The 50918-nt window shown below is 46.1% G+C and overlaps 1 protein-coding gene across 3 annotated transcripts; it reads right to left on the reverse strand.

The window, feature by feature from the left end:
* Positions 1-10788: 10788 nt before the first annotated feature.
* Positions 10789-49732, reverse strand: AP-1sigma (AP-1 complex subunit sigma-2). 3 transcript variants are annotated; one of them, XM_084595346.1, is made up of 5 exons: positions 49594-49732; positions 46651-46829; positions 41458-41566; positions 32926-33063; positions 10789-16751 (listed from the first exon to the last, which is right to left on the reverse strand). In XM_084595346.1, exons 1-5 carry the CDS (start codon positions 49594-49596, stop codon positions 16707-16709), a joined length of 474 nt encoding a protein of 157 aa, XP_084451472.1. In that variant the 5' UTR covers positions 49597-49732; the 3' UTR covers positions 10789-16706. The 3 variants fall into 3 exon arrangements, with proteins under 3 accessions (XP_084451472.1, XP_084451473.1, XP_084451471.1); XM_084595347.1 differs by lacking the exon at positions 10789-16751 and adding an exon at positions 19883-24360; XM_084595345.1 differs by lacking the exon at positions 10789-16751 and adding an exon at positions 28471-28793.
* Between the last annotated feature and the right edge of the window lie 1186 nt (positions 49733-50918).

Raw genomic sequence — 50918 nt, forward strand, 5'->3', positions numbered from 1 at the left:
TCTAGCCTATCCTTAAAACCATGGCGATGTTACAAACCTGGAGCAGTAGCGATGCTTCGCTCACCGGATCACGACTTACCCATTACTAACGGAGAATCGTTCGTATCCTAGAAACCATAGTGATCCACACCGGAAGCCCAACAGCTGGCGCAGGGGCAACCCCTCCTCATTCTCGGTGACTTTAACGCGCATCACCGCACTTGGGGCTTCCACTATGACTCCGATAAAGGTCGACGCCTTTGGAATGAATGGCATAAGCACCTGCTGACCCTTATCACGGACGTGTCCTACCCCACTAGACACGGTACGGGCCTACACCGTGTGACAAAGCCGGATTATGCCTTTACGACCTCCGGAGTTAAAGCGACTTGTCACACGAAATCTTTCGTGATACACTCGTGTATCACGATTTCGAGTACGCGGCCGGTTCAGGTGATTGACTGGGACTCCTTCCGGACGCACAGGAAACAGCAGGACAAACCTCCCGCTGTTACTGACATCAAGGCGTGGACAATCGAAACTGTCAAACAAGTGGCCGACGCCTCACAAACCATCTAGAGTACAGTGTCCTACACTGCGACCGCTACTACGCCCATCTGTGGAAGCGCAAGAAGTCGCTCGAAGCTCACTTGCCACTCTGAAATGGGACCGCGATATCCGACGTAGGCTGGCGCGCGCACATACGAATATCGAAAACTATGCAATAGAACTCACTCGACAGAGCTGGCACAGCATCTGTGACCAGATGAACAAGACTTCAAACGCTCGTAGCACGTGGAACCTCCTTCGACATTTACTCGACCCAGCTGGAGGCAAATTCCAAACCAACCAGTATCCTGGCATGTCTGGCGAGCACAAACAAGAGCTTATAAATACATCCGCCCCGAACCAGAAACCAACCTCCCCTTCTATCAGGGCGCGGACAATCTGTCTGGACGCTCCAATCACTTTTGCGGAGGTCGGAGCAGAACTCAGTCGCCCAAGACGACTTCGGCGGCCGGCCCTGACCGCATTTCAAATAAAATGCTTAGAAATCTCGATATCGCATCCATTCATGCTCTTACCGACTATTTTCAACAATGTTGGACCAGCGGTATCATCCCTCAGGAGTAGAAATGCGCCAATTTAGTCCTCATCCCCAAGCCGGGCAAACCACCAACCTTGGCCAACCTCCGTCCCATCTCTCTCACGTCCTGCGTTGGGAAGCTAATGGAACACGTTATCCAGACCAGGCTCTCACGATGTCGGCTTCCGCCCTCATTTAGCAGCCCCGGACATTATGCTTCTCCATCATCAGGTAGTCATGAGACGTACACTAGACACGAAAGTCATCGTCGGCCTCGATGTTGCCAAGGCATTCGACAACGTCCTCCATGAAGCGATCCTTCAACAACTTCAGGCTCTCGCTGTTGGACATCGCACGTATGCGTACATCCGAAACTTCCTCACCGACCGCAGTGCAACTTAAAGCCGGCACGCGAGATCCTTCCATCATCTCTCCGGGAAACCGTGGCACGCCGCAAGGCGCCGTACTTTCGCCGAGGCTTTTTAACGTCGCAGTGATAGGCCTGCCAAAGCTACTGGCCGACATCACTCCTGCATCACAGCATTTATGCTGACGACCTCACACTTTGGATCACGCGCGGCAGTGACGGCCAGATTGAAGACTTTACAGACCGCCATCGAACGGATCGGAGATTATCTAAGTACAGTTGGCCTCACCTGCTCGGCGACAAAGTCCGAGTATATCATCATCCCTTCCCCGGGACGACGCCCTCCAGAGATACTTCCTGACATCAACCTCCAGGTGCAAGGGTCCCCCTCCAGAGATACTTCCTGACATCAACCTCCAGGTGCAAGGAAACCCGATTCCTCGAACACATAACATCAGGATCTCGGGCTTGCACCTGGAGGCTAACGGCAGCAACATCACGCTCCAACGCATCGACCAGTCGGTGGTACAGATCAGATGCCTCCTTAAGCGAATCTCCAACAAACATCATGACATGCGAGAGTCCAACCTCCTGCGCCTCGTTCAAGCTTTCATCTGCTCCTGCATCACCTACTCTGGACTTTACGTCCCACTCGTGCCGAAAGCGAACGGCTAGAGGCGTCACTTCGAAAAGCATACAAGACGGCCCTAGTCCACAGCTACCCATAAGCTCATGGCTCTCGGAATCTCCAATACCGTGAGCGAACTGATCAAAGCAACCCTCACCGCCCAGTATGAGCAGCTCTCCCTCACACATGCTGGCCGAACGGTACTGCAGCAAATTGGGATCTCCCCGCCGAGATCGGCCCCAAGTTACGCTGAACTTACACCGGAATATCGCCTAAATCTCCGCATTCCTCCCATTCCTAGACGGATGCACCCGGAACATCACGCGAGACGGGCAGACCGGGCTCGTCAATTCGAGAAACGATTCAGTGGACGTCCGGGCGCCACTATACGGACGCCTCTTACCATCCATCGAGGCCAGCGATGGTGGCGGTAGCTCTCGCCCCTCATCGCAGCTGGTACTCAGCTTGCAGCATTCGCAATGCACAGTCACCGCAGCTGAGGAGGTTGCCATTGCGCTAGCGCTAGCCGATCCCCTAATACTAAAGTCGTCATCAGTGATTCTCAACAGGCTATTCGCAACTAAGATGCTGGCCGTATCTCTTGCCAGGCGTTACACATTCTACGTTCTACAGCACCCTCTTCCACATCTCGCTTACTTCTTTGGGCTCCAGCCCACGAGTCGCTCAGCGGAAACGCCCAGGCGCACTCTCTCGCTCGAGATCTCAGCAGCCGAGCCGAGAGTATGATCAGCCAGCCTGCTTCCGCTGACACTAATATCTCACGCGCTTGTCTGCTCACCACTTACACAGCAGCACTACCGACTCCAAGGATGCACATATCCTCCCGCACACCGCGATCTAAGAAGACGCGAGGCCGTCCAATGGCACAAACTACAAACTGGCAGCTCCCCATACCCCATCTTATACAGCCGAATCTTTCCGGAACAGACAGCCCCCATGAGTAAACACTGCTCAACTCCGGCCATTCTCATACACATTGCGTGGACTTGTACACACTATAACAAAGACAACTCAAACACCCCAGAGACGAGGGAGTCTCTCCTGCGTACTTCCGACCAGCAGACTAACGCTGGCTTATCCAGCGCGCGGTGGAGGCCGCGGCATTCCAAGGGATCCCCGCCGACCTCCTCTAAGCCAGCGCAACCGATCCTTTAACTGGTCCCCCGTTTTTGGGCGCAATAAAAGAGTTCACCACCACCACCACACCGGAAGAGGTAACGATGCTTGGCTCGCCGGATCCAGACTTACCCATTCATAACAGGTTACACGCAGTTGGCAGGGCATTAACACCTGAAGCAGTAGTGAGGTTTCGCTCACAGGATCACAAGCTTACGAATTGTTAGCAGGGCATCCTCCATCCTAAAGGCCATGCATGGCTGAGTGATACTGACGCTCGACATGAGCACGAAGTCACGGCATTGAATACTTGCAATAGAAGACGTTTAGGTGGAGACGAAACAGAAAAATGACCGTGCGCCATCCTGAGCGGTAACCAGCAGGCAATGAAAATTGATCAGGAGCCTTCCACTATGGCGCCAGTGATCCCTTCACTGGCTAAACCTCGCACTTTCCGTGAATGCAGGCCAGATTCTGAGCCTCGTCCATTTGTCCACGCCTGTTACAGCACCTCGATGTCAGTGTCATTTAGAAACTATGCTTCAAAATAAGGCTTCAATGAGGGTGCATCGCCTAGTACCGAACAATTTCAAACATCCAAGATGCAAAAATGAATTTGCCAGAAAAATATTTTCGGACCACTAAAATAAGCCCCTGGGCACGAATAGCGCTTTGTGTACTAAGGTGGCGCAACAGTGCGGGGTGGTGATGACAAACGTTTCATGATTTAAAAGGCATGCATGAGCCGGATCTTTGAAGATCCAGCCCTTACAGATACTAGGTGGGGTTCCAGTGGCGTCGGCCGCTGAGCCGAGCAGGGTCGCCTCCCAGTCCCCCCGAGTGGGGTTGGGGTGAGGAGAAATAGCTGGGTTGGATGGGCAAGCCCACACCATGCGGTAGATGTCCGAAGACTTCTCCGCACAATGCGGACAACTACCCGTGAAGGAAGGATTAAAATGTTTGTGCTGCCGGGCACGGTTGGTATACAAACGGAGTAGAAGCCGCTCCTCCGTCTTAGATAGACCTTTACTCGGGCGAGGGTAAAGACTATGGCAAGATTGATAATAAAGAACAATGTCTTTAAAAGAAAACGCGGGTTCGAATTTGAGATCCAGATCTAGGGGTCGAGATGGGAAGCCCGGAAAGAAAGCGCGCGGGCGGCGGCGTCGGCTGCCTCATTCCCATTGAGACCCATATGACCAGGAGCCTATACTATTTTCCGGTAAGCGGGGTCCCCGGTATAGGTGCCATTTTGAAGCAGTCGGTAGGCTAAGTATGGCGCCCAGCCTTGCTCGACATTCCGACAGGCCCCTCGCGAGTCGGATAATTGTTTTAGTAGCCGTCACTTCGACTTCACCTCGGTACAGACAGCTGTGGCGTGCCAGCCTTTAGTTCCGAAGACAAAGGTCCCCGTAGTGGCTGTCATCAAATTTTCGATGGCACGTCAACCGAGCCGTGAAAGAAAATTGGGTGGATGCAGTGAATGAAGAGAGTGTTCGCTATCCGAATGGGACGCGCGGTCGAGAGGCGCGATAGCAGGAAGTAAATATTGATCACCTGAACTATATCTGTGAAGAGAGTGAAGATAAAAAGACCCAGATTTGCAACCTTTATGGTTGACCAAGCCAAAATTCGCGGCTTGTGCGGCATAGGGCAAGCAGACTACAAATTATTCTTTTTTTGCATTCGCTTTTGTGCGCGATGCACTGTATTTTTGAATCAGTACGGTCCGTCGGAGTGACCACCTGCTTTACTTCTGAAAGGGACGAGGGGGGGGGGGGGGTGTATGTGTCTCAGAGGCGGGACGTCCCTTGCATCTATCGCTAACATTTCGTTCAAAGGAGAAAACGCGTCTCTCAAGTCGACAAGCCACCAGGATACGCGCTAGCATCAAGCGCCTTACGGTCTCGACAAGTTTCAAACTATATTCAGTATTTCCTCTGGACAACGGACTTATTTTTGGTTTATAGGGTTTAACGTCCCAAAGCGGTTCAGGCTATGAGGCGCCGTAGTGGAGGGGTCCGGAAATTCAGACCACCTAAGGTTCTTTGATGAGCACCGACATCGCACAGCACACGAGCACCTGTTAGCATTTGCAGCTCATGACGACACGATCGACGTTCACAGAGAAACGAAATTTAATAAGGATTGAACTGGATTGGAACAGGTTACATAATGGAGCTTCCGACATTACGTCCGTCCGTCACGAACGCTCTCCTCCATCTCCTCTCTTCTCGCCGATACTCCCTCCATCGGCTCCACCTCTCCGTTGTCGTTTCGTCCGCTTGTCGGTAAATGCCGCTAGTCTCTCGGCCAACACCACCGCTAGCACGGCCGGGTCTCGCAATAATAGTCCTGTAGCCACCGTGGCTGTCTTTGACGTGGCTGGTGGTCTGTTTCCAACGGGTCTTTTTCGCTCGGCGGTATTTCGGTGCACGCGCCGCTTTGCGAATTGCCGTGTCGACTTTCGGCATCGGGTAAGCCTGTTTCAGTTTTCGCATTCATGAAACGGTAGTCTACACACAGTCGCTTCGGTGTGGACTCGTGATGTGGTTGCTCCACAGCAATTACAAGTTATGCATACGGTGATTTTGACGGTCGTATGATCCCTTTCTTCAGCCATTCTTCCGTTTGCGCTCGTATAAACTTTGTTTACTTCGTCGGGCGTTAACGTTGTCGACCCACTCGCAGAACAGTGGCTGTTTGTCAAATTGTTTTCGTAATGCAGTTATCCAGCTGGTCCTGTCTTTGAGATGCCATCCGTTCGGTGTCAAGCTGATGCTCGTCCGCGAAGTCTGAAAATTGCGGCGTTGAGCATAGCCATTTCGCTCCATTAACATCTTTTGCGCATGTTCTCCACAGAAGTAACCCATTCGTCTAGACTTTCGTTGTCTGTCCCGGAGAACGTTGGGAGACTTGCCGTGAGATCACGCATTGTCGTGATTTGGACTGCAGCGCTGTTAGCCTGTCGTGAGGCGTCGGTGCTGCTGTCTGCCGCGTTGAATAGGTTTCCAGGCGATCCCATTTGTCTTTCCTGGAGTTTTGCCATCATCTGCATCGTTGTCGCAAGCATTGTGAGCACGTTTGGCTGTGGGCCCCGTTGTAGGTCCTCTTCACTTCCGTACTCCTTGTTCCGCGTTGAGTGCTTCACCTCTTCGCCGTTAGCCATGTCGCTTGCTTGCTCGTTGCGTATGTTCTGGACGTCGTCCGCTGCCACCGTAGAGGCCCTGTACGATTTCGCTCCGCGTCGTTGACCTTGTTCAGCTTTGTCCTCAGTCCGTTAGTATTTTTGTGGCGTCGTTCGCTTACACCGTAGAGGCCGGGAACAGTACGATGTCGTTCCGAGTCGTTGACCCCGCGCTAGTTTGACGTCGGTCCGTCGACCATACTCTTTTGCGTCTTCGTTCGCTGACACCGTGGAGGCCGCTGGAGCAGTACGATGTCGTTCCGCATCGTTTACCTCGTTCAGCTTTGACGTCGGTCCGTGAGTACTCTTTTTTGCGTCTTCGCTGACACCGTGGAGGCCGCTGGAACAGTACGATGTTCCGCATCGTTTACCTCGTTCAGCTTTGATGTCGATCCATGAGTACCCTTTTTTGCGTCTTCGTTCGCTGGCCCCGTGAAAGCCGCTGGAGCAGTATGATGTCATTCCGAGTCGTTTACCTCGTTCAGCTTTGACGTCGGTCCGTGAGTACTCTTGCGTCTTCGTTCGCTCACACCGTGGAGGCCGCTGGAACAGTACGATGTCGTTCCACGTCCTTTACCTCGTTCAGTTTTGACGTCGGTCCGTGAGTACTCATTTGCGTCTTCGTTCGCTGACACCGTGGAGGCCGCTGGAACAGTACGATGTCGTTCCGCGTCGTTGACCTCGTTCAGTTTTGACGCAGGTCCGAAGCACGTGACGTCTTCATTCCAGCCGTTGTTGAATCGTATTTTCTGGTTGCTTATCCACGCTGGTTTCGTTAATGGGTCCTCGTCACAATGTCAGCCTTTGAATCTTCGTGGCGCTACTGCACGTGACGTCGTTGACAGTTTTTGGTCGCTTGTCCTCGTCGCCATGTCAGTCTGCATCTTCATGGCGCTACTGCACGTGGCAATGCTTGCCGTTGGCGATAGCTTTTCTCGCTGCTTGTCCGCGTCGGTTTCTTTCACAAATGATCCTCGTCGCCATGTCAGCCTTTGCAGCTCGTGATGACACGATCGATGTTCACAAAGAAACGAAATTCAATAAGGTTTGAACTGGATTAGGACAGGTTACATAATGGAGCTTCCGACGTTACGTCCGTCCACCACGAACGCTCTCTTCGTCTATCTTCTCGCCTCTCGCCGATACTATCTCCATCGGCTCCACCTCCGCTGTTTCGCCTGCTTGTCGATGGATGCCGCTAGTCTCTCGGCCTCCATAGAAGAGCGGCCGCCGCGGCTGGGATTCGATCCCGCATACTTAGGTCAAGCGATCGACCGCCCTAACCACTGCACCACAGCGGCGGGGCATCAACGGCCTCAGGACCTTAGAAACTAGCTCCGGTTCGCCATGGCGAAGAGCCCGAGTTCTGTTATACGGGCAGTAACCAGTATGTCTTCACAGACCGAGCTGCCGACGTCATGAACCTAGGGACATGAACGTTTGAGTGTAGTGGGGCCGTGCGGGGGCCCAGAGGCTTGCGCGCCCCGAACTCCTCTATTAAAATAGATGTTTTTTACTACTACTACTATTCACAGCCAAAATGACTGCTTTTTTTGTACAGCTAGAGCAATATGAGGTGGTGGTGGTCGCCTTTCGCAAAGCGCTCCCATCGACAGAAGACGAGAATGGGTAGCACCATGGACATGGTCGGAAAGAGCAGCCGACCAAGTTTACTTTGCACGCAACTTTACCGCCGGTTCTTGTCACATATCGGTGGCCGCGCTTTGCAAAGCGTTGAGGCCACGCGCTTTCGTGATAGTAGTAATTGGTTCACAGGAAAGGAAACGCGCAGTACCTTTCACACTTGTTCTGTGGACACCTGAACCGCACCATAAGGGGACGAAGGGTGCCATAGTGGAGGGCTCCGCAGTAATTTCGACCATCTGGGAATCTTTAACTTGCACTGACATCGCACGGCACACGGACGCCACTTTGTTTCGTCTCCATCAGAACACACCCGCCGGCAGTCGGGATCGAACCCGGGTACTCCGCCAGTCCCATTGAGTCTTGCCGCTGCACCACCGCGGAAGGGCAAGCTCCCGTGATCTCTCTCAAGCATATTGCTTCTAGCTGTACGTGCTGAAGTGCGTTGAAAAGCGGCGACGCAGTCATACTGAAGGCATTCAGAACCTTGCCACACACGATGCATCTGGCTCAAGTGCTTCACCTGTTTATATAATGTATGTAAAGATGACCTGGCGCCAGCGCGCCGGCAAGGGACGCGAGCACCAGCTGTTCGAGCCAGGACCTGCAACCCAGCACCCACCAACACCTCCGCCAAGATTATAACGCGCTTTATCGTAGGGCGAGCTCGCTTGCTAGGGCTAAGTCAAGGTAGGCGCTTGCAGGTCCTAGCTCGAACAGCTGGTGCTCGCGTCTCGTGCCAGAGCTCTGGCGCCAGGTCATCTTTTTTACAGTAGTAATGATTCCCATGCGAGACCGACAAGCAGCTGTAGCCACCGCTTTCCTCGTTTATTGCAGATCCCTGCATGGCCTGCAGTGCAGTAAAAACTACGTCTTCAAAAGGTAGCTAGTTAACCGATGAGTGGAGCCCTTAGGGGCCTTTCTCCAACGTTCAAATTTTCATTTCGGATCCATTTCGTCATTTGTCATTGGTGGGTAGGCATGACGGCAGCATCAGACAAAAGCAGCTCGCGGCCCGTAGCAGAAATCATCGCCAGCGATAGGCATCGCCGCACATACCAGTTAATCACTGGCTACGTCATGTTGCTGATGCGGAGGTGCAGTCACCAATGGTCCGATGGCAAGGTCGCTTTCCATGAACACTTGAAAGCCCACAACTTCGTAACCCAACAAATGCCAGATGACCAAATGGATGCAAACTGGAATGTAACTGAAGACTGGTGCTGGTATCCAGTAGTCAATGCAGCTCTATGGCCCCTCACAACAACCAAAGCTAGTCATCCGGGTCCGAGCCAGTCAGCAGGACTACCCAATGACCGGAAGTGGAGGTTGGGATGTTATGTACATTTTCTTTGCCTCGTTCAGAATGATGGCATATGACTAAACAAGAGAGGTGTGCACATGCTATTGCCTTAATGCTTTTCTTATGCAGTCCTATGCAAGCAATTATTGCAATGCTGTGGATGCGGAGCAATCAAACTGTTACCGGAACATTTGCTAAAATGGCATTAACGTTATCTGGCAAGTTGGGCTAGTTGGCTGGTATTAATGGTAAACAAACGCGAAAAAGACGAAGCCGGCAGAGAAGACAAGTGCTCGCTCATAACTTAATAAGCACTTGATAACTGTGCTTGTGTTCTTATCGATGTTTTTCCTGATTAAGCTATTCAGTTGTAAATGAGCGTTTGTGTCATGTCTTTTTCACGCTCATTCACCATGGGTGCTAAAAGAGCATGATTTGTCAAACCATTAGGCGTGTTTCTTTTCAGTTACATTTGCTGTGAAAAGGGACATCCTTTTAACTCCATGTAGGCTATTTTCAAGCGAGTGACGCTCCATAGTGTGCAAGCCACTTACAGGAAGAGAGCCTGCACAAGCACTGAAGGGGTTAGCACTAGCAACTACCGTTGAATAAAAAAGCACACCCGTCCTAGCAAAGTACTGTAGCTACAATGCAATGTTTTATACTATGCACAAAGGCCCTTGCTCATTTTTCTTCCCTTTGAGACAAGTGATTTACAAGCGCATATAGCTTCTGCAAACCGTCAAGATTTGCCACTATGGCTGCGATGCTGTTATCAAAACAAGTCAATTTAAATCTTTCACAGGAAAGTTCAATGCCTCCCTTAACCTCTAGATCTTTCAAATGAGAACAAACAGCAGCTTACACTTATAGGCTACCCTTATGGGATGCACTGCTTGCTCACTACTCTTGAAATGCTTTTAATATCTGCCGCTGGCACCATAAGCCTGACATGAAAATGATGCCAGCTCCACGCACCAAAGTCGTCGTGGGATGCCGTTGACGGTAGCGCCCTGCGTAAATCAATGGTGTCACGCAGCGCCTATGAAAAATGAAATGCATGCACACAACTGTTGCAACTTGAAGCGTGAACAAGACAGCACGGAACGAAACATGGTGAGAGACTGCAACAAATAATTAATGCACAGAAAGGGGGAAGGCAGGGGAATAATGGCTAAGGCAGGCAAGATTATGGGCAAAAAGCAAACTAAAACCCACACCTAATGAATGGCACAATGATGCCGCGGGGCTCCTGCAAGCTTGTAAGACAGTGTCACCCAATCCAAGCAATGATGTGTTCCCTTGTGAATTTGCACGCACAGTACAGAACATACGCGCGACCACAGTGACACAACTCCTGTCATGGAGTTCCAGAACATGCTGTCTAAGTACACACACGTGTTCCTTGTGTGCAAGAACAATGCTTCAACGGTTCTAGACAGAAAAATAACACATCCATAGGTACACCCTTTATTCTAATTCGTTTACAGAACAAGCATATAGTAATGCAAATATAAGGCTCAAATCCTGATCAATGCCATATAATGATCTTATATAAGACACTCTAGAAAAGGATATATAACAGCCTAAATTTTTCTGAATTTCCCTCAAAGCAACTAAACTTTTTTTTTCTTAACTCACTCAGAAATGATGCGACACACAAAAGATGCATTGGCGCCACAGGAAAAAAACTCAGTCGTGCAGGTGTCAACAAAATCCCTAAATAGTGCTCTGAAATGTTACTGAAGAAGAGAGCAATGGATGCTATGCGGAAGCCCCAGATACAAAGGAAAATGCATGCACCCACCAGACAAGGAACAAAATGAATTACACGTGACAGTTTGCTCAAAAAAACAACTATCATGCTTGGCACAGAGAACGTCAAACACGGAAGGCAGTCAAAGTCTGCCGATAACTTCTCTCGCATGCCGACAGCATGTCGTTTGTCACTGTGACCTGGACGCAGTCCACTTTTGAAGAGCAGTGCTATCACTATGCAGACTTCAAGCAAAGCGCGTTATCAGTACTCCAGTCTGACACTATCCATTAAGGTGCAGCCTCAAGTAAGAAACCCTGTCTAACCTTCTGGCAATAAAACAAAATGCTCTTTCTAGTTTCCTGGTGCAGTTTACAGCCAACACAGCCAGCTGTCAGTTTAGTGAACACAAAAAAACTGTAGTCACCAGCTCAGTACTTTTTCTCACTGACCGACAGCACAAGCCAGTGCAACAAGGCCCACAACACCACCACCCTCTAAGGCTTCATATAGTTGCACACCTTAACCCTTTAACCAGCAGATCAACAATATTGTTGACCCACTATAAGCAGCCACAAAACGCTTCTCCCTAAAATGTAGAATGTGTTCATCTAAATTTAGCCTTTTTATGAAGTAGGCTCTGAAATAAAGTTGTATGATTCGTCAATAGATGGCTCGTAATGACCGTGTTCAGCCTAAAAGTGTAGTCGTCGTCTTCTTTGCGCGCGCGACACGTTGGCAGAGTTCTGGCCTCAGCAGCAGCCAATAATAGAAGGTAAAAGTGGCGACAATTTTATTTCTTTGTAGAGGCATCTCTAAACGTGGCCCTTGAAGAATAGTATAACCTATTTTGCAAAAGAAGCGGTAGTGCAGTGCAAAGTACATAGTCTACAAAATTGTTGAGCTGCCAGATTAAGGTAAAAATTTACCGTCAATGATGTGCAGTCGGCTGTTTGTTTTTATATCCACAACTGGTTTGAACGTGATACAGGACACATAAAGGTACACAGAAAACTGTTTAGAACTAGCTCTGCGTTGCCGCTTGTATGTGAGCTGCTCAAGGTCACTTTTTTGGGGGGGGAAGGGTTTATGGTGGGAATCTGAATTACTCGTGTTCTTATAAAGGTGAAATGAGCACTGCGGAACGTTAGCTTTTCAGCACTTCATGTTTTTGTTGGTTTTTTTTTGCAGACAAGTAATGTACTTATCTTCTTGTAGCCATGAAAATAACGCTGTTTTATGGAATTCGCAGTCAACACAGCAGGCCAGAGGGCTCTGTGCTCTCTGCCATAAAGGTGTGTCAGACTTCAAGTGCACCAAATGTGACATATTTTTTGGCCTGAAAAGCGGCAACAACTGTTTTTTTTTTTCGATTCCACCTCAAGTAGGACATGACCGACGCATGTCAGTTTGCCAGCTTTGTGCTCCCTATCGTGGCAGATCAACAAAATTGTTGACGTTCTGTATTTTTTGAAATCCTTGTTCAAATGCATTCCCATTTTTTTTTATGTACATTTAGACTAATAAAAACGAATACAAACTAAGGCAAAAATTATAGCATCGCTCTATCTGGTCTTGCCAGTTAAATGGTTAAAATAGTTTTAGGAGATCATATCTTTAAATTCACACCATCTCCGCGCACCTCTTTTTTGTCCCCTACGAAGGCACTGAAGCTGACAAACAGCTCAAGTGTCCCTGCACAAACGCGCTGGCAAGGTAATCGCCACCAGGAGTCACTATTTGGTGTTCATCACTCTTGTCACTGAGAAAAAGGTGACATCAAACAATTTTCACCTGAGACAGATACATCAGGCAGACTGAGGAATAGCTACAACAAAAAAGCCACAATACCAGACACGAGGACTAGTTTTGATATTATGCATTTTAGAACTTCACACCGATTAAAAATCAAGTTGCCACCAGCTCAAACTCCTCTTGTTCATAATGTGCCTTTGCCTTTGGGCACATATTTTTTTTCTTTTTGCCACGCTCAGTCTCCCAGACTTTGGCTGTATCTGACACACCACCCTTTGTCTGCTCCAGGATACATCCAATATACACCATGTAAAACAGCCCAGAGAGGTAGCGTAGAATTATGCTGACACAAAAAGAAAGCACTCGGTGACAGTGATTTACACTGATACATAAAACAATTAAGTAGGTTAAAGTAGCTGCAAACCATGATTACAACAAACTAGACAGTTAATGTACACTCAAGAAAGCTCATATAACCATTGCACAAAATCCTAAACCTAGTTTGATCCTAATATATCAAAATAAATGTACACAAAGGGCCATCACGCATCTTTCAACTAGTGAACACAAGGAGGCAAGCCATCCAATTAGGAAAAGATCTCAAGAAAGCAAATATTTTAGGGCTCTTCGTTTTCTCACAAGCAAACAAATTGTTTCAGCAATGATTTGCAACATCATTAGTTTTTATAATTACAAGTTGAACACTAGAGGTGTTCGGGATCGCAAGGTTCCTAAATGAAGGCTGCAGTTCTATGACTTGTAATCTCAAGGACTCGACAAAAAAGCCTAAACTGATGTGCTCTAATACTGACAAAAAACTAAAAGCTGTGCAAAAAACACCTGCACCGGCAATCCCACCCTGCACAAAAACTGCGGTTGAAGTGGATAGCATAGCCAAAATTACCGTGCTTTTGTGGTTGAAGCAACATAGAAAAAAATAAATTATATAACAGTGCGCACAGAGAAAAAGCTGCTTACAGATTATGGAGATGTAGCTGCGTGTTAACTCCATGTCATCTTAAAAGTTTTACCCATGAAATTGAGCCCCCTGACTCTTCTCTTGACAAGGACGAAAGAGGCCCCCCCTAAAAAAAAGACTCGGGCCCAGTGCCTTGGAATGTCATTATTCTTAAACTGCCTAATGTGACACAGAATGTAGCATGTTCTGAATACAGCAAGGACCAATGTCTTTTTTTCTTCCTCCTAAAGTAATGCATGATGACGCTACTCAATAAAAGTATACGATTCCTTCATGCTAGGAACATGAGATCACAATCATGTAAAATCAGTACACTAGTACCTATACCTACAGCTAATATATCACAAATGCCAAAGTTTCCTTGCTATCCTATACCCAACACTGGCCAAACATTTGGGGGCTTGTGCACGATGACCGAAGAAGTTTTCAACGTTTCCAACACATCATGCTTAAGAAACTGCAGTGCCAAACAAAACAAGAAAAGGGCACACTGACCGTCTCGAAATGTTGCCTAAGCATCTAAAATAAAATGTAAAAGAACACAATGTGCACAGACACAACGAGGAAGGAGAAGGTACGACATTATCAGGTCCGTTCCAGGAACCTTGTCGCACGTAAGTCTATTTAAAATGCCTACAGGTACCAGCAAGGACATGTTCAAGTCAAGTACGACGTTACCCTGCGTAGTGGCCATGATCAGAGTCTGTACCGTGCAAGTGCGGGAACACAATGCAACCACACATTCTGGCAATGTCGATGCTGCCCTTGAACATGATCATTGGGACCCACATTGATTCATTCTAACATGCAAGGAGTCCTGAAAAACATATTCCAGAAACAAGAAAGTGGGAAATCAATCTTTGGGGTTACTGAAACCTGCAATCCTGGCCTGCAGTTCCACGTCATGATTCGTTGTTTCCATTAGGCACAGCTTAATAAGCATCTCATGTGCTTGTGCTTAGAAGAAACTCCAATTCCCCAGTGCTTTCGCAGCATGCCAATCAGTGCATGCAAACAGAAAAATGTTGCCTGTCCCCGGTCCTAGCTTTTCACAAAACCTCCACCTTCACGGGAAGTTTACACTCAGCATTTTGACTATGACAACCACTTGAAAACGAAGAACCCTTAGATAGGAGTTGCTCTCTTTGGTCACAACTGCAACAAAAAAAAGGGGGGCAATTTCCCTTTCCACAACCACCTCCTATTGTGCACATAAAATGACTAAGCTAAGACAGCTACTAGGGAGGAAAAACAACACATCACCAATGAGGTGTGGCTATCTCATTAGTGGACTCCGCAACAAAGCCAACATTACCATAAATAAATCACAAATGCTCGAGGAAGCAGAAATTAACATTCAAACCAAACCTCGCAAAAACTGCACAGCCATAATGAGCGTCTGAGAACTGAGAACAGTCTATTTCTATCCGAAGATTTCAAAAAATGCCACAAATAATGGGAGAGTACAGCTGTTACACAGCGCACTCTGTTTCGTCCACTGCCAGCATTCTCCATGAACTTCAAGCACACACCGACCCGGGCAAGCCTGTGGACTTCCAAGGTGTCACTGCCACAGGTGCCAGCCTTTCCATCAAATTAAACATTAATAACTCGCAGGTCCTTCCAAAGGAGGCTTACACTAGTTGCTATGCATGAGCAGGCAAACCAGCTTCACTGTCGAACATTAATCTGCACACTAGTTCATCGAACTACATACACTGACACTTAATGTGGAAAGCATACCTGCATGACACTGTCGCGAATGTCACAGACAGAACACACCGCTGAAAACTGGAGGCTGTAAAAAAGGAACAAAACTAGCCTATCCTACATGAAAACACAAGTTATAAGTACAAGCAGGATTCCATTTAGATCACACCAGAGCTGCCAAGTGACCTGCTCAAAACATGAGGTCACCGTACAAGGTATGCATGCAGCACGAAGTCGCGCACTCGTCCGCGTCTGCGCACACAACTGCGCAGTTGCGCACTCTACAGACCCCAAGCATTATGACATGGTAGCTGCCCCTTATCGTTACCTATGTTCAACATCACCATGTGCTAGTTAAACCCTTGCCCAATAGTGCATATACAATGAGGTGGTGAAGAGTTAGGAATAGCAACACTGAACAGCTTGAGGCTCGCCGGACAAGTCAGCGTCCCACTCATTTTGAGCAGACAATGGTAGCCTTCATATCACTGATGCATAAAAAACCGCAAGTGCTGCGAATACCTTGACGTCAAAGCTCTCAAGTATCACCATCTTCCAGTTAAGTCAACCAGACCAACCCTCTTTTGGCAAGCAGCCCTTTGTGCAAAACACAGTAGCTGGTTCACTGAAACTCCCTTTGAAACATCGGACAGGGCACAACACAATGCGACAGAATGCTAACATGTAGCTGTCAATAGGATCATTATAGGCACCACTCAAAAACTGCCAATTGGTTCTCACTGAACTGAGCCAGTGTCACGACCATCAATGAATGATGCCAAGATGCTCTTCAGCACAGGACAGGACCCAGGTAGAGCTTAAATTAACAACCTTGCGACATCAAAAGTAAACAAATAATTCTCAGTCCCGAAGTCAAGCCAGCAGCCCTAAAAAAGCGTGATCCCAAAAAGCAATCATCAGCCAAACACACAATAAAAGGAGGTTAAAAAGCGAGAGAGGAGCAAAAATGCCACCACTTCCTCTCTAGAGTTCAATACAAAAGAAAACAAAATAGAAACAAGGGCGCAGCGCAAGACATCAAGAGAACACATACTGCTTGGAGTGGAATGCACAACGGTTTCTTTAGGGGGTGGACAGATTAGAGCGTTCTTTGTTAGAAGTTGCCCGCAAGCCCCGGCCGATCGGCAGTAGGCCGGAGCCCCACGGTCGTGCCCTAACCGAGTCCGTGATCCTCAAAAAACCCTTGCGGAGTTTCTTCCTAAAGAGAAAAGAAGAAAGAGAGGGAAAGAAAAAAAAAAAAGGAGGTCAAGTTTAATGCCCTAACAACAGTCAGCATGCCACGGGCACAAATGTGAGACAACACCACAAGGGCATGGTGCTTCCCCAAGGGTAGAACAGAGGGAGACCGCATTGCTTTTGTAATCCTATGCCTTGTAATTGACAGCAAGAGAAAGAACAGGGGACAAAATGCAAGAAGAAATATTAGAGACTTTTAGTATAGCGTACACAGACACACGCAGAGAAATAGTGCACGCCAAAAATATTGTGACGCGCACTGCGCATGTGCTATACGATACCCGAGACCGAACTCGAAACTTGAGTTTATCGTGTTCGGCCCTCACGTACGATGGGAGATCAGCGTTGACAAGATGGCGGCATCCAGGCCGCCTGCTTCAGAGTGAATTTGTCATGGAGGAAGGAAACAACTTAGGAGAGGCCCTTGCCATTCCCAATGCACTGGAGAAAATGTGGCGGAAGTGACGTCAAAATTTCGGGTTAGCTAAGTCGGGCCATTAGCAATGGCGACGCTGTTGCTATGAAAACTCGGGCCACTAGCAACAGCGTTGCTAAGGGCCCTAGGTACATGAGCGTCGCGGAGAAAGGGTAAAGGAGGAGGAGAGACGTTGCAGCGTCCGGTCGCGGCGCGGCCGGTCCGGCTTCAAAAAAATGACGTCAGGGCCTCTCCTAAGCTTTCCTTCCTCCATGGAATTTGTCTTCTTTACCGTGTTTTTGGGCGCACTGCCGCCTATATAGGGCACATGGGGTTTTCGCTTTGCCTCGTGTAGCATTCAGCTCAAATAGTTACTGAATAATTTGCTTTGCCTTTCGTTTTACACAGGCAACGCAGTCTCTAAGCCTGACAAGTAGTGCTCTTTTGTTGGCATGGCAACGCCATGAACTGGATCTCCTTAGCTTGACTGCTTAAACGCATGTATTCGTAAAAATATGCTTGGCAGTACGGCGCTGAAAAGAGGCCGTTACACACCATGACAGCAATACGAGGTAAAAGTATTCAACACGGTAATACCAACGTTGGGGAGTAAAACAAAACTGCCGAAGCAAAGAAACTGGCTAAAGTCCCAGTGCGACTTGGCTAGTTTTGGTTTGAGAGTAAAAAAAAAAAAAAAGCCTGAATGTGTTTTCTTATTTTAAATCTAGATGTCACCAAAACAGCTTGCGTTCGCACTTTCTTACGGCCCGCTAAAAGCGTCGAAGCAACACACGGAGTAACGTCTCATAATTTGCTGGCGTTTATCATATGAAAGCGTTTATACGCTATACTAAATGTCTCTATTGAGGGCACTGAAAGACTTCATGGACTGCATTGAATGCAGGCTAAGCCCACCGGGCCACTGCAGTCGAGCGTTCGCCAAGCAAGATCTGGACACGGCCCGACGGAGGACTGACTATGAGACGTAAGGCTTGGCTCCAACGACACAAGTGTTGGATGCAACATGGATGTTGAATGTTGAAGATGTTGAGGGTTGGATGTTGGAGCGCAGCCAACATTGGCTCAAAGGTGGACAAAAACGCGAATGCTGTACATTTCGCTCTTTCTATTTTGATGAACACGTTAAAAAAATCAGGTGAGCATTGATTAATCTGTGCTTAGTTAGCGTGGCCACATAATTTCGCTTAACGTGCCACAGGACAAAGTCACAGTATAAAAGCGAAGAAAAGAAATGACAGGAAAGCCAAAGCACCATCATGTTCCTACTACATCATCGCAAAGTGAATGCCAGCCTGCGTGCAAGTGGTGGTGTTTGCCCTGTGTGTCAGTTTTAGCTCTGGTATCGCAGAAAACACATTCCAAGCACTCTCTAATCACCATGCTTTTTCAAACAGACAAGTTCTAGTCACAGTGAAGAAAGGAACACCCACTGTCATCTGGTGCAACTTCATGCATCCTCGCTGAAGTTATGACTATAGGCAAAACACACCACTCGCACTGGAGGCAATGTATCCAAGGCATACGACCTCGTGAGTGGCCGAAGGACATGGGAACCCAGCTGGAACGGTGAGCACACACTAAGAAGCTGCTACCAAACCATTATTCCTGGTTACATTACAAGACTAACTGGAAAACCTGAGCCAAGTGATGTGGCCAAAGCAAATGCCTCTGCCCTTCAAGCACTGAAAAAGTATGCACACAACGCCACTTGAAAAGCAAGTTCAGAACAGAAGGCACAATGCTTCTGCTAGAACCACAAACAGCCAAACAGCCTTTACTAAATATCTTGACTCTGATGTCTGCCAGCCATAGCTTCCTCAGAAAAATTGGGGTCACTGCTGCAGGGTTTGAAAACCCAATATCATAGATGCGACTGAAATCATTCTTCCTAGGCCACACTCAGTCTGTGTCAAACAGGCTATTGTAGCACGATTAGTCCCCTTACGACAACCTGATTGCCCTAGACCAGCTTCGACTGTTCCTTATTGGCAGTTGCCTGAAATGTGTAAAAGCACGCGTATACAAACCATACCATTCCATGCAACACTACCACAAATGGATCAGCATAGCATTGCTTCAGCCAAAAAAAAAAAGAATAAGAAAAGTTTGATTTGATTTGTAGGGTTTAACGTCCCAAAGCAACTCAGGCTATGAGAGACGCTGTAGTGGAGGACTCCGGAAACTTCGACCACCTGGGGTTCTTTAACGTGCGCTGACATCGCACAGCACACGAGCGCCTTTCTTTTCACTTCCATCGAAAAGCAACTGCCGAAGCCAGGATTCGATCCCACATCCTTGGGAACAGTAGCCGAGCGCCGTAACCACTGCGCCACCCCGGCGGGGCTAAGTGTGATAGAGAAACTCCTAGCAAACTATAGGTGTCCTGCACATAGCCACATAAATATATTTCTCCGGACCACAAAAGAATACTTGATCTTACACACTTTTTCATGCCTTATTTTGTAAGGTCGAAGTTCGCCCTCATAAACAACGAAAGGCTTCCATTTCCTTGAAGCGGCCTACAATGAATGACCCAGCGTCTGCCACGGAGCACAAGCGGAAGCAATTTTACATCAACCCCAATGGGCTGCAACACCCAGAAATTAACAACACCAAGTATTTCCCCACATAAAAGAAAGTGGCAGCCAACAACAGAGTTCACACTAGTTAGTATGTTTATTAAACAGCATCCAAAACACCGACACAAATGCTAAGACTTGGCGTACAGCCTAGAAAGTGCAATGTGATACTATAACTTCATCAATCAATTCGTGAGGAAACATTTAAAGGAGCAGGCAGAGGGGGCTAATTGTATCTGGTGCGCTATGCATTGGGAAGTTGGAGCAGATAAGCAATCCAGTGTGCACGCACACATCCTCCCCACAAGGATACTGCTCACACGCCACAACAGCATGCTCATAAAAGGTGCCTTGCAAGGATCCCTGCTGCAGCATTTCTCCTACTACTCTACATCAACTGGGTGCATAATGATTGACTTAAACACAGACTTGTGCCATCGTACACAACATTACACTTTTCTATTTCTAAGAGAACACATATAATGGAAATGGTGAAAACGTTCAGAAACCTGAACAAAGATGCTTTTGAGCCGTGGCTGCGGGACATGCCAGAGGCTGTTTTAAACAAGAACCTGTGGCTACAGTAGGGTTGCCTTTGTAAGGTTGCATCATTTATGCAGGCATCTCGGAATAGGTTAGTGCCTGCATTCTAACTGACCCTTGACAATGTACACTAACTGGCTGAAGCAGCAAATAACCATCTGATAATTCAAAGCGTCAGTGGTGTGGCCCTCACTGCTACCGCATATTCAAGTCTGTTATTCACTCTACGACCCCCAAAGTTGCAGAAAGAGCGACTAATCATTAGTATGAAAGTCACTGTAATGAACATTGCACTGGCCCACCTCTCATCCTCTACAAAATTAAAACAATGTTCAAAGCATGTCATTTAATTAACTTGGATTTCTAATCCGATGCGCCCTTGTGGATAGCACTTTATGCAACCGTGGAGTGTTCCACACTTTGTGAAAGAAGAGCACACGAGTATAGACGGCATGGTGGCTTTGTCACAGATAAAAAGGGGCTACTTAAGCTGCTTCAGCCTATAAGTAAGTGCTGGCTAGAGCCAATCCTCACGGGCTTAAAAACTAGAATGTGGGCCTCTTCTAGTCCTCACACCTAAGACAAAACTACACAGTAAAAATGTAAACACAGACCTGCGTGCACATTAACTGCTGAAAAACAAATTTTGCACACTGTACAAAACCTGACTATGGAAACCAGGTGAAGCAAGCAATATTATAAAAATAATCAAAAGGTGGACAAAAAAAAAAGGCAGACTATTTTGTGCAAGCACACAAGCACACTTCTGAATAACCAATGACCACTGACATGTTTCAAACTAATAAAAGTAAATCAAACTTCTGCACAATACTGAGAAACAGGTTCAGGACTTGTGGCCCGTTATACAATCCAGCATTCCTTAACAACGCGTCGTGATGTCACATTCGAAGCAACCTGAACATCCATGAGCACCGACGCCAAAATTAGCACCAGAAATGATTGAAGCACGCCTGCTTACTAACACTCTCAGTGCTACCATTACTCAGCACTATCGAGTACTCATCACTTAGTATTATCGAGGATCGAGTTGTCTTGGAGCATTCCTGTGAGTTGAGATTGTGCTCAGTAACAAAGCCCTATAATCACACAGCACCAGCAAGGAATTTTTCACGTTTACCAGGGCGGCATTATTGTCATAATGATTGTCGCAAGCATTAAATAACACCTCAATTTTAGGCTCGGATAGCACTCCAGAAAGCTAGCTAAAACAAGTCCTACAGAATGATCACTGCACAAAGTACCGTGCGCATTCCCGGCCTGTCGTTTACATCCAATGCTAATGGATTGGGTTTAATGTCCATCGGTAAAATGATTCCAGTGCCATAGCTAGGAATGACCCTGGAAAAACTGAACCATGCCAAATTGCAGATGGCAGATCAATCTAAAAGGTTCAACAAGCTTAAAGTCCTATCAATATCTCTGCCCACTACTATCAGCTAGCTGGTTACAACATTGAGCCCGCTTTATTTATCTTTCGTGGCAAAGACACTTCGAAGTTTTCTAGGTGAATGAAGGAAAACCCTTTCTCTGTGTTACCAAAAGACAGAACCATATAAATATGACCACTACACAAAAACAATGTCATGGTAAGACAAATGAGTTGGAACAAGGACATTCATACCCTAGCCTGCAAAAATGTTCAAAGCCTAACATAAGAAAATGCATTCAGCCCACCAGGCAGCATTGCCACAAAGGGAATGCGAGTCTGCTGTATTCTGAGGTACCCAAAGTGTTTAAAAACATGCACAACAGCCTCCAGCTCTGCAACGAAAAGTATAGTGTAGTATAGTAGTATTACGTCTGAAGCGGCCTGTTTTTGCGCCATTTAAATGGCTGTGCGCACAAAAGGAAATGAGTTATATATGTGTGCGGTATATGTGAACTATGTAAAATTAATACAGCTATGGCTATACAAGGCCTCTGGCAAACGGAAGTCGCTACAAATGGCAGTGATGAACAAAACCATGCAAAATGAATGGGCAGGTTTTCAACTCATGCCGCCGGTTGATCGTTGTTATCGCTACATGCTTAGCACAGGCCCACTGTAACACAGACCGTCAACCGATGTCTGTGAAATGAAAGTTCTGAAATGTTCAGATGCAGGAAAAAAGAGCGCAGTGGAGGCAAAAAAAAAAAAAAAATAGATTGACAAGGAAGGAAAGTGACAAGTCATGACTTAATTTCACTACACTGTTTTTATGGCTCCTGGAGACGCAAGCTAATTATGCATGGGGAACTGCTGAATAAAAAAAATTTCAATTTCTAGTAGTAACTTATAAGAGGTGCAAATATGCAACCAGTCTGTCCGTAATAAAGGCCAGACTTGAAAAGAACAGACATGATTTTATCTATACCACCTACAGAATTAAAACTAAAAGAAAATCAGTGCAGTGCCAACAACGCAGGAGAAAAAAATGCGCTCTTTGTTCTTGCACATCGCAGCTCAAGAAACTAGTGCCAGAGAATGACAGTGTCGTTTGAATGAGACAACATATTGCGAGTAATGACAAAACAGTACTTCTCACGCTGCAAACACCATGCATGCGGTCATCACAGCCTGGGCCGAGCCTTCCAAAGACCTCACAGCTGAGGAGCTGCACAGTGGTTGCTCAGCAACACGGAAAAGAGCATAGAAAGAAAACTCGCATCACAGGAATTAAATGACTACACTCTTAACCTGGTTCCACATAGGTTCCAGTTATAAGTGGAATGTTTAAAAAAGTTCTGCTTAAAAGTGGTTCCGCTTAAAAAAGTTCAGATTATAAGTAGAATTTCTTAAAATGTTCCACTTATAATTAGAAAGTATGAGGAGCCAGCTAAGAGTGTAAGATAACGGTGTGCAAGGCACCGGTAGAAGCGAAAAGCTTGTTTTTGGACCGCCTATAAGTTAAGAAGATAGTGAGAGACCGGAAAGCGTGGCGTGACATGGTCCATAGGGTCACGAAGAGTCGGACACGACTGAACGCCTGAACTGAACTGATCTTTTCCTCTGTACCCAGTTATGATTGCCATGCACGCCTGAAGCTGTTCGTAGAGAGTCATCTAAGTTGCATAAAAATAGGCACAGTCGATCAGAAAGATAAACACACATATGGCATGGAATATATGCCTAGATCACTTCATGAGCGTCAATGTTTTCCCCCGTCCTTTGCCACAGTTTCTACACCTGAAATAGGAACACAGGTCCTTCATCCGACCTCCATTGCCTTGCTTAGGGTAATCAACACAACACTGCATATGCAGGTAAAAAAGGGCCACTCGGCTTTTTGATTCCATGCACTTCACACAGCTCCCAGGAAAGCTCCTGGGGAGGTGTTGTGCATGAATTAATATATTATTATTACCACTACCAATAAGCTTTGCATGCCACTGTGCACTTCCAGAGCTGCAGCCGCCCAGACAAAATTATAAACGAGTTTCACTCAAGATGGAAGCAGGAGGTCATAGAACATGCTTCACACCCCCTAGCAAAGGTAATACAGTGTGGTCAGAACATTTTTTTCCCAACACTTTGCTTCAAAAATTAAGTTCCTGGTATTTGCTAATAATGACATTGAATTACTACTCCCTGCCTGACAAAACTATAATCTGAACAACGAAATAAGAAATGGCCAGCTCGGGCATAGGTGTGCTAGCTAAATGTCACTTCAGTTAAACTGTTTCTCAATCAGTGAAAATGCGAGCCCTCGTAAGACCTGACGAATGCACAAGCCCTGAAAGGCACATACACTCATACACCTCACAACACGTGTTGATGCATTTTGCTTCAGAAATAGCAACCAGTTTAAACTGAAATGGCATTCAACTGCCACTCCTCGCTCAACAAGGAAAAAAAAAAAGTAATCGGGTGTACAGAGCAGAAAATAAGTTGGGGAGGGTGCAGGGAGGATGAAGTGTTACTCTCACAAAAGCAAGCACCGACTACAAAATGCAGGAGGGGAGAGCGGGCACACACGGTGTTAGTCTTGCACGCCAGTCTCAAGCATCTCATCCTTAAGATGGGTGGGTAGAGGGGGCAAAGAAAAGAAAAAAAATGAGGAAAATGACAAGGCAACTGCTGTTAAAAACAGGTAACAATGCAAACGAAAAAAGGCTGTGTTAGCTCCCAAAACACCTAGAAAGCATGCCAGAAAAAAAATGGCATGCATTGAAATGTACTTTTTTCTTGCCGTACTGCCTCACAGCACTGTTCCCAAGTAAGACTGATCTCCGATGATTGAAAATGTCATCCCTAGTGCTGCTTCAAGAAGATGAAAAAGGCATTTGCTCCACCAAGGCAGATTTGTTCAGTTTTTTGCCTAATCTACGCAAACTGTAAAGCCCCAAGATAGGAAGCATGTACACGACAGCATTACATGACCGGGGCAGTCAGCAAAATGTCTGTGCACACTGGTATGTACACAATGTTCCTATATTGTGAAACATAGCAGCTCCATTTATACACAATAATATGCTGGAAAAACTAAACTTCACTGTTACCAAGCGGTACATTTATTCAGACACCATTTACCTGCCGTCATGCTCTGCATTATCCCCACTCGCCAATATCATAGGTAGCAATAAGAGTAGTACTAATAACTAGTCCTAGTTTTGAAATCCCCTTCATAAATCCTGAATGCCAAACAGCTGAAAATGTCATCACAGGTCATGAAATTTAAGCCGAACAGGAGAGTTCAGCCATAACTAGCATGCTGCAAAAATTCATTTTTTAAAAGAATGAAAAAAACAAAAATGTCTCCCAAAGGAAGCTCGCACCTCAGATTGAGGGAGCACAGACTGACTATCACAGCAGCATTACAAGGCTTTAATTAAGGCCTGCTTCTAGCAAGTGTAAATAGAAGATGCAGCAAGCAGGAAAGAAAAAGAACTTCTCCAGCAACTAGCATTAATATGCCAGTCGTCACAAACCACAATAATTGCGATGCAAAACGATTGTCATTATGGACGAAACTTTTCAATCCCCACATTACAACAATGACCCTTCAAAGTACATACAGGTACAGTGTATAAGTGTAGACCCCATCTATGTTGTCTACAAATGCTTTGCAACTATGGTTATCTTTTGCAGGTGAACCGATACTAGTTATGCAAAGCACACCCATTATTCTCAGCAGATAACACGAGCCTATGACAGTCATCACAGGAAAAGATAGTCTTACTATTGTTATCAGCAATATACAGAAATGCTCACTGTTCTTCCTTTCTAATTTCAGTTCTCCCGCGAACATTCTGGAGAAGCTTAAAGAAATTTTCCACACAGACGTTACCAGCTGTTTCGTTTCCACGCACCGATAATGTTTGATACTGTAAAGAACTACTATAAAATTGCTATGTGGTATTGTTCATCTGTAAATATTTGCCATCACCAATCAATGCTGCTTAAATATCTAGAAGTAACTGTAGAAAAAGCACCTTGGCAGATGCTGTGCATAAATAAAGCCCAACCTCTGAATGTATCTGCAATATGATCAAAGACGACGGGAAATGTCTAACTAGCATGCGGGCAAAGTTGACCATTCGCCGTCCCTAGAGAAGGTTTAAGCATAGAAAATAACACTTAAATAAAGGCAGCATAACGAAGCTTTTGGGGCACAAACCTAATGAAATTGAAAACATGCTCAACGATAAAACTACACCCATCCAGAGCGTAGGGTCGAAGCTCCAAGAGCCAATATTAGCAGAAGCGCGACGCTTCATACCCCTTTCCTTCAATGGGCAACACGTCCACATCTGTGCACGTGATCTGCCCGCTATCAAACCTCTCCTACACGAGGAGCAACCTCCATATATGTGGACGCGAAAAAATTCACTAACGGCTGAGCAATCTGGTGCAGAAAAATATTGGGAACACAAAATTACCACAGGAATTCATTTCGCTTAATGGATAGCTCCCCAGTTTTTGCTAGTTCTCTTATAGCTCTTCCGCAAGTCGTATCAATTTGATTTTTGTTTTTTTCCGCAAGCATGTGTTGACTTGTTAACACGACAGCTTATGTGGCAGGAATGAGTCAAAAGATGCATAACTGAGACTTAGAAAATATAAGTGATCTAAGCGCATACCAACATAATTAGCACAGTTATTCATGAGGAAAGGCATAATTGTTTTTGTTTTTTTGTATATACTACAACACTGGCCTGCTCCTAACTTGTGAAATTTGGGCCTTAAGAGCACATTGTCAGACATGTGGAAATACAGCAACTTCAGCAAGTGTTATAGAGAACCACCGGTGACATCAGATATGCTTGCCACGGAGTGATGTTGAATAACCCCACCCACAACTACCATTGACAATGATATATGGGCCGTGCAGCATTCTTGTAACCATGACGCAACATTTTCTCCTCGGCAGCACAAATAAGCTCCCTGTCACACTGAACTTGACAATGTAATGCGAGGCCCCGGAAAGCGTCACTGCTGCAAGTGTGTAATAATGGCTGAATATGGCCTCTGCAAAGAAGGCATATGAAAAACTAGTTTCTTCTTTTTTTTTTTCGTCGATTTGAAAATTCAAGATTAACAAACATGGCTGAGCTTTACAGCTGGTTTTCGAGGACAAAACACCCCCTCCTGCTGTTTCTGCTTTGGAAGGATATTTTACCTTTACGCGGCGTTCTTTTTCCCTCACAGTCACAACAACCTTAGCTACCATCAAGGGTTGACGGCCATTTGAAAACAGCTTGCCAATGCCGCTCTGAGCGCAGGCACTGATTTGTATTGCTTAGCCCATATTGCTTCTCAGACGAGTTCCGAAGAACCACCTCACTATTTTAAGACACAAATTACGGGTATGGAACAAAAAGCACATACCCAACAATAGAAGCAAAGCAGTGCGTGCTACTACATGACAACCTGCCTTAATATTACTTAATAGTATTAGCAAGTTAATAACTGTTACTTACTAATATTAAGATCCAGAGTATAATGAGAGAAAGAAGATTGCTCACAGTATGAAAGAGCACCGAGCAAGGGTTGAGGGGGGAAGCCTCAGTTCGCAAGCCGAGCCAATGTTTCAGCTAGGATACCAGTCTTCGACAAGACCCCAAGCAAGGGTTGCGGGGACATTGCTTTACCCTGTCCCATGTTAAAATGCCACATAATGCACCTGCCCCAGACCAGAAATTAGCCAAAAGATCTTAATCTGTGCGCTCCTTCGGTGGTTTTAGCTAAAGTAAATATAGGCAGCTACACAGGAATGTGGGATGCCTTCGTGCCGTGTGAGCATGTAAGTATGCCTTAAACACTAGCAATATTCAACGGAGTAAAAGCACTGACAATACTGAACACAAATTAGCCGCTTCCAGTTCCAGCTGCGTGTCGCTCTCTTCTAATTTTCTAACCTCACAGTTCATTTCTTTTTATCCCTGTAATTTTCATTTTGATAAACAGGTTTATCTAAAAACTTTATCTAAAGAGATTTTGAGTTATTTTAAGGCCTCTCTTTGCAAACTTCGAAACAGCGAATAAATACTGCGTAATAGTCTGGCTCCTACGTATGGGCCCAATAAACTAAAGTATCTGACTGACATTTAACATTTTAGCACACACAAACCACAGCAGAGAAGGAAGCTCAGATAACGCTCTCCACACAATCTGTGTTACCAAAGAGCCAGTACCACAAAGCTACACTATCACAAACATCTATTACATAGAGAGAGAGAGCAATAGAGTGAGAAGAGGAAAGGAAGAATAAAGCAGCAAGACAAGAATAAGAATGGTAAATCTGATCCAAAAGTGACTCTATTAGACGCATATATCTATGATCGGCATGTAATAGAAAAAGGCTAATTATAAAGGAGCAAGGAAGAATAAGGCGCAAATAAAAAGCTTCCCATACGCCATGCAGCAACACATACTGTTACACATACACCAGGCAGGAGCGATATCGCTGGAGCAACATGTATATAGACAAAATGTCCCAAGCAATTTCCAAGCAAAAAAAAGTCACCCCCGGCAGAGGTAGACAACACACCCATGTCTACATGCACATTATAATCACAGAGAAATGCAACAGATTCTGTGTTGAGAACTCCAGCTCACTTTCACACAAAAACTCGGAAAAAACACCGGAAAGAAACAGAAACAAAAAAGGAGACTCGTCAAGAAAACAGATCTTCCACTTTACTGCGAGGCACACAACAGTGAGGCAATGATGAGAGCAATGAACTTGTTCGTAAAGAGTCCCTTGAAACCTGTGTAAATGTGCCGCAATACCATGCCGCAAGGATGTTACGGCTTGTATATATAGAGATATGTATATAAAAAAAAGAAATGCTTTGAAAGAGAGTCCAGAGAGAAAAGAATGACAGGAAAGGTTCAGTTTCGAGGAGGCAGGAAAGCACCAGCACCGCTGCTGCTGCCACCGTTAAACAAAGATCAGATTCATATGAGTCCAAACTCTTTGAGGGCGTTCTCAACGGCTTCATCCTTTGGGGGGGGGAGGACAGGAGAGAAACACAATTAGCACCCCACTCTGCGCACAACAATGCAGACTCAGTGCTGAACGGTGCAACACACACGCTTGTCACACATACTCACGTGCAAACAGCACCCTCTGGACGAGCGGGCCTAGAAACAAGCTCGTCTTTGCAGGAATGTTACTGCTTGTGTGTACTCAATCAGCTAACTGTATCACAACTAACAGGTTCCTCTATTCCAGGGGTCTCAAACCTGCGACCCACAGAGCTGTGTGGTGCGGCAAGTCGGCTCCACATATTTCTGCCTTTGCTTCGAAAGCGTGTCTGTTTCTCAAGCCGGCTTAGCCACCAGGCTCGTTTTCCAAGTAAAATCAACTACAAAGCCTCGCCCCCAAACAGAACACATTCTTTGCGAAATAGAAAGAGGCATTAGTCACTTAATCTGCGCGATCACTGGACAGACATCATCTGCTTTAAACAGTTAGGATTAGGCGCTAGAAAATCCACCCTCTCCATTTCCAAGCTGGCATTCCTTCTTTTGTAGATAACCAACTGTGGAATTTATTAACTGTTGTACCTGTTCAGCAGTCCTCTTTGAAATTTCACCCAGGCAGAAAACAGTATGCGCCGCTTTCCTTATCCACAAATTGGAGGACGCAGTCTGGGAACGAGATGTCTAGGTATATTTTTACCTATTTTGTGGCTATAAACTATGGTTTTTATGCGTTTTTAATGTTATTTTTTAGCTCCTGGCATGCATTTTGTTACTCCTGGCAAAGGAGGTAAATGGCAATGTGGCTGCCACGACGACCCCATGTGTGCCTTTATAGCAGTCGCAAGCACTTGATCCTTGCACCAAAGGTCATTGTTTGGGTTAAGCGCTGCATGAGGAGGTCAACTTGATCTCATCACAAAAGGGTCGATTTTTTAAGTATTGCGATTATCCCACTGACGAGAAGAGCGTCAACCAATTTCTGCCCCCATCACATGACATAAAGCTGGGATGTCATTCAGTAGCATTGCTTGTAACCAGATGATATTCACACTCTGCAGCGTTTTCTTCAACCAAAATTGCATAAAAAGAAATGCTTTTTGTGAGAAGCACACAAGTAGCCATCTCTATTGGCCAATCATATCGTTCAGAAGTAGGATTATATGATCGTGGAAACTATGAAAATTGTATGGGAATGGGAGCGACTAAAATATTGAAGCTCCTACCAAACATCTAGCAAATTCACAAGCTGGAGTTCTTACCCTTATTTCCAGACCTTGCTTCAGCTGTTAAGCTTGCCTCCATCTTATTCTTTCTCATAAGTAAACCAGCAAACTAAAACTACTTTAATTAATTATTCATGACAGGCACGCAACTAAGTCTCACACAGATATGCAAGTTTTTGTGCTTTCAGAGCTGCATGTCGTTGAAAGCTAACTGGTACCGTATTTACACGATTGTAAGATGACTCGAATGCAAGTCGACCCACCCAAATCGCATGTCCGGAAAAGAAAAAAAGTGTAAAGGTGGATGCTTTCCACAACGAAAATTTATTCCCTGGCTAGACTACTCGTCCCCACTTCAGAGCACGTATTTCGGCGATACATGCTGCAAGCATAGCCTGCAGCTCTGGATAGCATCCTGACCGTATCCCTCGGAAGCTTCTTCACTTACCTCGCTGTCACCGCCACTTCCACATAACCCGTTTAGAAACTTCAAACTTGCAGCCCACAGCACAGTTGTTTCTTTGGCATAAATGATAGCTGCCCTTTTGAATGCTGCAGTGAACGAGCGCCGAATGTTTTTTGGTCTGATTACCTCATGACGAACCATGTGGCTGGCTGTCAAGTCAAACACGCGAATTGTTGGCTTTTCCATCAACCATCGACACTCCCTGGAGTGCCGGCATGTCATGTGGCCCAACGCGACTGATGTGGAGTGCGTCTGAAACTGGAATAGCGGCCCCTCCATAAACTATCGATACTATCATAGATGTGGTATGCACAGAAAAAGGTTTAAAAAAAAAGAAGAAAAAATTCTTCTTGAGAAGAATGCACAGTAACTGATTGTTGTGCTTAGAGCCACAGAGTCTGGAACAAACTCGCCGTAGCCTCCCTGATACACTGTTTATCTTACTCTTATTGCAGTGCCATGCTTTGGTTTTGCTTGTAAGTCGACCCCCTCACTTCGGACTTCTAAATTTAAAAAATTAGGACTTACAATCGTGTAGATACGGTAGCTCCCGAGTAAGTAAAGTCCTTCTAAAGTCATCCATGAGGCCTTAAACAATTGAATAAAATGTAGAATGTTTGTATGACAGCATGTTTCCAAAGCCTCTTTCTGTGCAATAAAGCCATCAATTCTTTCTCTAGACATGTAAACATTTCTTACAAAAATACCTTTAAAAGGCTATCACTCATGCAGCTAGAAAAATCAAGAGCGTTGTTGCACTCCTCATCTAAAAATCGTGTGTAAGAAGGATTATTCTATAATTTTGCTACATTTGTTTTGTGACAGGAGATCCGAAAGACCTATGGATTACAAAAAATAAATTGACAAATGAAAATTTAAAGAAAATTGGCCATTTTGTATGCCACATCCTACTTACAGGAACTCCTACACAGACCAGAAAAAGAAACACACCCAGTATACACTAACCAAAAAAACGAACTAACTAAAGAACTAAAAGAGGGCCAAGCTCACCAAACAAAAACGACCTGCGGCATGGTGTTCGTAAATCATGACTGGCACATACATTACCTACTTGTGGACAGTGCAGACTTTTATCCAACATCTTAGCAAAATGAATACCTTGGTTTGAAAAATATACAAATTACACTTGACTGCTAGAGCAAAGCAAGCGTGTCTGATTATACAATCGGCATTTTTGGAAGGTCTTAGAAACTGGTTTTTGCTGTAATCTAGTGCACCTCTTGAATTTGTAGCGCTACTACCTTCCTTGCCAGGGTAATCTGACAGTTCACACTGGGCTCTGAATTTTACACTCATTCAAAATCACGCTCTTTCGCTCTGTATAATATTAGCGTCTCCACACTCACTCTTGAAATTATTAGTACCAGCATACAGCTAAAGAAGCATTACGTTTGCTTGCCTTGCCAACTGAAACCCTATCTCAACTCTTCCTTCATCAGAAAAATATGCCCGAGAAGGCTGAAGGAAAGGGGAGGTCTGAGAAGCAGACATGACGTAATTTCCTGATATATTTTTTCATCATATGACAAGACGGCAGCATGAATAGCAGCAACGTAACAGTGGCTAACAACAGCTCAGCCCTCTTTGCAGTGAAATAAACTAAATGATAACTAACCTCAAACCCTTAAAAAGCACCTAAGGGCGTGGAGAAAACTGCACTTTCTGGCTCGCAAGATGGCACATGCCTACAGTGAACCAAAGCCCATGTAACATGCGGGCAGCAAGTTTGGTAGCTGAGACAACTCTCCTTGTCCCCTTGTCATGTTTTTCAGAAAGCAAGTATTTAGGCTAAGAAGTGGGTTTCACAATTTGGCAAACACTACAAAGAGCGCACAGCAGCCAAGCTCACACAGCAAATCACTACACAGCAACCTGCTATTCCGAGCTACAAGTATGACCACTGCACGCGTGTCTTTCTTTCCTACATCACAAATAGTGTAGTTGGGAATAAACGGAAATGGCAGAAGCTCAAAATACTGATAACTTCGTCTAGTTTACTGCTTTATCTTCTTCCACGCGTACTGCAAATTTAAGTACTAGCAGTCCAATAGAAAGCCACTGTTCCGCTGACTAAAAAAAGCTAGACAGCTGACGAGCAGAATGTACCAGCCCCTGCCAATTTTGGATAGGAAGCAACACACGATTAACAGTACCAAAAACTACAGGACGAAACATAAACATAATTAACTTCGCTGCATTCCCATCTTTACACCATGTAAGTACAACTAGCTCCTACCCAGGCTATGTAACATACCGCTGCTAGTAAAGAGGAAAGAGTCGAACAGAATAACTCGTAGAGGTGCCAGATATGCTCAGCCATCCTGGATACGCACTGGTCTTCTGCCATGCCCAGAGCACGTCTGCCAAACAATGCGGTCCGCCACCTTATAATGGGCAAGGGTGCGGCAAGAACAACAAGCAAAGAGGGTGGCCTCACCTCCTGAAGTAAATCTTGCGCTGCGATGGCCTTGAGGACGTTCTTCTTGCTCGTCTCCTGCATCTCGCCGCCCACAAGCAGCTCATCGAGGATGAAGTAAGCCTTCTCGAAGTTGAAGATGATGTCCAACTCGCACACCTGTGTGATAAGATGCGAAACCAGAGATTGAAGTGTGCTCCTCTTAACCATTTTCTAGCCTTGCTACTACGACAGCAGACAGCCAAAGCAGTGAAGAAAAACGCACAAAAAACCAGGAACGAAAAGTTGCAACTTAACTGAGAGTAACAATCACATATGTTTAAATAAATGTCGGACACGAACGCTGCTCATTGAAAAGCCCCTGCAACTTAAGCTGTCACAAGTACCTACAAAATATCACAGTACATCATCCATGTCCTGCTCTTGAAAAGGTTATATAAACCGATTCGATGACAAACAGCAATCCTAACAGTCATACCACGAGCTGCTAGAGGTTGCGTCAGAAAAAGTTCTGCATGCAGGACATTGCGTTATCCTGCACCTATGACAGTGAGCTCTCGTACAAAACAAGGGAAAATATAGGCAAGAGATTTTAAACTGACAAGTTCCCCATCTGTGAAAAGGCAATCTGATTTTCATCCAAATTACGGGACAATTTGCACGCGTGCGGTGCCGACTTCAGGAAAGCAGACGAAGTAAACGCTTTGGACTATGGCTTTCCGCTTTCACTTTTAATTGCTTTCTTATGGATCTTAAGGTAGGCTGTGCTTTATTGTTGTAATTGCACTGCACAGTAATACTTGTATTTGACACCAGAAATTAAACCCGCCGCATACATTCAATTGCATACAGTTGTCTCTCGTTCCTCAGCAATGTTTTACTGCTGCTGCTTAAGCCTGGCAGCATCTTGTGGTGCCAAAAGCCCAAGCAGCCATTCGGCAAAGCGTGCTTTGTTTTGAGTATGCTTCAAATATCTCAACAGCTGTGCTTAAACTTCACAATACTGAGTATCACAATTGCTGGCCTTATTTTCTTTTTCTTCCATTCTCATCACCTCTGGCACTATGCCACTCACCTGCTTTAGGTCTGCCAACAGGTATTACAATGAAACTGCACAAAATAAAACAAGACAGCGTTCCTGTTTTCGTTGTTATGAATGAAATGCTTTTGGCTCCCTTTGTTGGCAACTTTCTGGTGATGTAGAGCCAACACAGAGAGCAAACATCCGAGCACCGATTCTTCTTCATCCAGGCACTGAATTCCCTTTATGCGGGCATCGAACAAGGTTTAACGAGACGAGTTCTACCTTCTCTAAGGCTTCTGTGCCCTCACCTAGGATTGCACCATGGTTCCACGCGCTCGCACATAGCACACTGCCCGACGCCAACAGTCAGTTCGAAGCACGCGGTGTTTCCCTCCTTAGCAGACGGTGTTACAAATGCTCGGGGAACACGCACGCAAACGCACTGCTCCTCCTGCATTCTTGTAAGCCAACCTCGCTTCGTGAACGCGTATGCTTATGCATTATTCTTGGGGTTCCGTTTCTTGGTAAAACTCAATTTTACCCGATTTTTCCCCAATTCAGGAATCTACTATACATTGGGAGCCGTACTGGATCCATTCCACAAGTATCTGTTGAGTCAGCCGTTTGATGAAAACTGACCTCTCTCGATTTTCTTGATCAACAATGTCGACTTGCTCTGCAAAAAGTTTAGCCAGCACTTGCTGGAACCGCTAACGCAGGTGTTGAAACCATGGACTACTTGCACGACTCAACTGTGCAACACTCCGGGCTAACACAACCTGCATTGACATTTTTGTGTCTAGCTAATGGTAGCTGTGATGCTGAGAGAACGTTCTCTCAGCTAAGATACCTCCAAATGCCGGACAGGTCTTGTAAGTAAACCGAAATGCTGCACGTGCAGATGAACATATATGCTAAAACGGACATGTAAAAAGTCGACGACCACCATGTGTGAATAAGAAGCTTAAAGGAACACTGCAGCACTTATTGAAAAAATCGGGCTTTCAGCAGAAATGCAGTTTTTCATGGTGCGAAATCGAATATCAAATTGAAATTAGGCAGAAAAAAGGAGAAATAACTCTTTTCATCAGAAATGCGCAGCCCACGCAACGGGGCTCACCGCAGGTCGCACTGCCGCCTGTGATTGGCCAAGACGTCCCGTGACGCCATTTTGAGTACCGGGGAAGCTGCGTATGCGGTTCTTCACTGCGCTGCATGCTGCTCGCAGCTCTCGACGGTTCTGTGAAGGTCATTATGACATGCCATTTCCACTCTAATGACCATCGGAATTTTCACCGCATGTATCCGTACCAGATGTGCAAAACGATGCAGCACTTCCGTTGCGGAGAGCGTAAGTTTTGCACGTGTGCAAACTTGCTTTGGTTAGAGTAACGCATTTTGAAAAGTAGTGTGTGTCAATATTACCAGAAACTACATGGCCCTCAGCGAAGCCTCGGCGCATATATTCCTGGGAAGGAAGGGCAGCGAACAATGCACTAGCCCACTACCTCAGTCTCAGCCCCCCCCCCAAAAGTCGTTGTGAAAAAAGAATCCAAGGCGTGGAATACCAAATCCTGTTTTGAGTGCCAGGCATCGTACTTTGGGAAAATTAAGAATTTTATAGGAAGGATGAAGCAGTACACAGCTGCCACAAGACAAATGAACAATAAGCAAAGGGCAGTTGCCGAGCTCTGCAATACATGCGAGGCATTTACGGGCCATTGTGCTGCAGACCAAGTCAAATACGCGCAGAATGCTGTTTGAGTCATGCGACACTTAGAAGACAAAGAGAACTTTTCCCTTTTATCATACGCTCACAATATGCATTTAGTGAATTGCCGGCTGACGTATGCTGAAAGTCAAACTGCAGCTCCACCGCACCCATACCTTCATGAGAAAACCACGTTCCGAAATGTGATTTCTTACAAGAGCCTCGTCGTTTTCAGTTCCGAGGCAGCAACAGGTGCAAAATCACAAGGTCATATATGAACAAGTTCGATGATTGATTGCTTGCTTGGACGCACTGATGGAAACCGCCTTCAGTGCGCTCCATATCTGGGACTGCCCATTCACAGCTGAGCGGTACACATCTTATCTTCTAATAATATTCCCACAGGGGTTCCACGAACATATCTGACGTGCTGTGCTGGAAAGGATCTCGCGAAGCCATCACAACCTAGTTGCGACACAACAGTGGGCTCCTCTTAATCATCTGCTTGTTCGCTAAGATCATCAGCCCGTGCTACTGATGAGTTGTCAGATGTTTAGCACAGCAACCGTTGCACGAAGCTTTGCGCAAAAAAAAAATAATAATAAAAAAACGAGACACGAATACAACCATGCGTTGATGCCTTCTGCCCATCCTATCGCGAGATTCCCCTCCGTGGACAGATAGTAATTAGCGCTAAATGCAACAGATCACATACAAATAAGACCTGAATAGTCAGAAAGTAATGGAACTACGAACATTCCCTTGATGCCTTCTGCCCATCCCATCGCGAGATTCCACTCCGTGGACAGATCGCTAAATGCAACGGATCACATACAAATGAGACCCGATTAGTCGGAAAGTAATGAAACTATGAAGTACACCTCCCTTTTCTTCTTGTAATAAACGCGGTTCTAGGAATTGGTGACTGGCACGACTATATTCTGCGAGGAAATAGAAGGAACAGCGTCATAGTTCATCCATGCCTTTTAGACAAAGCCCCTATAGAAATCGCATTAAGAACAAATTGCATGTAGTCACAGTCAAGAAAATGCTTCGAGTAGTGTGTTTCCGTTGGTCCGCTTGAATGTGTCTCTCTTCTCGGCAGCGCCGCATTACGTCGAGAGCTTTTGACACGATGGCAGATGACATCACATCCACAGCTGTTCGTGCATCCGAACCCATGCACAGCTGTGTTGTATCAGGTGCACAGCACTACGTTGACATGTTTTGTACATCCGCAACGCACGCAAGAAGAACAGCGCATGCTGAATGCTCCCTCCGTTGGCTCTGAATGTCTCTGGCTCCTCAAAGTGACGTCACTACGGACGGTGAAGCAAGGTTTCTCTCTCTGCTTTCTCCTCTGTAGCATTCGCGCGGGACACCGGAGATTTGAGCTGCGCGCTTTAAGTGGGCGATTGCACGGGTGTTTTATGCATAATCGAAAAAATAACTTCACAGACATGATCAACAAATAATCTGCTTCAAAAATCTATAGTATTGGCACATTTGAAAACCGCTGCAGTGTCCCTTTAACATCCCAAACCTTGTCCGTCCTGCCTCTTTACTGCCAGTAATCATTTATTACCAAACTAATGCGAAATTCTGGTATACAGTGAAAGCTCGTTAATTCACAACTCGTTAATTCGAAATTTTGGATAATTCGAAATAGTCATCGTGGTCCGGTCCGCAGTGCATAGAAGTCTATGCGCGTAACAGCTCGTTAATTCACTCAAAAATTGGCGCCGCCACCCATAATTCGAACTGCGCGCCGCCAAGCGGCACTGTTAAAAACCATCGTTGGAAGCTTTCACGGCAGAACGATAGATGGCACAACCATCGGGGCGCCGCTAGGGTGCTGGAACAAGTACTAAACAGTCTTTCCTGCCGCGACTCCTTCGAGGAACGACGTTTTAGTGTTATCGACCATGGTTTCGTGTTGCATTTCGTGAGCCCTCATTTTGCACGCCGCTTGTTGTGAGCTTGTGTCCGCGAGATGTGTTCGCGTGGGAAATACTGTGCCAAGACGGTGAAGGAGAAAGTGGCTATTTTACGCGAGGTGGATGAACGGAAGGCCAGCAAAGTGGAAATCGCGAAAAAGCACGGGATTCCACCAAGCACGTTGTCAACGTACGTCCGAAATAGGAAGGCCATCGAGGATGCCTATGAAGCCGAAGATTTCGCCAGCAACAGAAAAAGGCTTCGGTTAGCCAAGTATCCGGAAATTGAGACCGCTGTGATCACGTGGGTGAAAGAAATGAGAAGCGCTGACATTCCACTGAGCGGCCCAATTATCATGGCGAAGGCGGCCGATTTCGCCCTGCGCTTGAATGTAGAAGATTTTGTCGCCTCCGAAGGACGGTTTCACCGCTTTAGAGACAGACATAATCTTGTCTTCCGGGTGTTGTCTGGAGAAGCCAAAGAAGTGGATGCAGAAATTTGTGCCACGTGGCGAAGCGGTGCTCTGCAGCAGTACTTAGAAAGCTACTCGGCACATGATATATTCAATGCTGATGAGACGGCTTTGTTTTATAAGCTCCAGCCCGACAGAACAGTAACATTTAAAGGGGACAGCTGCGCTGGCGGCAAGCGAAGCAAAGAGCGGATTACTGTTCTGGTCGCCGCTAATATGACCGGGACGGAGAAGGTCCCTCTTTTTGTTGTCGGCAAGGCACATAAGCCTAGATGTTTCAAGAACATTAGGACGCTGCCGACGGAATACTCCGCCAACAGCAAGGCGTGGATGACGGGCGAATTGTTTAAAAAATGGCTCTTGAAATTCGATCGGAGGATGGAGCTAGGGAAGCGTCAAGTTCTCCTCATTGTGGATAACTGCTCGGCACACAAAGTTGACGCCGAGCTGAAAGCCACAAGGCTCGTCTTTTTGCCCGCCAACACGACTGCGGCCTTGCAGCCGATGGATCAGGGGGTGATCAGAAACATCAAATGTTTCTATAGGCGCCACATGATCGAGCGCATGACTTTGTGCACTGGAAACCAGAAGACCAGCACCATCACATTGCTCACAGCAATGCACATGTTGGTGCGTGCATGGGAGCAGGTCACGCCGTCCACAATTGCAAACTGCTTCCACCACTGTGGCTTTGCTGCCGGAAGTATGAAAGAAAGTGGCGACGATGGGAGTCCGGAGCCTCTGCCTGCGGCTGTGCGTGCTGTGCTGCAGGACGTCAGTTTTGATGATTACGTTGGAGTAGACAGCGATGCAGCAGTGTGCGGTGCCCTAAGTGATGAGGACATTGTCGCTGAAATTGTTGGGGAGCAGTCTGTCCCAGAAGAGGCAGAAGACGAGGACGACGACGAGGAGCAAGAGCCCGTGCGTCCATCCGCGGCAGAAGTTATGGGAGCGCTGAATGTCGCGCGCCTTTTCTTCAGCTTTGAAGAGGGGGAAGAAGACTCCCTGCGTTGCATTCGCATGCTAGAAGACCGAGTGAGTACGGTAGCCCTCAGAGAGAAGAAGCAGAAGATGGTAAGACTTTTTTGCTAAATAAATGTTTTTCGTGCCCTCCGCGCATCAAACGCCTTCATTTTTGCTCACTTTCATTAGTTCGAATTTTGGTTAATTCAAACTGGCCTGGCGGCCCCGTGGAATTTGAATTAACGAGCTTTTACTGTACTTTCTTGACAACTCCAGTTTTTCTCTCTGATTGCCAGCTTGAAACATAGCCATAATTGTCACCCTCCCACTGAAAAAACGTTGAAAAAATTTTTTCAAGTTCTTAACCCAAAAGCCCAATTTCAGATGTTTCCATGAAAAGTATAATTTCTTTCCTATTATCAAGTTGAAAAATGGTGCCCAATTTTTACACCCTGAATTCGAACAAGCGTAAAACCCAAATATAAACAACCCTAATGATTATACACTTTAATGATACCACTGTCATAGCTGCTTAATGTGTAATGAGACCACGCAGCACATGGGCACCTTGCCTTCGCCAAATAGAAGCAGCCACAACCAATATTTAACCCATGTCCCTGGAATCAGTATTCAAGCACCCTAACCGCTGAGACACCAAGGCAGAGACTCACAACAGGTAGCAAACAATGCTGGCTCAGTTCGAACCTTACCACAGCGACCGCATTTGATGGAGGCAAAATGCAAAGGGGTCCATGTGCCGTGCGATGTCGGTGCAAGTTAAGGGTCCCCAGGCTGTCGAAATTATCCTGTAGCCTTCCACTGTGGCACCTCTTTCTTCTTTCACTCTCACCTTCTTCTCTTCCCTAACTTTATGCTATCATCGTCATCCAAAGAAGCACAGCGGCCGCACAGGTTCACGTTAAGCAGGTTGTCCTTGAGGCTAATGTAGGCTGGTGACTACAGCCTGCCGCCCTAATGCCAGCCTACTTCTACCGCAGTCTCAAAAGCCTTTTGCCAAAGACAATGTGCATAAAAGCACCAATAAGCCAACACGGTACAGCACCCTGCTACGTTGTCCACTGGTGACTCAAGAGCAATTCATTCCATGCTCACCCTTTGATACAAGATAATCGTAAACTAAACAATACTCATTTTACCATGAAATAAGTGGTCTTTCCACAGTCCCACAATCAACCAAAAAAAATAGTTGTGGTTTAGCTCTGGTTAATCCTAGTTGCGAAAGCAACGGCGGAAGCTTCTTCTGCCTGCTATATTATTCCCCTATCGCGCCCTATCAGTGTAAGGTGCTACATTATTCGGGGCACTTAAGCTGATCCTTTAAAAATATGACGCGAGAGCGTAAGCTACCAGCCCACATATAAAGTCACGCTTCAACCAAGCCATATGGACGTGTCTGAATGTCGCAGGGGTAACGAGAAGGCAAATGGCCATATGAAAGAAGCAACCAGAGTTGGTAGCTCCTGCCCGTACCATAGAGGTAACGTGAATTCAAATCTCATGGCAGGCTGATTCCACTGAGGCGACGCGCTTATATCCGCGAAGCGCCACCTCCTTTCCTCTGCCCGCGGAACACTCACCCCCTCCCCCCCCCCTCCCCACGGAACGGAGTGAGCACAAGGGCGAGATAGCGAGCGGACGTCGTGTTGCTACGACAACGGTGTTGCTATGGCAACGGTGCGATTTAAGCGCGGCGGTGGCTCAAAGTCAAGTGGCGAGCGGCACGACGAGCCACGGGCTACCGTGAAGAACGGTTCTACCTAGTATAGTACTGCTTTCGCAATAAAAAGTTGCGCTTTTGCATGTGCCTTGTTGTATAAGGCTGTGCGGACTAGAATGCAACCTCATTAATAAGGTGGGTTTTTTTTTACCCTCTCTCCCGCTCTTGCAGGAAAGCACAAAATTTCAGTGCTCTGCCTGACCCCAAGCTCTGCAAGGCTTCCTGGTGTCAACTGCTTCAACCATTGCACACAAAGCAAAGAGCCTTGGGGCAAAAAAGCTACACATGTGGCCTGCATCCAAACAAACCCCTTTTCCAGCCATTCAAATGCTACGCAAGGCTATAGAGAGACGTAAACTAGCAAAGCTAGTAATGCAAACGGAACACAAAGGCTACACTGCACTGGGAAACCTGTGGAAAATGAGCACTAAGCATGGCATAAACACAGATGCCCTCACCGCACCTTTTTGTGCCTATGTGCTGAGTAATGTAGAAGTCGTAAAAGAAATATAACTTCAAAATGAAAAGGCACCTGCAATCCCGTGGCAGCAGATGCAAAAGTAAAAAGGAAGGAAAACAGGTAGCCCTGCATAGATGCTGAAAAAGTGCAAAAAAAAAAATTTCTTTGCAACTAAAACGCACTCACACTTCCAAAATACTTGTCCAGCAGCTCCACATATCGGTGAATTACTTTAAAACGCACTCACACTTCCAAAATACTTGTCCAGCAGCTCCACATATCGGTGAATTACTTCAAGAGTCAGCAGCTCATTGTCCACCTGCTCTACAGCACAACAGAAATACAGGCTGGCGTACCTGCAAGGAAAGGAAAAGGGATCAGGAACACACAGGCAGGGCGACCTTTTCGCACAGAGAAGGCATCTGCAGCCCCCCCCCCCCCCCCCCCCTTAGTATATGGACACAAATAGTAGACACTCCCACCGTTTTGTGACAATGCACCCAGGAACTCGCCGGAAAGAGACGTAACACATGCTGCACGTAAAAATGAAGGTGCAGGTGAGAAGTTTTGCAATAACCCACAGCTGTTCACTGGCAGGTCCTTGCCTCAAACTCACACCAAAAAAGGAATCTTACGGTGCATTTGGTTGGGGGGACGAGAGCAGAGGCGCCGGGCATTGAAAAGCAGTATAGGAGCACCCCGAGCGACGGTGTAACTATCCCCCGACAGGAATGCTCTCTGCGTGTCGAGAGCAGCGCGCCATGACCATATTACCGCACTTCTCTCCCCAGCATTCTCCGCCTGACCGCTGTGGCGACAGTTTCAACCCGAGGAGAGGCCAACGCTCCATCAAGAACCCCTTGTTTTGTTTGCCTTTGTTATCACAGCGCGGCAATTTGCCCCCTTTGGCCCTTTCGACGCCAGCAGCGACTCTCAAACATGCATTCAGCACCTAAGCAATGCTTTCCGCTCCTGATGCCGAGCGTCGACGCTTTGCAGCTGCCATTTTGAGCATCACCGACTCAAGAGAAAAAAAAAAGATTGCGCGGATATGACACTTTATGCCATGTGACTTGCTCTACACTCGCTTAGACGAGAGAGCAGCCGGGAGTGCACTCGGCTGCTCTCAGAGGAGGAAAAGCCCCTCTCATCTAACATTGAAAGCCAGTGATTCTACCCCTGCTCTCCCACTGAAGGGTGCCCGCTTGTCTGAGAGCACTTTTTCGAAGTGCTTTCGAGTGCACCTGCTCTCCCACTCGAATTTCTTATTAGGCACCTAGAATAGAAGTACAAAAGAGCAATGCTGATGTACATTTCTGTTTCTTTCCTTATTTTCATTCCACCATCCTTCCTGTGGCCTTAAACATAGCACTGCGAAAGAAAATGGCAGGATCGTGTTCCAGTGTTTTGTGAAAAAAGAACACAGAACGGTAGGCCGCCGTGTACAGGCCATATGGTAAGGAATCAATAGGTTGCACTCACTCAAGACCCTAATTTAACTTGAGAGGCCTCATGCGATCATTTTCCCAGCTAAAGCTAAAAATTATAGGGACACCTACGTTCTGTGACTTTTTGTTGCTCTGCAGCTTGGCTGCAGAGTAACACTGCACAACAGGAAATAGTCTGTTCATTAATTTCATGAATCGTGCTCTGGAATATTATACCATTATGGAAATATTCCCATTTTTATTATCTCAAGATGTGGAGACCGCGCCAGCCACATCTGAAGGAAGCGCTGCCCCTTTACCCCTTCGCTCTCCCTGCTTGTTCTGGGATAACCAGTCCCGTGCGGGGGCTATAAAGAGAGGCGCACGCTGTCGCCTCTCTCTCTTCACTCTTGGATCTCCCGCTAGCCGTTGCCTGGCTGCTCTCCCGACGACCCCTGACCCCTTGCATATGCATGGACGGACAGTGAGATAAGGTGTTTTTTCCACGGCCCGCTGTGTGTGTGTGTCTTGCGTCTACCTCGGGCAGAAGAATCGCCCACAATGACTATACTACAATACAAGGCAGTACAAAATTAGTGCAGTGCATTTTAAAATCAGTACACTACAGCGGGCAAACAAGATGGCAGTGCCATCTATCGGAAATCTCTCAAAGTGTACGTCGGCCGTTTCTACTGTCTCTCCTCGCCGGTTTCAGTATGCTTTCGCAATGCGATCGTTTCGGCAATGCATGTAGCATGGAATACTCACTAACTGCGAAGTTTCGTTCAATTGAGCCTTCAGTATTGCAAAGAAACACATTTCTCCGTCATTGGTGTCTCGAAAGCTATAATTTCAAGTAAAGGCAGAACTGAAACCGAAACCCTAACTGAGGCCAGATATGCCAGAGCTACTTGCTGTACTAACACTGCGACGAAAGCTTCGCCCCCACAGGCTTGACTGCATAGCCACAAGAAGTTGTCCGTGAGTATAGGTAGCTGAACACAACAGCATTAGAAGCAATGTTGCTACTGCAAGCTTCCTTCACTGCAGCTTGACATGCTCATACACATATTTTTAACATTTTGCTTTTATCTTTCCTGCACTTGTGGAAGGTTGTGGATCCAACCTACTGCCACCTCTCTCCCCATCTGCAAACTTGGCCATGCCATGTGGTCTCCTAATGTCACACACCTCAGCCACCTGCCAACACTCTGGCATGTCAGCTGCCACCGGCCAAAATTGTCAACTCGGCCATGTCACGTGGTCTCGTGATGCCACACCAATCTGTGATAGATTGGTGTGCCACACCAATCTGTGACTGACCAATCTGTGATAGATACTCTCACCTGCCAACTGGGATTACCTTGTCTCCCCTCTGCCACCTGCCAGCTCAGTCACAGCAGATAACAGATGGCTGATATTTAATTCCATTTCTGTTCAAATAAATTAACAGAGTAAATTGATTGTTGCAGGTGGTCTTATGAGACCCCTTTTTAACTGAGGCTGCGTTTCCCTCCCAGTTGGGCTTCTAATGTTTTTGCAGTAATTAGCACGCATTGCATTCTACTTCGAGAGCAATAACTGATTGTGAGAAAATGTAGCATTACTAGTCATATTTTCACTTTCTTAACTGCAATTAGGCTGTGACTAGTGCTATCTCCATCCCAATTTTCGTACTTCTTCCTGTCGACACTAGAATAACTTACAGTAGAATCAGCAACTCAGACTGCACAGGGAAAAAAAAATTATTCACTGTTGCAACCAGCCCACAAACTGCATGTCGCAGCAGAGTAGTACCCATAATGTGGTGTGCTAATTAAATAGTGAAACATGTATTTGATGAATATGTTCACTTATTATGTTCCCCACAGCATGGATCATCAGTGGGCCGCCCAATATTTTGACACCAGAACTTATGCACACACAAACATAAACAACAGACACATTTCAGGTGATTTAAGTTCTAGTGAGAACAACAGTGCATGTAAGGGAGCATGTTTTTTTTTAACTGGGCCATTCACAGAAATGCTAACTACATCGAAGCAAATTATCACACCTACAAATCCTTTATTACTGAACGCACTGAAAAAAGCCCAGGCTGCAGCATTAATCCTTTCCAAGGCAAAATGACAAAGAAGTGCTTCAGCAAATATGCACAAAATAAATTGCAGCATCTACAACAGCTCTGTGAGCACTATAGCACCCATTACAATGAGGAAAAAAAATATGGCCAATTTGAGCAGTTAATCAAATACGAAGTAGGTGCGTAGCACCGCTTATCTCCGCTACACCTTTCATGCATACACTTCAGCGATTTACACTCTCTCCAAAACCTTCCCTCAGCTCACGCAAGAGGTGGCCAGCAGTCACAAAGACAAAGAGCGGAGGCGGTTGCGCTTCCAAAACACACAACACACACCTAAGGCCCAAGCATTCCGATCGCTGCCTTTGGTCAGTTGCACCCGGGCGGCGGTTTCAAAGAGACGTATGTCCAGGCATCTTCCCGAGAAGGCACCGAAAGCAGCTCCCTCTGCCGCGCATTCTCCACAGCCCGTGTTTCGCCGGGTTTCGAAGATTTATGGCCTCCGCGCCCTTTCCTTTCAAACCGAGAGACAGAGCAGTTAGCGCCGAACCGGACCACGTGCGTAACCGAGACACTTCTGTGAAAGGGAGGCCGGCTTGTAAACACGCGCACACACTCTGTCCTGCAGCAACCGGCCGCTCTTCCCATAATTCAGTTGGTTTGGCGCCAACTGTCCAAACTCCAGGCAAGCCGAGCCCAACACCTCCCCATCAAACTGTGCTGCACAGTCTTCAAGCTTGCCGCACACAACAAAATACAAGAACTCGATGCTTTTCCACCACTTCACTTGTAGACAAGTGCCCCTCGACCCCCCCGCGGCACAGCGACCCACAGCGCCATACCTCCCGCAAACAGAGGTTGCGAAAACGGATGGCGGATCCTACCCGGTTCCGGCGTTGGTGAGCCCGGCGAACCTGCGCCGCAATGCCAGATGGACCGGCTTCGTCCATTGCGACGCAAAGCAAACGCACACACGCTTGTGCAACGCTGCACTGGGGCGGCCGCCACGTCTGCAACTGACGCCCCTCTCTCACTGTCTTACTCTCTAACTGGGTGCATCATGCTGTGCCTCTGCCCCCTCAGTGTTAGATCGCGGGATGTAGGCGTCACCACTTTCCCTTCCTCCTCTCAAGTACACGGAGAGATGGATGGACAGAGAAAGAGAGAAGCTTCTACTACAGCTCTGCGGCTGCTCCACCTCCTCAATGCTGAGACGCGTGCGTAGCCACCTTCTGTTTCTCCGCTTCAAGTTCACGAAGAGAGAAAGAGAGTGAGCGGCTTCGGATAGACCCCGACGAAATCCGTGATTGCGGCTAGTAGTGCTACGCACTAAAAATGTCAGCAGCAAGGAGTCAAAGCCAAAGCATGTTTTCATTTATATGTGTGGCAGAAGCACATGGAAAAAAATAGTGCAACTGAGGCACAGATTGAATGGGTATAAAAGACACTTTCTCAACTACCACAAGTAGTGTTGCATCCCATTAACCCATAAATACACAGTACTCAAAGTGTGCAGCTGACCGGAAAGACCAGCATGATGCATACGAGACCGGCTATAGTATGAATTGAAAGAGCAATTATTAAAGAAAAAAATGGCATCAAAAACATGGTCACTACTGTCTGACTAGTCCATATGCGTCAAATAACATTCAGCCCTTCCCACTGAGGTTGTGAAAAAAATAAACATGCTAAACATGCTAAAAACAAGAATAAGACATAAATGTATGATCACAAACCTCTGGAAACCTCACAAACTTCTGCTCATATAGATCACAGTAACAATATGGCGAAGTGTCATATCGATGGGCCAGAAAGCCTATAACCAATCAAACCTTCCAGCATACTAAAACAAGTCGTGGCATCTTGCAATTTCTTCTAAATGAGAGAGACAGAAGCTTCAACAACAATAAACAATCATTAAGATATGTACCGCTTGTAGACGACTTTAAGATCCTTCCATTCGAGGAAGGAGCACATCTTTGGCTTCCGGGCAAGAATGGTCGTGACTAGTTCACGAGTGATCTTCTTCTTCAACTTGTCTGGATGAGCGATGTACCACTTCTGAAGCCGCAGCTTGCCCTGACGGCTGAACAGCAACATAAACTGCATCTGAAAAAAAAGACATGCAGACAGTGTGAGGAACTCAACAACGAACCTATGCCTTGTTTTTATCGGTCGCAACGCTTGTACCCTGCAAAGAGAATGCTGATGGAACAGTGTTACTGTCAATAATAGAATCGGTTACGATTCAGCCGAAGGATGCATGCATGCTAAAAGCGATTTTCGGTCCAAACGATGGAGCAAATTTTGTTACCTACAGAAGATTTCATTGCAACGATTCTTATTATTTTCTACCTTTACTGAAATACACCTACCATTGTACAAGCGTGGCCTTATTAAACAAGTAAACCTTCATGCCAAATGACTGCATGAAAGACAAAAATAAGGCATGCTGTGGGAACGCAGGATGAGGAAAACCTCATTTTTGCAATGTTATGAATACAACCTTGATATCCACGGAACCAGGCAACAATTTATTTATCTACCTTCTAATGTATTTGAAACAAAAAAAAAAAGTTCCCTGCACTAATGTTTTTCCTAGAATTCCCCAAAAATGCATAGATTTCCTAAAGACCCAAGTTTGACCCGAAATTGTCTGAAAAAAGAAAAATTCCCCAAACAGAGTGTAACTGACTACATTGAGTAGAAAGAGAGTATCTAATTTGGCATGCAAAGAGATATGGTAAAGTTTTTGTCAAAAATATACAGGCCACGGGGTTTCCTTTTAAGCTCTGTAGTCCCTCGCAGGGCTGCTTCGAGGAGCTTAGGTATTTCATACCTAATCTCGAGAAGGACAAAGATGAGATTTGCCGTCACCTACGAGACTGTAAAGACTGGAAATGCATAATGACTCTGGTTACACAGCTTGGAAGCAAACCACTCGGGCTGTATATTTTCTACAAGGACAGTACCATGCATAGGATATGCATGCATACCACCATGCACCAAGTTTCTGCCCACATCAAGTCTTTAATAAACTGAAACTCAACAAAGAATATTAACTGTACCACATGACCTTGCCACCACACTGACACAATGAAGGTGGGCCCCAGTAGAGAGAGCCTCTCCTCAAAGCAAGGATATTTGCAAATACTAGCAAGGACCTATGCAATGAACAAGAGCTTTGAAATCAGAACAAACATCACTGGCAAGCGTTGATCAAGACTGAATATTGTGCACATCACCAGACACTGTTGGGCTTTCTGGTGCAACCAGAAGCAAGAAAAAGTCACACTTTCAGAGAGAATGAATTATTTAACGAAAAGCCAGGAGGAGAGTTGTGCAAAATGCAACTGACAACATTAGCAGCATTTTTCCTGTCATTGGCATCAAACTCATCATTAGGGAAAAAACTCGTGAATTACTTCAGTACTTCTGAAACAAGTTCATACCTATCTGGCAATCAGCCAGGAGAAGGGCATTTTACACCCTGGTGACAAAGGTAAGCTGAATGCTTAAAATGAAGAAACAATGCAGTCTTATTTACAGTATAAATGGCATCTTTTGTGGGAAACAAATGGTTAATATCAATTTTAGTCAACTGTAATAACAAGGTAAATAAAATAGAAACAAAAAGATAAAAAATGCATTGAAGTGCAGTTTTCAAAGTTTGCACTTTTGAGATCTCAACACTGCCCATTAGCCACAGTGCTATAAATGCACTCATGTGGACATCCAGAACTTTTCACATTTTCTGAGCCTCTTGAACGCTGCTGATTGCCCATTTGGAATACTGTATGCAATGTTCCAAATGAAGCCTGCAGTGTGGATTCGCAAAAATCCCGAACACTTCACGTGTAAAGGCCTTTTTGCTACACCTTTTTACCAACGCCACTTTAAAAAAGAAAAAAAGGGTGAATGGAACTCAGTGAAAGTGGCATACTAACTCTCACCTGTGAAGACCAATCAGCGCATTTATTTTTCTTTCGTGATCTAGCGATGCATTGTTTCAATCCCTGCTTATTTCTAGCAGTTACTTATGAGCCGAACCTCCTTCCCAACTCCATTGTGAAAGTGATTACCTAAGACTTTGTTCGAAGCCGTGAAAGCCTTCGTGTGCAGTAGTCCACCCGCATAATTACCACTTGTGCTTCAACTGTGTGTCATGAGTTGCAATTGAAGTCGGCATTTTTTACCTGTTTCTTGCTATACTACTTCCTTTCGTGACACCTTGTTTTATTCGCAATTTTTATGTTACGAGTGTTCCTTTGGTTTCTTTGAAACTTTGTAAGCTACTACGGCAGGCTGAAAGTACGAATGAAATGAACAAGCTAAATATGTTTCAAGAGAAACGCTTGCGGTAAAAGGGATCAAAGAAAAGCGTTACCAGAAAACAGGGGTGGAGGTTGGCATGGTGCGAGATGTTCGGACAGAGCATGACAATGCTCAGGCGTTAACATAAGGCAGCCATCATGCTAAATAAAGAAACCTAAAGCAGAACATGCTCAGCAAAACCCCTCATTTCACTACGCGCTCTGCGCAGCTAAACACGTGGCATTCAGTGATGCTGGACGCCCTGGAATGCTCCGAAAGTATGGCCACGAGAAACTCGAGCGTCACCTCACACACAACGCGAAACCAGTTGGTAGAAGGCGGCGCCCAATCGTCCACAAATATTTACCTTCTTATGTGGCAAGTTAACGAATACAGCACCCTTTAAAGACTAGCCTGTAGTCCGAAACACAGTGGTGGAAACATCTGCAAGCATTCGGAGGCGCCATAACTCCGCTTTGCTTTATCGCACGAAAATAGTCGAACAGCTACACTGCAAAAAGGCTGCGGAAAGACCCGTTATAGTCGGTGTTGGACTTACCATCTTGCGGTCAACTTTATACAACTTTTCTGTAGTATATAAGACAAACACATTTACAAACGTAACTCGTTCGAGAACGCCCGGCTCGACAGTTACTTCCTGTCAAGCCTGTCACGCAACCAACCATTTGCATCGACAGGCTGGTGCGCTTTGATGATGATGATCACGGATACGCGTAGAAAAATATTAGAGTCAAGTTTTTTATATATATATTTCTTCTTGCTAAACTTATTTAATTAGCTTTTATTAAAAACTGCACGTTTTCACTAAGCAATGTAACAATTTGTTCAAGTTTTTGTTTCAGTATCTTTACTGGAAATGAAGCGCAAAAAATGCGCTCGTCACGTATCTGTGTGCCAGCTGCTGCAGTGTGCAGTGTGGGGATGTCTTGTTTTAGAGCGTGAGCTTTATCGCTAGCTTCCTTCAAGGTCGCATTAGGTGGGAGTGAAAATGAGTGCTGCGCATCGTGCACTACAGTGCAGCGGCACTGCTCGATCTCGCTTGGCGGGCTCGAGAGGCGATGGGACCTTGCGCAATCCTGAACTAGGGACGCGTACAAGCGTATGCTGGCATACATGATCTGCTGACTCATCATTTTTGAGGGATAAAATTATAGCTCCAAACTGAGACAAAACGCAAGTAAGACCGGCGCAGGGCTCATTCTCTTTCTTGGTTGGTTGGGGTCTTTAGGTTATACTCGAGGGGGGGGGGGGGGGGGGGGGGGGATACCGGACACGGGTTATGCCGGCCTTAATTCGCGGCGGCACTCTTGGTGTCCGGGGTCTTTCTTGCACAAGCAGAATGAAGTTTTTATCTCTCTCTCTCTCTCTCTCTCGCTTTCTCATTTCTCTCTCTGATCTATAGCACCATACTTATATTGAGCAATAGACCTCTCCCTGTTGTTGTCGTTGTAGTTAAAAACTTTATTTTTCCGCCGATGTAGGAGGCCCCTACTCCCCGTCCCCGGCACGCAGGCCTATGGGGTACGGAGGCCGAGGCCTCCGTACCCCATAGACAGGCGTAGCGACAGTGTTTCTTCGCGTCTCTGCAGCCGCCAGGCGGATAGCAATTGCAGCTGATTGACGGGGACTCGTTCCGCAGTAGCATTTCCCAGGCTTATCTACTATTTAAGTTTTCTTTGCCGCCAGGGGAATCGGTTTCGCATTTATCGTCCGCCTTTTCCTCCACCAATTGCGTATGGAAAAGCCAGACGGGACATGCAAAATTCCCAGCTTGCAGGCGCCGCCAAGCGACGGCCTCCTGGCGAACTCCTGCAACATGAAAAAACAACTGCGGCGACGCGCCTCTGTTGCCTCTCTAGCATA

The sequence above is a fragment of the Amblyomma maculatum genome, chromosome 2 (genome assembly GCF_055883805.1).
Source record: "Amblyomma maculatum isolate TAMU_Amacu chromosome 2, ASM5588380v1, whole genome shotgun sequence".
Taxonomy (NCBI): domain Eukaryota; kingdom Metazoa; phylum Arthropoda; class Arachnida; order Ixodida; family Ixodidae; genus Amblyomma; species Amblyomma maculatum.

Coding starts and splice junctions, on each gene's coding strand:
- AP-1sigma (XM_084595346.1), bottom strand. Junction 41,567..46,650: donor CTTAAAGTCGTCTACAAGCG/GTACATATCTTA, acceptor CTTTCCTTGCAG/GTACGCCAGCCTGTATTTCT. Junction 16,752..32,925: donor CGCAAGATTTACTTCAGGAG/GTGAGGCCACCC, acceptor TTTTCTCTTTAG/GAAGAAACTCCGCAAGGGTT.